The following is a 72,089-nucleotide window of genomic DNA, read 5'->3' as shown; positions in this document are numbered from 1 at the left end:
ACACTATTACACACTATTACACTATTACACACTATTACACTATTACACTATTACACTATTACAGTATTACACTATTACACACTATTACACTATTACACACTATTACACAAAATGTGCACATTTTAGTTTTTCATTTTAGGTATTTTGTGGTACTTAGTGGTATATTTCCAGGCACTTTGGGGTATTTTGGGATATGTTGGGGTACTTTGGGGTATTTTGGGGTATTTTAGGGTACTTTGGGGTATTTTGGGGTATTTTCTGGTGTTTTCTAGTACTTTGGGGTATACTTTGGGGTATTTTGGGGTACTTTGGGGGTATTTTGGGGTATTTTCTGGTACTTTGGGGTATACTTTGGGGTATTTTAGGGTATTTTGGGGTATTTTGGGGTATTTTATGGTATTTTCTGGTACTTTGGGGTATACTTTGGGGTATCTTAGGGTATTTTGGGGGTATTTTGGGGTATTTTCTGGTATTTTCTGGTACTTTGGGGTATACATTGGGGTATTTTGGGGTACTTTGGGGTATTTTGGGGTACTTTGGGGTATTTTGGGGTATTTTCTGGTATTTTGGGGTATACTTTGGGGGTATTTTGGGGTATTTTCTGGTACTTTGGGGTATTTTGGGGTATACTTTGGGGTATTTTGGGGTATTTTCTGGTATTTTGGGGTATACTTTGGGGTATTTTGGGGTATTTTGGGGTATTTTCTGGTACTTTGGGGTGATTAGTAGGGCCCATCTAATCTCATTTCGATGGGTCGCGCAAGACTCGCAAGGCACTTCCGCATCCATTTCCACGCAGCTGCGTCATTACTTTGCCTTATAAGGAGCTCTGGAGGCGTTGTTTTGTATGCAAATGACCTGAACGGGAACGCGCTTTTGAGTTTAAGACATAATGCCATTCTCCAAGCAGATATCAGATCATATCACATCACGGACTGTAACTGAGGGGTACAATTCCCTGACTGTATTACTAGATATGATACTTACTACCACTACCTTTGTACTTAATATTCGGCCACCCAGTACTCGGCATAAATATATTATGATAAACACTCTCACGTAGATGAAACGGATCCAACACAAATGTACGAAGTCGAAGTATGCGTTTATTACTACACAGCAATGGTGTGTAGAGCAAGCACTTAATCACTTAATTACATTTATGAATTGAAATAGTATGCACTTTTATGGCAAAGAGTATTCGTTGGTATATCAATAGAGAATGTCCAATCTCTGGTGGCGCAGGCGGTAAATATACGACCTGGAATAGTTAAGGAATAACAGCAATGATACTTTAATGATTATAAGACTGGATACACTAAGGGGGGTAATCCGGTCGCTTGTAAGACAACAGGAGTAGGAGGGGGGGGGGGGTAGAGTCTGGCTGCCTCGTCCGGCCAAGGGTATCCTGGGTGAACCCACAGTTGTGCAGCTCGGTGCGCCAGCGATCCTTGGACCACAGATGAAAGCAGGTGGACTCTCTGTGAGCCGGCTCTCTCCGGTCCACGGGGGAGAGACGTAAAGCGACCTCGTCTTGCAGAGCGTCTCCTCACCTTGCGTCCTCTCCGGGGGGGGGGTTCCAACACACGGCAGTGTCGGGGGTCTTTATCCATGGAATAATCACTGTATACAAAGCATAATCCGTGCCTGGGAAGGCGGGCTGTCGTCGGTAGAATAATCCGGTATACAGGTCCACTCGCTCGTCGGCTCTGGGGCTCCTCGGATGCAGTCTCACATGGGGTCGACCATCCTGGATAAGCAGCCAGTTCTCTGCCCGAAACGATGGGGTGCTGGCTATGGTAGTATTCTCACCGTACGAAGCACTATATATTAACAGACTATTATTAGCTTAATAGACTACGTCCAACTCGACGATATAGTGCCAAATATGACTATTCAAATATTAATATACACGATGTCTCAATACCGATGGTAGGCCGAACTTGGCCTTACTCCCACACGTGGCGTCGCGGGGAGGCTTTACGTCTGTCACTCTATTGGAGGGTAAGAAACTGGACTGAAAAGGAAGTCCTACTTTAGTAGCGCAGTATATATACGCACTATGAACAAATAGTACCGTTAGTGGTGCGGTAGCCAGATTCCTATGCGGAACTAGGACTTGTTCGTACATGTTGAGCGGTACGTTTGAACTGGGTCTGGGGGGTATGGCAGCCTGGCACCAAGGTCTCGACCAATAGTAGAATGGAGACTATTATGGGATGTTCAGTAGGCTAGAATGGATATTCAATGCATATTGTACAAGGAATATACAAGGGATATCAGGGAATATTAGAGAATATACAAATATAATTAAATATATATATATAAATAAATATATATTCGGTTTAATCTGGCCCTTCACAACAGCCACCCCCTGATTGGTCCCAGACCTAATCAGTTAAGCAGAGACAGATTAATCGCGTTGTCTATTTACACATAAGGGTTTGCTGTAGGGGTCAGTCAACTTCACAAAGTCATAGGGTTATAGGGTCATGGTCATCATCGATTGTGTCTGGGAGTCGGGGCAGTTCTATGAGCCTCGCCACGGGACGGGTGTAAGTGCGACCCTGGACAAGCACTTCAGCTGCTCGGACCTTGCCGTCGGCACCGGTGATCACTTTGCTTACGCGGCCGGCCGGCCACATAGCTCTGGGCAGTGATTGATCAATAATCATGACGACCGTTCCTTCTGTCAAATTGTCTCTCTCCTTTACCCACTTCTGGCGGGTCTGTAGAGACGGTAGGTAGTGTAGTAGGAAACTGCTCCAAAACTTGTCGGCTAATACTTGGCTGTACCTCCACATTCGTCGGCCGTTCGCTTCTTCAGGCCGGTACATTGTCTGGGGTAACGCGGGATCTAGCCGCCCCATCAGGAGTGTGTTGGGGGTAACTGGGTCGATATCCGCCACATCGCTGGAGACGTAGCCGAGGGGCTTAGAGTTCAATACTCCCTCAATCTCCGTGAGGACTGTCATTAGGACTTCTTCCGCCACAGTCTGGGCCCCAAGTACTGCGTACAGGGCTGTCTTTATGGAACGCACTTCCCGTTCCCAAGTACCACCGAAGTGGGGTGCGTTTGGGGGGTTGAATTGGAAGTCAATCTGTGCTGGAGCGAGGTGGGTCTTAAGTTCTGGGCCCATAGCTTGGAAGCTCTCTCTCAGCTCTCTTTCGCCGCCTTTGAAGTTTGTCCTTTGTTGTGCACTCGCTATGGTAGTGCAATCATCTATGTTGGGGTCTGCGGAGATAACAGTGCTCAATCCACAGAACACAGGCTTCTTATTCTCAGCCTCCTCCTGACTGGCTTCCCTCGGGATAGGCGTGGGCCACTCTCCTTCCGGGAGCTTTAGGAATGCTGGGCCGTCACTGTAGACATTGCGACGGGTGAGGTCATCTAGGGGGATTCCCCGGGTGATGACGTCAGCTGGGTTCTGTTTTGTATCAACGTAGCGCCACTCTGTTTCTCCGGTTAACTCTTCGGTTAAGTCTTGAATCTCTGTGACTCTGACTCCCACGAAGACTTTGTACTTGCATGAGTCCGATTTGATCCAGGCGAGTACTGTCGTGGAATCTGACCACAGGATTGTTCTAGACACCGGTATGGTGAGCTCACGTTGGATGAGCGTGGCTAGGTGCGCTCCGGCTAGGGCTGCGCAGAGCTCTAGACGTGGGATAGATTGTTGCTTGCGTGGGGCTATTCTCGAGCGGGCGAGGACAAATGCTGTGTAGATCTCTCCCCCCTCTCCTTGGGCCCGCAAGTAGGCTACTGATCCGTATGCGACCTCTGAGGTGTCACTGAAGACGTGTAAGTCCATTTTACATGTCTCTGGCCTCACCGTGGGTGGGAAGTAGCTTCGGCGCATATTAACGCCTGGGAGTGAGTGGAGCTCCATCTCCCACTCTCTCCAGGTGGATGCAAGGTGTGCGGGAATGGGGTCGTCCCAGCCCTGGTCCTTGTCCCACAATGCTCGTACAATCATTTTTGCCCTGGTGGTGTACGGTAGAATACATCCTAGCGGGTCATATTGTCGGGCGAGTGTTGTGTACACACTCCGTCTGGTGGTCGGCGCCGCCGCCGGCCTTCCCTGCTCCGTAGTCAGGGGCTTGTGTCTGTAGTGAAGCGAATCTGTTTTGAATCGCCACACCAATCCCAGGGTCATCTCCTGGGCTTCTCCCGGGATTGTAGCCATCCAGGTCTCGCTGCTGGCTGCCTTGTCCTCGGAGGAGAGGCTGCGCAGTACTTGCGGATCGCTGCTGGCCCACTGCCTGAGATCAAAGCCGCCTTTGATCAATGAGGCGCGGAGTTTAATCAGGAGAGCCTCGGCTTCTTCCTGGGTTGAAAGGCTTTGTAGACAGTTGTCTACGTAGAAGCTGTTCTTTACGCTGTGTCGGACCTCTTCGTCCGCTGCTGGGTCCTCTGCTACATGTTTCTGTAGTGCAAATGTAGCACAGCAGGGCCTGCACGTCGTTCCGAAGGGGAGGACTTCCCATTGGTAGATGGCTGGGTGCTCATCTCCTGGCTTCTCTCTCCATAGGAACCGTAACAGGGGCTTGTCCTCCTCTACTAATCTCACCTGCAGGAACATTCCTTTAATGTCCCCGCTGATGGCCACCTTTTCCTGGCGGAAGCGGAGTAGAACGCCGAGTAGGGAGGGGCCGAGTGTGGGACCGGGCAGTAACTCTTTATTCAGATTTTGGGATCCGATCTGGCAGCTGCAGCTAAACACCATGCGGTCTTTACCGTTGTGATGGACCTTGTGGTGAGGCACGTACCACGATTCAGTGGTCTGGTCAGCCTCTTTAATGTCCATCTTTGTGACGTGTCCCGCTGTGATGAGCTTCTCAATCTCGGCGCGGTATACACTCTCTTGGGCGGGGTTCTTGGCTAAGCGCCGCTCCGTGTTCAGCAGGTACCGTTCTGTGGCGTCTGTCTTGGCGTGGAAAGTAGGCATTCCTTCTCGCCGCAGGAGTGGCGTGGCGTATCTCAACACGCCGTTGACCGGGACTCTCTTGGTCCCTGTCTCGAGGAGGTGAATGGCGTAAATGTCATCTTTAGAGCGAATGTCTTTCTTTCCGTTCTTAAAGGGCATTTGTTCCAAGGTCCATAACCGCTCTACGTGTTGCAGGAGTGCGGTTTCTCCCTCTGTGACTCGGGAGTGGAGACATCTAGTGGCTGTACTTCGGTTGAGAGATTTGGCGAGCGGGCCTTGGAGAGTCCATCCCAAACGGGTCTCGACTGCTGCAGGACAGCCTCGGGGTCCGGTATGAACCCGGTCTATCGGGACAATGAGGTCTGCATGGTCGGAGCCTATCAACAGGGTCGGCATAGCATTGTCTATGAGCGGGATCGGTAACTTGCGCAGATGTGCATATTTCTCCATCAGCTTGGCGACGGGGTATGTGTACCGCGACAGTCCTATTTCTTGGCTGGTGAAAGCGTCTGTAATCTGGTACCGTCGCTCAGGCTGGCCGCTTGCTGCGATAGAGAATGAGACATTCTTGCCCTTTATCGTCTTCAAATCTCGTCTTATTGTCCGAATTGTCATTTGGGTTTCGCTTCCCCGCAGCCCTAGCTGGGCCGCAGCGGAGGCGAGCAGAAGGGTCTTCTCTGACCCGTCATCGAGGACGGCGTAAGTGTCCAGGACTTTATTCTGGTAGCTTAGTGTCACACGCACTACTTTTAGGAGTACTCGGGCTCCACTGCTGCTGGCGGGATCGATGTACATGACGCTCGCTTTGCTGCTGGATGGTGCGGGTGAAGGGCGCCGTCTGTTACTGTCGTGAAGTATGTCCAGATGGGCTCCATCGCACTTGGTGCACCTTTTCTTTAAGCGGCATTCGGCTGCCATGTGTGAGCGCGCACAGCGAAAACAGCGCTTGTTGGACTTTATCCATTGAATTGCTTCCTCCGCGTTCAGCTTGGGGAAGGAGTCACATTGCGCTAGCCAGTGTTCTTTCTCACAGTAGGGGCACACTATCTTCCACTTCTCCGTTCTGGAGGGGGTACTGTGGCTCCTGCTGCTCGGTACTGACTCCGATTGGTGCACCACAGTCACCGATCTTCTTCCATCATTTAGTCGTCTGGTTCCTTCTCTGGAGCCAGGGGTGCTCCGTCCGAATGTATCTAGCCGTAGGCTGCTGACTTCTCTCGCCAGGAAGTCTGCTAGATCGAGGAGGTTCGGTTCGGGGCCATTCGGGTCTCGGTGGTCTCTCTGCCGCCTAAAACGCTCCTGTCGAGCGGGCGGCAGCTTCTCCAAGATCCTTTCCACATTTGAGTTGGCGTAAAGTTCATGCCTCCCCTTCTCTCTCTGCGCTCCCAACATCCCTACCAGGGACTGCACTCTGATGGACAGGTCGTCCAGTGCTCGATTGTCTATTGCTGGGGGTAAGCGGTCGATGTGTCGGATCTCCTGGATCACGTAATCCCATATGCGCCCATACCTCTGGTCCAATGCTACCAGCGCTGCTGTGTATGGGGTGGTGGAAGTCGCGTAGGCGAGCGCTATATTATGTGCGCGGGGTACCTTTAAGTGCTTCAGTAGGATGGCGTATTTATGGCGTTCATCCAATACATCCACCAACATGGTCTCCAGACACATGCGGAGTTCTGTATACTGGGCCCGGTTCTCTTGGGTGAAGTCGGGTACCATAGGCGTGCCAATGTATGACGCTGACTGTGGATACATCGGCGAGCGTTGGGGGAGAGGCCTCCTAGGCGAGTCTCCTCCCGCTCCTTGGTATGGGCTGGTACCGGCAGTGTACCATGGCCCGCTTGTCCAGGTGCTGTTCCTCGGTGCGGGTCGTGCGTCGTGCTCACCCGTGTATAGAGTCGGGGGTCTGTAGCGCAGCTCCGCGGGAGTATAGCCTGGGCTGTACCGGACCTCCTGGTCCGGTAGAGTACTGTGCTGTCGTCGGGCGTGGTTCTCCTCCTCTTCCTCTTCGTCTTCAGTTAGGTCATCCAGTGCTTGTAGTCTCTGGTTTAGCCTCTCCACAGGATATGCTGCTCCTTCCCGGTTGCTAGGTCTCGCTTGGACCGGTGGGGGGAGGTGGTCTGTGGGGGGTATAGACCTCGTCTGTTGGTCAAGTTCAGGGTTGTTTACTCGGCTAGGGGATGCCGCCCTGGAGGTGTGTCTAGACGAGTTCCTGGAGCCTCTGGCGGAGGGAGAGGGTGTTGTCCGTCTGATCAGCTGTTCTATTAGTTGCGCTTGCTGTCTGTCGCGCTCTGCGTCCCGTAGAGCACCAGCAGCTGCTCGCTGGCTGTCTGCTCGGTCTCGGGCCACATTCTCTTCCCTCTGAATGCGTCTTATTTCTAGACGTATATGCTCTTCTTCGCTCCGCTGCTGGATCTGCAGTCGGTCGCGTTCAGCAGCGGCGTTCAGGCTGATGAGGAAGGCCTGCTGTAGGGTCCTCTCTGCCTCGCTGGGGGAAGGCGGTTGTATAGGGGAGCCTTCCCTCGGGGTACTCCTTGCGGAGCCTTGGAGCTCTATCTCCACGGTGCTCTCCCCGTCTTCTTCCGTGCCGAGTTCTCTCTCGGTAGCGTTGTATTCCTCCCGGGACTCATCGGGGACTACTTCTTCAGTACTGGCGGGGTGTGAAGTCATGTCTGGTTCCCACTGGTCCCCACCGTGAACTTGGTCAGTTACATTAGAACCCGTAGGGGCCTCTATGGTCGGGGTAGTCTGGGCGTTGGGGTTAGACATACTTTTACTTTCTAGTTTTACCGCGTTTACTGTTAGTAGAAGGCTAGGTTGTTGACTGACAGCGTAAGCCTCTAAGTACTGAGGGAGCCGTCGTTCGCGCTGCGGGCGTTGGTTAGGAGGATCGTTTCGTGGAGTGTTCATCATAGGCCATTTCAATATTAATAACACTATATTAATATTACACTAATTACCCTCCGGCTCGAAGGACCAATTGTAACTGAGGGGTACAATTCCCTGACTGTATTACTAGATATGATACTTACTACCACTACCTTTGTACTTAATATTCGGCCACCCAGTACTCGGCATAAATATATTATGATAAACACTCTCACGTAGATGAAACGGATCCAACACAAATGTACGAAGTCGAAGTATGAGTTTATTACTACACAGCAATGGTGTGTAGAGCAAGCACTTAATCACTTAATTACATTTATGAATTGAAATAGTATGCACTTTTATGGCAAAGAGTATTCGTTGGTATATCAATAGAGAATGTCCAATCTCTGGTGGCGCAGGCGGTAAATATACGACCTGGAATAGTTAAGGAATAACAGCAATGATACTTTAATGATTATAAGACTGGATACACTAAGGGGGTAATCCGGTCGCTTGTAAGACAACAGGAGTAGGAGGGGGGGGGGGGTAGAGTCTGGCTGCCTCGTCCGGCCAAGGGTATCCTGGGTGAACCCACAGTTGTGCAGCTCGGTGCGCCAGCGATCCTTGGACCACAGATGAAAGCAGGTGGACTCTCTGTGAGCCGGCTCTCTCCGGTCCACGGGGGAGAGACGTGAAGTGACCTCGTCTTGCAGAGCGTCTCCTCACCTTGCGTCCTCTCCAGGGGGGGGGGTTCCAACACACGGCAGTGTCGGGGGTCTTTATCCATGGAATAATCACTGTATACAAAGCATAATCCGTGCCTGGGAAGGCGGGCTGTCGTCGGTAGAATAATCCGGTATACAGGTCCACTCGCTCGTCGGCTCTGGGGCTCCTCCGATGCAGTCTCACATGGGGTCGACCATCCTGGATAAGCAGCCAGTTCTCTGCCCGAAACGATGGGGTGCTGGCTACGGTAGTATTCTCACCGTACGAAGCACTATATATTAACAGACTATTATTAGCTTAATAGACTACGTCCAACTCGACGATATAGTGCCAAATATGACTATTCAAATATTAATATACACGATGTCTCAATACCGATGGTAGGCCGAACTTGGCCTTACTCCCACACGTGGCGTCGCGGGGAGGCTTTACGTCTGTCACTCTATTGGAGGGTAAGAAACTGGACTGAAAAGGAAGTCCTACTTTAGTAGCGCAGTATATATACGCACTATGAACAAATAGTACCGTTAGTGGTGCGGTAGCCAGATTCCTATGCGGAACTAGGACTTGTTCGTACATGTTGAGCGGTACGTTTGAACTGGGTCTGGGGGGTATGGCAGCCTGGCACCAAGGTCTCGACCAATAGTAGAATGGAGACTATTATGGGATGTTCAGTAGGCTAGAATGGATATTCAATGCATATTGTACAAGGAATATACAAGGGATATCAGGGAATATTAGAGAATATACAAATATAATTAAATATATATATATAAATAAATATATATATTCGGTTTAATCTGGCCCTTCACAACACGGACCATTTCAGCCCCTTAAGACACAACGCAGAGTAGCTAGGATATCTGGTTTTAATAGGTAAAACCACTGAACCCTTTTACGATACATGTTTGTTTGATTTCTTTAAAGGCCTGTAGCTTAAGGTCTTCAGTGGAGCCTGGAGCTGCTTCTGCAATGGAATTCATTCATTCATTCATGATGCATTTCACTTGAAAGATGCAAGTCTGCCCCCTGAGGACTCTGAGCTGCAGCACCGGTTTCAACACACGGACTGGAGTACGTTTGCCACCCAGGCCACCCTGGACTCCCACACTGACAGTGACTCCAACACTGACATTGACTCCCACACTGACATTGACTCCCACACTGACATTGACTCCCACACTGACATTGACTCCCACACTGACAGTGACTCCCACACTGACATGGACTCCCACACTGACATGGACTCCCACACTGACATGGACTCCCACACTGACATGGACTCCCACACTGACATTGACTCCCACACTGACATGGACTCCCACACTGACATTGACTCCCACACTGACATTGACTCCCACACTGACATTGACTCCCACACTGACATTGGGCCTCATTCACCAATACTCTCTTATTATTTTTCTTGTATTTGTTCTTAACCGTCTGTTAAGAGAAAAATAGGAAAAGCCACCGCCATTCATCAACCCGTTCTTAACGTCCAAATCTGTTCTTACCCAGGTGTGTTGAATGATGAATCTCACTCCTTCTTAAACTCAAATGTGCTTTTGCGCTCAATTCATTTGCCCCGCGAGCACATTAGGTAGCGCTGGAGCGCTTTGCGACGGATCAAAATTAGATCAGATTAAAATGTATTGTCATCATATAGCACCATAATAGCTATATAGTGGAATAGATTATTAATATTCCATATTTATACCGTCTAGTTGCACGCTCCTGGCCACCTGCCACAGCGAGCACACACACACACACAGACACACACACACACACACACACACACACACACACACACACACACACACACACACACACACACACACACACACACACACACACACACACACACACACACACACACACCTACACACACACATACACACAGACACACACACACACACACACACACACACACACACACACACACACACACACACACACACACACACACACACACACCTACACACACACATACACACACACACACACACACACTCACACACACACACACACACACCTACACACACATACACACACACACACACACACACACTCACACACACACACACACACACACTCACACACACACACACACACCTACACACACATACAGACACACACACACACTCACACACACACACACACACACACACACACACACACACACACACACACACACACACACACACACACACACACACCTTCGTGGGACCTGTCAAAGTGCTGACCTGTGTGTAAAAGCCTCACAGAAAATACGACAACAGTTGTCACTTGCAAGAAGATGCAACGAAAATGAAAATACCGAAGCAGAAGATGAAATGCCTTCACAAAGTGCATCGCTGCGTAAGCTGTCACTTGGAAAGCAGGAGTGTTTGGACAGCAGGGCAGTGGCTGCTGGTGGCTGCTAGTGGCTGATAGTTCATGTAGCGCGTTTTGAATGAACAGATTTTTATCTCTAATGACGGATTTGTGTCAGTTTTGGGCTTTTAAGCAACAATCCGAGTTGAAAAACCGATCCAAAATGGCGGAGCAATGTCCATAATTAACTTTATTATTTACAGATTTCATTCACGGTTCTTGTGATACTAAATCCAGATTTAACTCTACCATTGGAAAGAGTAGATTTGGCCCGATCCATAGATATGCACATGGCTATAATAAGGTCATTTATAGGCCTGATATTCTATATTCTATAATATAGTGTGTCCGGATGGCAGAATTCAGTACTGTATCTACAAAACCTTCTGTTTAATCATCTTCCCTTTATTCATTTGCTTCGATTTTTTGTACAAGTGATATCACGAAGGTGCTGAACGAGCTCAGTGGCAGTTTTTCTTAGAGTAGACGACAGAGTACAACAACTTGCAATGGGCCTGGTCTACAAGATACACTACGCGACCAAGGTACCCATGTACATGTCAAAATACTTCCCAAAGGTCAGTGAATACCACGATCACAACACCAGAGGGAGCTCCACAAATCATGTTAAACCCAGATTCGGCTCAAACAAGGGACTAAACACGTTTCGCAATTATGCCACATCAATGTGAAACGCCCTACCCAAAGCTGTAAAGGAATGTGAATCACTACCCACTTTCAAAAACACTCTCAAAGAACACCTACGGGAGACTGCAATTCGAAACTGGCCCCTACAAATGTGGCAATTTACGTGGCAAAGAAACTGGCCCCTAACCCAGTTGTACAGTAAATTACCAAGTATGGCTTTGTCAGTATTCCAATGTACAGTGTACAGTGTCCCGCCCCCCCTACCCCAACCCCCCCCCCCCCCTCTAATGTACAGCCCCCACCCACCCAACCCCACCCCACCCACCCAACCTCCTCCAATGTACAGTTTCTACGTCAAATGTATATACACTATTTTTCTGGTTACTTTTTGTATCACAAACAGTACTGTATTTGCAAATCTGATATGTCATAAATGTATAGATGTAGCAGTACTGTCTATCTGTATGTCATGTATGTCATATATGTTATGATGAATTGAAAATGGGGGACCCTGATGTAAACAAGACGAAAGTCTTTCTCTGGTCTGCATCCCCTTAACAATTGTATGTATTGAGCTGTACTGTACTGTACCCATTCTGCAATCTGTTAATAAACTTTTCAATCAATCAATCAATCCCCCGACTTCACTCTGCTACTCTCGTCTACTTTCGAGGCAAGCCGAAATCAATCTCGAACACGCGTTCTTTTTTTCCGTAGCCGCATTTTGTGGAGACACTCTCTGATTGGCCACTGACTGACGCTCTGATTGGCCACTGACATGTGCGCCCAATCGCGTGACGAGCTGTGTCTTTGCCCATTTCCGGGTCTAACAGCCTGCAAACTACCTAACGCCTAGTTTATCGAGATGCTTCCACCTGCAGAACCACATCGCCCAGCAGGCTGGGGTCCCGCAGGCTGAGCTCCCGCAGGCTGAGGTCCCGGACGCTTCCATTGGCTGATTTGGGTCACGTGACCGTCCCACCCAATGGCTGAATTGGAGTGTTGCACTGCGGGCATTGGCTGATTTGGGTCACGTTGCACTGCGGGATTGATTGATTGATTGATTGATTGAAAACTTTATTAATAGATTGCAGAATGGGTACAGTGACGTTACAGGCCCGGATTGATTGATTGATTGATTGAAAACTTTATTAACAGATTGCAGAATGGGTACAGTGACGTCACAGGCCCGGATTGATTGATTGATTGAAAACTTTATTAATAGATTGCAGAATGGGTACAGTGACGTCACAGGCCCGGATTGATTGATTGAAAACTTTATTAACAGATTGCAGAATGGGTACAGTGACGTCACAGGCCCGGATTGATTGATTGATTGAAAACTTTATTAACAGATTGCAGAATGGGTACAGTGACATCACAGGCCCTGATTGATTGATTGATTGAAAACTTTATTAACAGATTGCAGAATGGGTACAGTGACGTCACAGGCCCGGATTGATTGATTGATTGATTGAAAACTTTATTAACAGATTGCAGAATGCAGTACAGAACTGTACAGCTCAATGCACATAATTGTTAAGGGGATGCAGACCATGCAAACCATGTAGGTTTTAGTGAGTTTTTCCTTACCTTCGCGTGGGGTATGTCTGGGAGTGCTTGCATTCTTTCATTTATTTGCATTTATTTTAAATTTGTTGGACCTTATGGTGTTCTTGTTCTGTTCTTGACTTATTATTATGTTTTCTTCTTGACTTGTTTAAAGAAGACATGTACGGCCCATGGGGACATTAACGTGTGTTGTCGGGCCTTATAAATAATTTGATTTGATTTGCTATTGCATGCACTCATCTGTGTTTCACTACACACATGAGTGCATGCTTACCAACTGTCCGTCTGCAACACTACTATCACCGACATCTAAGAAGGGAGATCCCCCCTTGAATGGCCCTTCTAAGGTTTCTCACCTCCACACTGCCTGTGGAGCATTTTTTTCCTATTGCTAGGTTTTAGTGAGTTTTTCCTTACCTTCGCGTGGGGTATGTCTGGGAGTGTTGCATTCATTTATTTTGCAAATAATTTACTATTTCATCTTCTCATTTTATATTTAAAATTACTGCTATACTTATTGTTATTCTTGTTTTCATTGTTGTGCACTGTTGAGTCTGAGCTCGAAATACAAAAATGTTATTACATGCGTTGTGTATTTTTACTGCTGTTTTTATGTTTTTTTAAATGTTTTTATTAAGGATCTCCATTAGCTGGTGCCATGGCTCCCAGCTAGTCTTCCTGGGGTCCACACAACGCATAAAACAGTTAATGCATAGATCAATACAAAAGTTAAAAACAAGGATTTAGTAGCAAATAAGATACTTTCACAGATGCTATATGTAGCAGTCTGGAAAATATGGTATATTATTCCGAACTGCTGACTGTGTTTATATCCCTTTTTGTACACAAAGACATTCTAACTAGTGTCATTGATTCACACGAGCAATGACACAAACGTCCCCTTCCGAAGAGCATTGGAATACGGATTATAAATGACTACTGATTCATATTCTACAATGCGTCCCCCTTGTGACTGGCAGGCGGGACCTGCAGGGGGCAGTGGCAGGCAGAGAGTGGTGGAGAGAGCTGGGAGTTGATAAATGGAAGGGACCAGCGGAAGTCGTCCTCTTCGGCAGTGAACTTGACAACGAGTAGTCGCAGCTAACGGGGCTCCGGATAGCCCTGTTGTTGACGTTATGCCAGGGGGCCCCGTAAGAGGATAACGGGTGATAACGAGTACTGGCTAGTGGACACGATATCCTAGCAGTACCAGCGGTATTATATGAACAATGAGTGCATAAGCCAGGCACTAGTAATCGGGTTATAGCAGTTACAGTGTGCGGTATAGGTAACGTGCGGTTAAACAATTATCCCAGTCTGTAAGTACCGAGTTATAGTAGCTACAGTGTGCGGTATAGAGCGTGCGCCCCAAGATGAACGTGGGCCAACAACCAGTCTGCGCCGGCTGACTTCGACCAGACCTGCGACCGGCTGCCTGCGTTCAGCCTGCCCCGGAGGACTTCACTCAGATCTGCACCAGGCTGCCTGCGGCCAACGGGAGTTCCGCCCATCCTACAGGGGTCGCCATCACTCAGTACATGCTCTCAGCCGGCACTGCCTCTCTGCCTAGCTCCGCCTGCTGACACCCTCGCGAGAGCGTTCGACGCCATCTTGCCTCCCGGACAACAGTGGAGTGGCGAGGCGGCCATTTCGGATGAGTACAAATGAGCATTGATGCTCCCGATTCCATATACAGTACACAGTGTGGTGCAGCCCGCCGGCGAAAGTAACGTTGCTACTACCAGTTCATAAGGGTACTGTAACTGAGGGGTACAATTCCCTGACTGTATTACTAGATATGATACTTACTACCACTACCTTTGTACTTAATATTCGGCCACCCAGTACACGGCATAAATATATTATGATGAACACTGTCACGTAGATGAAACGGATCCAACACAAATGTACGAATTAGAAATAGGTCTTTATTTCTACACAGCGATGGTGTGTAGAGCAAGCACTTAATCAAATCAATCACATTTATGAATGGAATTAGTATGCACTTTTATGGCAAGAGTATTCGTCGGTATATCAATAGAGAATGTCCAATCTCTGAAGGCGCAGGCGGTACATATACGACCTGGAATAGTTTAAGGAATAACAGCAATGATACTTCAATGATTATATACTGGATACACTAGAGGGGGTTAATCCGGTCGCTTGTAAGCCGACAGGAGTAGGAGGGGGGGGGGGGGGGTAGAATCCGACTGCCTCATCCGGCCAAGGGTATCCCAGGTGAACCCACTGTAGTGCCGTTCAATGCGCCGGCGATCCTTGGACCACAGATGAAAGCAGGTGGACTCTTTGTGGGCCGGCGTCATCCGGTCCACGGAGGAGAGACGTGAAGCGACCTCGTCTTGCAGAGCGTCTCCTCACCTTGCGTCCTCTCCAGGGGGGGGGGTTCCAACACACGGCAGTGTCGGGGGTCTTTATCCATGGAATAATCAATGTATACAAAGCATAATCCGTGCCTGGGAAGGCGGGCTGTCGTCGGTAGAATAATCCGGTATACAGGTCCACTCGCTCGTCGGCTCTGGGGCTCCTCGGGTGCAGCTTCACGTGGGGTCAACCACCCTGGGTAAGCAGCCAGTTCTCTGCCCGAAACGATGGGGTACTGACTACGGTAGTATTCTCACCGCACGAAGCACTATATATTAACAGACTATTATTAGCCTAATAGACTACGTCCAACTCGACGATATAGTGCCAAATATGACTATTCAAATATTAATATACACGATGTCTCAATACCGATGGTAGGCGAACTTGGCCTTACTCCCACACGTGGCGTCGCGGGGAGGCTTTACGTCTGTGACTCTATTGGAGGGTAAGAAACTGGACTGAAAAGAAAGTCCTACTTTAGTAGCGCAGTATATATACGCACTATGAACAAATAGTCCCATTAGTGGTGCGGTAGTCAGATTCCTACGCGGAACTAGGACTTGTTCGTACATGTGGAGCGGTACGTTTGAACTGGGTCTGAGGGGTATGGCAGCCTGGCACCAAGGTCTCGACCAATAGTAGAATGGAGACTATTATGGGATGTTCAGTAGGCTAGAATGGATATTCAATGCATATTGTACAAGGAATATACAAGGGATATCAGGGAATATTAGAGAATATACAAATACAATTAAATATATATATATAATAAATATATATATTCGGTTTAATCTGGCCCTTCACAACAGCCACCCCCTGATTGGTCCCAGACCTAATCAGTTAAACAGAGACAGATTAATCGCGTTGTCTATTTACACATAAGGGTTTGCTGTAGGGGTCAGTCAACTTCACAAAGTCATAGGGTTGTAGGGTCATGGTCATCATCGAGTTCTATGAGCCTCGCCACGGGACGGGTGTAAGTGCGACCCTGGACGAGCACTTCAGCTGCTCGGACCTTGCCGTCGGCACCGGTGATCACTTTGCTTACGCGGCCGGCCGGCCACATAGCTCTGGGCAGTGATTGATCAATAATCATGACGACTGTTCCTTCTGTCAAATTGTCTCTCTCCTTTACCCACTTCTGGCGGGTCTGTAGAGACGGTAGGTAGTGCAGTAGGAAACTGTTCCAAAACTTGTCGGCTAATACTTGGCTGTACCTCCACATTCGTCGGCCGTTCGCTTCTTCAGGCCGGTACATTGTCTGTGGTAATGCAGGATCTAGCCGCCCCATCAGGAGTGTGTTGGGGGTAACTGGGTCGATATCCGCCACATCACTGGAGACATATCCGAGGGGCTTCGAGTTAAGTACTCCCTCAATCTCCGTGAGGACTGTCATTAGAACTTCTTCCGCCACAGTCTGGGCCCCAAGTACTGCGTACAGGGCTGTCTTTATGGAGCGCACTTCTCGTTCCCAAGTGCCACCGAAGTGGGGTGCGTTTGGGGGGTTGAATTGGAAATCAACCTGTGCTGGAGCGAGGTGGGTCTTAAGTTCTGGGCCCATAGCTTGGAAGCTCTCTCTCAGCTCTCTTTCGCCGCCTTTGAAGTTTGTCCCATGATCGGACAATAGGGTAGACGGTCTTCCTTTCCGTGATGTGAATCTACGGAAGGCCATAAGGAATGAGTCTGTGCTCATGGTCGGGAGAAGCTCGATGTGTATCGCTCTGGTGGTCATGCATTTGAATACAATACCCCACCGCTTCTCGGTTCCTCTTCCTTTCTTTATGTGCAGCGGGCCAAAGCAGTCCATACCCGTTGAGTGGAATGGCTTGTCACCGATTCGGAGGCGACATGGAGGAAGGTCAGCCATCCTTGGTATGCTGGGCTGCGCGCGCCACTTGCGGCAGTCTAGACATGTTCGCTGGAAGCGTCGTACCGCCTCTCTTCCTTGTAGGATCCAGTAACGACGTCTGATTTCCGCGAAGACTCTTTCTGCTCCTGCGTGATGTACATCCTCATCGTATTTCTTTATAATCAGCTCTGTGACCTTGTGTCGGCTGTTCAATACGATCGGGTATTTAATGTCATCCGGTAGATTGGGGGCTCTGCGTAGGCGACCACCCACTCTGATGAGGGTATGAGCGTCGCTCTCGGGGGCCAGATGAATTAATCTGCTGTCGGATGGGACGGGCTTTCCTCCCTGTAGACAGGCCAATTCATCGGGGAACGAGTCTCTCTGGGCTCGCTGCAGTAGAAGCAATTCTGCTTCCTCGTAGTTAGCTGCTGACATATCAGCGGGGGACTTGCACTCCGGGTGGTACCGCAGGAATGTTCTTTGTTGTGCACTCTCTATGGACGTGCAATCGTCTATGTTAGGGTCGGTGGAGGCTACGGTGCTCAATCCACAGAACACAGACTTCTTATTTTCCACCTCCTCTGGACTTGCTTCCCTCGGGATAGGCATGGGCCACTGTCCTTCCGGGAGTCTTAGGAATGCGGGGCCGTCACTGTAGACATTGCGACGGGTGAGGTCATCCAGGGGCATCCCCCGGGTGATGACGTCAGCTGGGTTCTGTTTTGTATCAACGTAGCGCCACTCTGTTTCTCCGGTTAACTCTTCGGTTAAGTCTTGAATCTCGGTGACTCTGACTCCCACAAAGACTTTGTACTTGCATGAGTCCGATTTGATCCAGGCGAGTACCGTCGTGGAATCTGACCACAGGATTGTTCTAGACACCGGTATGGTGAGCTCACGTTGGATGAGCGTGGCTAGGTGCGCTCCGGCTAGGGCTGCGCAGAGCTCTAGACGTGGGATAGATTGTTGCTTGCGTGGGGCTATTCTCGAGCGGGCGAGGACAAATGCTGTGTAGATCTCTCCCCCCTGGTCTTGGGCCCGCAAGTAGGCTACTGATCCGTATGCGACCTCTGAGGCGTCACTGAAGACGTGTAAGTCCATTTTACATGTCTCTGGCCTCACCGTGGGTGGGAAGTAGCTTCGGCGCATATTAACGCCTGGGAGTGAGTGGAGCTCCATCTCCCACTCTCTCCAGGTGGATGCAAGGTGTGCGGGAATGGGGTCGTCCCAGCCCTGGTCCTTGTCCCACAATGCTCGTACAATCATTTTTGCCCTGGTGGTGTACGGTAGAATACATCCTAGCGGGTCATATTGTCGGGCGAGTGTTGTGTACACACTCCGTCTGGTGGTCGGCGCCGCCGCCGGCCTTCCCTGCTCCGTAGTCAGGGGCTTGTGTCTGTAGTGAAGCGAATCTGTTTTGAATCGCCACACCAATCCCAGGGTCATCTCCTGGGCTTCTCCCGGGATTGTAGCCATCCAGGTCTCGCTGCTGGCTGCCTTGTCCTCGGAGGAGAGGCTGCGCAGTACTTGCGGATCGCTGCTGGCCCACTGCCTGAGATCAAAGCCGCCTTTGATCAATGAGGCGCGGAGTTTAATCAGGAGAGCCTCGGCTTCTTCTTGGGTTGAAAGGCTTTGTAGACAGTTGTCTACGTAGAAGCTGTTCTTTACGCTGTGTCGGACCTCTTCGTCCGCTGCTGGGTCCTCTGCTACATGTTTCTGTAGTGCAAATGTAGCACAGCAGGGGCTGCACGTCGTTCCGAAGGGGAGGACTTCCCATTGGTAGATGGCTGGGTGCTCATCTCCTGGCTTCTCTCTCCATAGGAACCGTAACAGGGGCTTGTCCGCCTCTACTAATCTCACCTGCAGGAACATTCCTTTAATGTCCCCGCTGATGGCCACCTTTTCCTGGCGGAAGCGGAGTAGAACGCCGAGTAGGGAGGGGCCGAGTGTGGGACCGGGCAGTAACTCTTTATTCAGATTTTGGGATCCGATCTGGTAGCTGCAGTTAAATACTATGCGGTCTTTACCGTTGTGATGGACCTTGTGGTGGGGCACGTACCACGATTCAGTGGTCTGGTCAGCCTCTTTAATGTCCATCTTTGTGACGTGTCCCGCTGTGATGAGCTTCTCAATCTCAGCGCGGTATACACTCTCTTGGGCGGGGTTCTTGGCTAAGCGCCGCTCCGTGTTCAGCAGGTACCGTTCTGTGGCGTCTGTCTTGGCGTGGAAAGTAGGCATTCCTTCTCGCCGCAGGAGTGGCGTGGCGTATCTCAACACGCCGTTGACCGGGACTCTCTTGGTCCCTGTCTCGAGGAGGTGAATGGCGTAAATGTCATCTTTAGAGCGAATGTCTTTCTTTCCGTTCTTAAAGGGCATTTGTTCCAAGGTCCATAACCGCTCTACGTGTTGCAGGAGTGCGGTTTCTCCCTCTGTGACTCGGGAGTGGAGACATCTAGTGGCTGTGGTTCGGTTGAGAGATTTGGCGAGTGGGCCTTGGAGAGTCCTAGTCCTAGGCGGGTCTCGACTGCTGCAGGACAGCCTCTGGGTCCGGTATGAACCCGGTCTATCGGGACAATGAGGTCTGCATGGTCGGAGCCTATCAACAGGGTCGGCATAGCATTGTCTATGAGCGGGATCGGTAACTTGCGCAGATGTACATATTTCTCAGTCAGCTTGGCGACGGGGTATGTGTACCGCGACAGTCCTATTTCTTGGCTGGTGAAAGCGTCTGCAATCTGGTACCGTCGCTCAGGCTGGCCGCTTGTTGCGATAGAGAATGAGACATTCTCACCCTTTATCGTCTTCAAATCTCGTCTTATTGTCCGAATTGTCATTTGGGTTTCGCTTCCCCGCAGCCCTAGCTGGGCCGCAGCGGAGGCGAGCAGCAGGGTCTTCTCTGACCCGTCATCGAGGACGGCGTAAGTGTCCAGGACTTTATTCTGGTAGCTTAGTGTCACACGCACTACTTTTAGGAGTACTCGGGCTCCACTGCTGCTGGCGGGATCGATGTACATGACGCTCGCTTTGCGGCTGGATGGTGCGGGTGAAGGGCGCCGTCTGTTACTGTCGTGAAGTATGTCCAGATGGGCTCCATCGCACTTGGTGCACCTTTTCTTTAAGCGGCATTCGGCTGCCATGTGTGAGCGCGCACAGCGAAAACAGCGCTTGTTGGACTTTATCCATTGACTTGCTTCCTCCGCGTTCAGCTTGGGGAAGGAGTCACATTGCGCTAGCCAGTGTTCTTTCTCACAGTAGGGGCACACTATCTTCCACTTCTCCGTTCTGGAGGGGGTACTGTGGCTCCTGCTGCTCGGTACTGACTCCGATTGGTGCATCACAGTCACCGATCTTCTTCCATCATTTAGTCGTCTGGTTCCTTCTCTGGAGCCAGGGGTGCTCCGTCCGAATGTATCTAGCCGTAGGCTGCTGACTTCTCTCGCCAGGAAGTCTGCTAGATCGAGGAGGTTCGGTTCGGGGCCATTCGGGTCTCTGTGGTCCCTCTGCCGCCTAAAGCGCTCCTGACGAGCGGGCGGCAGCTTCTCCAGAATCCTTTCCACATTTGAGTTGGCGTAAAGTTCATGCCTCCCCTTCTCTCTTTGCGCTCCCAACATCCCTACCAGGGACTGCACTCTGATGGACAGGTCGTCCAGTGCTCAATTGTCTATTGCTGGGGGTAAGCGGTCGATGTGTCGGATCTCCTGGATCACGTAATCCCATATGCGCCCATACCTCTGGTCCAATGCTACCAGCGCTGCTGTGTATGGGGTGGTGGAAGTCGCGTAGGCGAGCGCTATATTATGTGCGCGGGGCACCTTTAAGTGCTTCAGTAGGATGGCGTATTTGTGGCGTTCATCCAATACATCCACCAACATGGTCTCCAGACACATGCGGAGTTCTGTATACTGGGCCCGGTTCTCTTGGGTGAAGTCGGGTACCATAGGCGTGCCAATGTATGACGCTGACTGTGGATACATCGGCGAGCGTTGGGGGAGAGGCCTCCTAGGCGAGTCTCCTCCCGCTCCTTGGTATGGGCTGGTACCGGCAGTGTACCATGGCCCGCTTGTCCAGGTGCTGTTCCTCGGTGCGGGTCGTGCGTCGTGCTCACCCGTGTATAGAGTCGGGGGTCCCCACCGTGAACTTGGTCAGTTACATTAGAGCCCGTAGGGGCCTCTATGGTCGGGGTAGTCTGGGCGTTGGGGTTAGACATACTTTTACTTTCTAGTTTTACCGCGTTTACTGTTAGTAGAAGACTAGGTTGTTGACTGACAGCGTAGGCCTCTAAGTACTGAGGGAGCCGTCGTTCGCGCTGCGGGCGTTGGTTAGGAGGATCGTTTCGTGGAGTGTTCATCATAGGCCATTTCAATATTAATAACACTATATTAATATTACACTAATTACCCTCCGGCTCGAAGGACCAATTGTAACTGAGGGGTACAATTCCCTGACTGTATTACTAGATATGATACTTACTACCACTACCTTTGTACTTAATATTCTGCCACCCAGTACACGGCATAAATATATTATGATGAACACTGTCACGTAGATGAAACGGATCCAACACAAATGTACGAATTAGAAATAGGTCTTTATTTCTACACAGCGATGGTGTGTAGAGCAAGCACTTAATCAAATCAATCACATTTATGAATGGAATTAGTATGCACTTTTATGGCAAGAGTATTCGTCGGTATATCAATAGAGAATGTCCAATCTCTGAAGGCGCAGGCGGTACATATACGACCTGGAATAGTTTAAGGAATAACAGCAATGATACTTCAATGATTATATACTGGATACACTAGAGGGGGTTAATCCGGTCGCTTGTAAGCCGACAGGAGTAGGAGGGGGGGGGGGGGGGTAGAATCCGACTGCCTCATCCGGCCAAGGGTATCCCAGGTGAACCCACTGTAGTGCCGTTCAATGCGCCGGCGATCCTTGGACCACAGATGAAAGCAGGTGGACTCTTTGTGGGCCGGCGTCATCCGGTCCACGGAGGAGAGACGTGAAGCGACCTCGTCTTGCAGAGCGTCTCCTCACCTTGCGTCCTCTCCAGGGGGGGGGGTTCCAACACACGGCAGTGTCGGGGGTCTTTATCCATGGAATAATCAATGTATACAAAGCATAATCCGTGCCTGGGAAGGCGGGCTGTCGTCGGTAGAATAATCCGGTATACAGGTCCACTCGCTCGTCGGCTCTGGGGCTCCTCGGGTGCAGCTTCACGTGGGGTCAACCACCCTGGGTAAGCAGCCAGTTCTCTGCCCGAAACGATGGGGTACTGACTACGGTAGTATTCTCACCGCACGAAGCACTATATATTAACAGACTATTATTAGCCTAATAGACTACGTCCAACTCGACGATATAGTGCCAAATATGACTATTCAAATATTAATATACACGATGTCTCAATACCGATGGTAGGCGAACTTGGCCTTACTCCCACACGTGGCGTCGCGGGGAGGCTTTACGTCTGTGACTCTATTGGAGGGTAAGAAACTGGACTGAAAAGAAAGTCCTACTTTAGTAGCGCAGTATATATACGCACTATGAACAAATAGTCCCATTAGTGGTGCGGTAGTCAGATTCCTACGCGGAACTAGGACTTGTTCGTACATGTGGAGCGGTACGTTTGAACTGGGTCTGAGGGGTATGGCAGCCTGGCACCAAGGTCTCGACCAATAGTAGAATGGAGACTATTATGGGATGTTCAGTAGGCTAGAATGGATATTCAATGCATATTGTACAAGGAATATACAAGGGATATCAGGGAATATTAGAGAATATACAAATACAATTAAATATATATATATAATAAATATATATATTCGGTTTAATCTGGCCCTTCACAACAGGTACCCTGAACAATATATGCCGGCATTAAGATAGGACTTATAGGTATTTTGTGGGCTCACTCTTTTATTTTATTCCTTTTCTTTGAGCGTGATAAGGCGTGTATTTCCTAAATAATTCCCGTTCTGTGAATCCCTTTATTCTCTTCCCTATGCTCCCCCCTTCCTTCCCCATATTCTCAACCGGGGACAGTAAGAGTGTAATTCCTTAGAGGAGGTAAATACTGTGTTCCGCCCAGACGTGGGCAGCGTTTAGTCTGGGTACCTGAGAGCACTTGGTGCCTGGGTGTAATATTATAATTGACTCATGTCATTGATTCATGCCATTGATTCATGCCAGTAATTATTGTATGGATACCCATGGTGCAGTAATCACCAGACGTAGCATTGTTGTAACTAGGCTGAGTTACAATACAGTCATCCAGAACGGGAGCACTGTGTGTGTGTCTTTCATTATTTCTAACCCTAACCCTAACCCTTTGATACGGGTAATATATGTAACCTTAACCCCTTCCTATTCTACCTTTTCCATTTCCATTGTAAGGGTTCTGGTGTCACTAAGGGAGGGTACTGCTTGCGGGGGGGAACCAAGTTATTTCTCTACCATCCGGTCATTAGGTGTGGGAGGGCAAAAGGGGCACCTGTGGAGGGTGAGGGTGTGTTGGGGAGTACTGCTGACTGCTCCAGAGAGAGGGAGGAAGACCAGAGTACCGGACCAGGTTTGTAAACCCTGGGCCTCATCCACTCCCACTGCCAGCCTCCAGTTGACGCTCCGGACCCCAAAGACGGAGGTGCAGCTGGCCAGAGTGCTACTGTGTCTCGCTACCTATTGACCGCACACCACAATTCCCACGAAGCAGGGATAATCCACCCTGCTACATATAGATAGAAATAAAAAACTAAACAATTAACAAAACATACAATAAATATCAATTTTTAAAGATACAAAATGAGAACTTGTAGGCTAATAGGCAAAAACCCATACACAAATGCAATACACATTAAGGCGAATGCAATACACATTAAGGCAACAGCTGTAATTGAGTTTTTAGTTCCTTTTTAAAAATCGATTTACTAAAAGTGTAGAGATAACTAGGTAGGTTGTTCCAGAGTGTTATGCACCTATAAATAAAAGACCGCTTTAAAGCATTGGTTCTAGGACGAGGGAGTACAAACTGACCATTTCTGGCCCCTCTTGTATTATGGTCTTGTATAGAGCTTCTGTAAACAAGTTGCTCAAACACAAAATATGGAGTCTTGCTGTTAATGACTGATTTACACAATACAAATGAGTTAGACTATAACCTTTTTTCAACTGTGAGCCAGGAGAGACCAGCATGCATACGGTTGACATTGGACCTTAGTGAGCAACCCAAAGCCAACCGTGCTGCCCTGTTCTGGACTACCTGTAGTCTCCTGATCTCACCTTTGGTGGCAGATGACCAGATCACAGAACAATAATCAACATGACACAGGACTAGACTCTGAATAATCTGACATAGAAGAGGACGATCAACAAAAGAAGCACATTTTCTAACAATGCCTACAGCTCTTCCCATCTTTGAGACAATGTTAGTGATGTGGTTTGACCAAAATAGAGTACTATCCAGTGTCACTCCAAGGAGCTTAATGCTTTCAACTTGCTTAACTATGGAGTTGCATGAATTTCAAATAAGCTTTGGGTTACAAGACAACCCATGCCTCGATCCAAACACCATACTTTTTGTCTTAGAGATGTTCAGTACAAGCCTGTTAGCCAATCATTCACATCATTAAGTTCTCTGCTCAGGACTTCATTAAGCATACCTGTAACTGAGGGGTACAATTCCCTGACTGTATTGATAAGTATGGTATTATTAAACCACTACCTCTTGTACTTTAACTTCTGGCCATCAAGTACATGATATAGATATGATGAACACTTTCCCACCTGATGAAACGAAGTCCACACAAATGTACAAATCGAATATTTTATATAGCAAAGGGTATATACAACGTTCACTTGATGACATTTATGATTTGAAATGCACTTGTATGGCAAATGAGTATTCGTAGGTAAATCAACATTGAATGTCCAATCTCTGGTTACGCAGGGAGTAAGTATACAACCTGGTTCTTTAGGGAACTATAGCGATGGTACTTAAATGATTATAGCTGGATACACTAAGGGGGGGGGGGTCCCGCTGGTTGTAAGACAGTAGGAGGGGGGGGTTAGAAGAGCCGCTGGCGGTATCCCACAACGGAGAGACGTGAGGCGACCTCACTGGTGTAGAGCGCCGTCTCACCTGGACTCCTCTCCGGGGGGTAGTTCCAACACTCAGCAGTGTTGGCCGTTATCCATGGAATAATCAAAGCACCCAAAGCATGTAGATAATCCAAGCCGTGGAAGGCTCGCCGTCGTCCGGGTAAAGTAATCCAATGTACAGGTCCACTCGTCCTGGCCCGGAGCTCCTCGGATGCAAGCACCACAAGTGGTCTGCCCAGCCTGGTTAAGACTCCAGATAACGTCAGGAACGATGGGGGTGCTGCTCACTTTATAACTCTAACCGAACGATGCACCATACATAATAGACTATTATTAGCTTAATAGAATACGTCCAACTCGACGGTATAGTGCCAAACTATGACAATTCAACTATTAATCCACACGATATCTCAATGCCTATTCTGAGGCCAAGTAGGCCTTACTGCACCACACGTGCGTCGTGGGTGAGGCTTCGCGTCTGTTACTCGGTTGGAGGGTAAAGAACTAATGGACTAAAAGAAAGTTCTACTTTACTTGCGCCATATATATATGCGCTGTGAACAAATAGTACCATTCGTATTTCGCCAGACGTATTCCTACGCGGAACCGGGCTTGCCACGACATGTTGGTCGGCACGATTGAACTTGAACCTAGGGGTATGGCTGCTGGCGCCAGGTTCTCGTCCAATGGTAGAATGAAACTATTATGGGCTGTTTAGTAGACTAAAGGGATATTCAGTGCATATTGTACAAGGAATATACAGGGGATATCAAACGATATACAAATACTATTAAATATATATCCATAAATAAATATATATATTCGGTTTAATCTGATCCTTCACAACAGCCGCCCCCTAATTAGTCCCACCTAATTAGCTAAGCAGAGACAGATTAACCGCACTGTCTACCACTCAAGGTCCGCTGTAAGGGTCAGTCAACTCACAAAGTCATGGGGTCATGGTCATCATCGATAGTGTCTGGGAGTCGGGGCAGTTCTATTAGCCTCGCCACGGGTCGTGTGTAAGTTCGCCCTTGGACGAGTACTTCAGCTGCTCGGACCTTGCCATCGGCACCGGTGATCACTTTGCTTACGCGGCCAGCCGGCCACATAGCTCTGGGTAGTGACTGGTCGATAATCATGACGACTGTTCCTTCTGTCAAATTGTCTCTCTCTTTTACCCACTTCTGGCGGGTCTGTAGAGACGGTAGGTAGTGGAGTAGGAAGCTGCTCCAAAACTTGTCAGCTAGCACTTGACTGTACCTCCACATTCTTCGGCCGTTCGCTTCTTCAGGCCTGTACATTGTCTGGGGTAGCGCGGGGTCCAGCCGCCCCATTAAGAGTGTGTTGGGGGTGACTGGGTCGACATCTGCTACATCACTGGAGACGTAGCCGAGGGGCTTGGAGTTCAATACTCCCTCGATCTCCGTGAGGACTGTCATTAGGACTTCCTCCGCCACAGTCTGGGCCCCAAGCACGGCGTACAGGGCTGTCTTTATAGAACGTACTTCTCGTTCCCAGGTTTCACCGAAGTGGGGTGCGTTCGGGGGATTAAACTGGAAGTCAATCTGGGATGGAGCTAGGTGGGTCTTAAGTTCTGGGCCCATAGCTTGGAAGCTCTCTCTCAGCTCTCTTTCTCCGCCTTTGAAGTTTGTCCCGTGATCAGACAACAATGTAGACGGTTTTCCTTTCCGTGATGTGAATCTTCGGAAGGCCATAAGGAATGAGTCTGTGCTCATGGTCGGAAGGAGTTCGATATGGATCGCTCTGGTGGTCATGCATTTGAATACAATACCCCACCGCTTCTCGGTTCCTCTTCCTCTCTTTATATACAACGGGCCAAAACAGTCCATGCCTGTGGAGTGGAATGGCTTGTCGCCGAGTCGGAGGCGACAGGGGGGTAGGTCAGCCATCCGTGGTATGCTGGGCTGCGCGCGGCACTTTCGGCAGTCTAGACAGGTTCGCTGGAAGCGTCGCACCGCTTCTCTTCCTTGAAGTATCCAATAGCGACGTCTGATCTCCGCGAAGACTCTCTCTGCTCCTGCGTGGTGTACATCCTCGTCGTATTTCTTTATGATCAGCTCTGTGACCTTGTGTCGGCTGTTCAAGACTATCGGGTACTTAATGTCATCCGGTAGATCGGGGGCTCTCCGCAGGCGACCACCCACTCTGATGAGATTATGGGCGTCACTCTCGGGTGCCAGGTGGAGCAGTCTGCTGTCTGATGGGACGGGCTTTCCTCCCTGTAGACAGTCTAGCTCATCGGGGAACGAGTCTCTCTGGGCTCGTTGTAGTAGAAGAAGTTCTGCTTCTTCGTAGTCAGCTGCTGAAATGTCAGTGGTGGACTGAATCTCTGGGTGGTGCCACAGGAATGTCTTTTGCTGCGCACTCTCTAGGGTAATGCAGTCATCTATGTTGGGGTCTGTGGAGGCGACTGTGCTCAGTCCACAGAACATAGGTTTCTTGTTCTCAGCCTCCTCGTTACTTGCTTCCCGTGGGGTGGGCGTAGGCCACTCTTCTTCCAGGAGCTTGAGGAATTCTGGTCCGTCACTGTAGATGTTGCGACGGGTGAGGTCATCCAGAGACATTCCCCGGGTGATGACGTCAGCTGGGTTGTGTTTGGTGTCCACATACCGCCAGCTCGCTGCCTCTGTTAACTCTTGAATCTCTGTGACTCTGACTCCCACGAAGACTTTGTATCTGCATGAATCAGACTTGATCCATGTGAGTACTGTCGTGGAATCTGACCACAAGATTGTTCTGTGCACCGGAATGGTGAGTTCACATTGGATTAACGTGGCTAGATGCGCTCCTGCTAGGGCTGCGCAGAGCTCTAGACGCGGGATAGATTGTTGCTTTCGTGGGGCTATTCTTGAGCGAGCCAGGATGAAAGCAGTGTGTATCTTTCCTCCCTTCTCTTGGGCACGCAAGTAGGCCACCGATCCATAGGCTACTTCGGAGGCGTCGCTGAAGACGTGTAGATCAATCTTGCATGTCTCTGGCCTCACTGTGGATGGGAAGTAGCTGCGGCGTATATTGACGCCTGGGAGTGAGCGGAGTTCCGTCTCCCACTCTCTCCATGTTGAGGCAAGGTGTGCGGGTATGGGGTCGTCCCAGCCCTGGTCCTTGTCCCATAGTGCTCGTACAATCATCTTTGCCCTGGTGGTGTAAGGTAGAATACATCCCAACGGGTCATATTGTCTGGCGAGTGTTCTGTACACACTCCGTCTGGTGGTCGGTGTCGCCGTCGACCTTCCCTGCTCTGGAGTCAGGGGTTTGTGTCTATAGTGGAGCGAGTCTGTTTTGAAGCGCCAGACTAGTCCTAGTGTCATTTCTTGGGCTTCTCCTGGGATGGTCGCCATCCAGGTCTCGCTGCTGGCAGCCTTGTCCGCGGGGGAGAGGCTGCGCAATACGTGCGGGTCACTGCTGGCCCACTGCCTGAGATCAAAGCCGCCTTTGATCAGGGAGGCGCGTAGCTTGATTAGGAGAGCCTCGGCTTCTTCTTGAGTCGAAACGCTTTGTAAACAGTTGTCCACGTAGAAACTGTTCTTCACACTGTGTCGGACCTCTTCATCTGCTGCTGGGTCCTCTGCGACGTGTTTCTGTAGTGCAAATGTAGCACAGCACGGGCTGCATGTGGTTCCGAAGGGGAGTACTTCCCACTGGTAGATGGCTGGGTTCTCATCTCCGATCCTCTCTCTCCATAGGAACCGCAGCAGGGGCTTGTCCTCCTCCACTAGTCTCACCTGCAGGAACATCCCTTTGATATCCCCGCTGATAGCCACCTTGTCCTGGCGGAAGCGCAGTAGCACGCCCAGTAGGGAGGGGCCGAGTGTGGGGCCGGGCAAGAGCTCTTTATTCAGATTTTGGGATCCGATCTGGTAGCTGCAGTTAAACACAATGCGATCCTTGCCGTTGTGATGGACCTTGTGGTGCGGCACGTACCATGATTCGGTCGTCTGATCGGCCTCTTAAATGTCAATCTTTGTCACGTGTCCCGCTGTGATTAGCTTCTCAATCTCAGCGCGGTACACACCCTCTTGAGCGGGGTCTTTGGCTAGGCGCCGCTCCGTGTTCAATAGATAGCGCTCCGTGGCGTCTTTCTTTGCGTGAAAGGTGGGCATTCCCTCTCGCCTCAGGAGTGGAGTTGCGTATCTCATCACTCCGCCGACTGTGACTCTCTTTGTCCCTTGCTCGAGTAGGTTGATGGCGTAAATGTCTTCTTTAGAACAAATATCTTTCTTTTCGTTCTTAAGGGGCATTGTCTCTAGTGTCCATAGCCTCTCGACATGCTGCAGGAGAGTGGTGTCTTCTTCTGTCGTTCTGGAGTGGAGGCAGCTAGTGGCTGCTGTTCGGTTGAGAGATTTAGCGAGGGGGCCTTGTAGTGTCCACCCTAGGCGGGTCTCGACTGCTGCAGGACAGCCTCGGGGTCCTGTATGGACCCGGTCAATCGGGACTATGAGTTCTGCATGGTCGGAGCCTATCAGCAGGGTCGGGGTAGCGCCGTCTATGAGCGGGATAGGTAGTTGACGCAGGTGCACATATTTATCCATCAACTTGGCGATAGGGTAGGTGTAATGCGATAGTCCTATTTCTTGGCTGGTGAAAGCATTTGTAATCCTATACCGTCGCTCTGGCTGCCCGTTTGCTGCGATAGTGAAGGAGACATTCTCGCCCTTTATCGTCTTTAAATCTCTTCTTATTGTCCGAATCGTCATTTGGTTCTCGCTCCCCCGCAGTCCCAGCTGGGCCGCAGCGGACGCGAGCAGAAGGGTCTTCTCTGACCCGTCATCAAGGACGGCGTAAGTGTCCATGACTTTATCTTGGTAGCTCAATGTCACACGGACTACCTTTAAGAGCACTTGGGCGCCGCTGCTGCTGGCGGGGTCAATGTACATGACACTTGCCTTGGTGCCGCTCGATGGTGCAGGTGAAGGCTGTCTTCTGTTACTGTCGTGTAGTATATCTAGATGGGCTCCGTCGCACCGACTGCACCTTTTCTTTAGGCGGCATTCGGCTGCCATGTGACTGCGCGCACATCGGTAACAGCGCCTGTTGGACTTTATCCATTGACTCACTTCTTCTGCATTCATCTTTGTGAACAGGTCACATTGTGACAGCCAGTGTTCTTTCTCACAGTAGGGGCACACCATCTTCCACTTCTCTTTTCTCGAGGGGGTACTGTGGCTCTTACTGCTCGGTACTGACTCTGATTGGTGCATGACAGTCACCGATCTTCTTCCATCATTTATTCTCCTGGGTCCCTCTCTGGAGCTTGGCATGCTCCGCCCGAACGTATCCAGTCGTAAGCTGCTGACTTCTCTCGCCAGGAAGTCGGCTAGATCAAGGAGGGATGGTTCGGGGCCGTTAGGATCCCGGTAGTCTCTCTGCCGCCTAAAACGCTCTTGTCTTGCGGGTGGCAGCTTCTCCAAAATCCTCTCGACGTTAGAGTTGGCGTATAGCTCATGCATGCCCTTTTCCCGTTGCGCTCCCAGCATCCCTACCAGGGACTGCACTTTGATTGACAGGTCGTCTAATGAGCGATTGTCTGTTGCTGGGGGTAGGCAATCAATATGCCTTATCTCTTGGATTACGTAATCCCATATACGTCCATATCTCTGGTCCAGCGCTGCTAGGGCCGCGGTGTATGGGGTCGTAGAGGTGGCATAGGCTAGCGCTATATTGTGCGCTCGCGGTACTTTCAGGTGCTTCAGTAATATTGCATACTTGTGGCGTTCATCAGCGACATCCACCATCATTGTCTCTAAGCACATCCGGAGCTCCGTGTACTGTGCTCGATTCTCATAGGTGAAGTCTGGAAACGACGGCGTGGCAATGTATGACGCCGTGGATGGCTGATACATCGGCGAGCGTTGGGGGAGAGACCTCCTAGGCGAGTCTCCTCTTGCGCCTCTCTGTGGGCTGGTACCGACAGGGTACCATGGCCCGCTGGTCCAGGTGCTATTCCTCGGGGCTGGTCGTGCGTCGTGCTCACCCGTGAATAGAGTCGGGGGTCTGTAGCGCAGCGCCGCGGGGGTATAGCCTGGGCTGTACTGGACCTCCTGGTCCGGTGGAGTACTGTGCTGTCGTCGGGCTTGGTTCTCCTCTTCTCCCTCTTCTTCCTCTATCAGGTCTTCCAGATCCTGTAGTCGTTTATTTAGCTTCTCCGCAGTGTATGCCGCTCCTTCCTTGTAGCTGGGTCTCGCTTGGACCGGTCTGGGAAGGGGGTCTGCGGGGGGTATAGGCTTGGTCTGTTGGTCAAGTTCAGGGTCGCTTGCTCGGTTAGGAGACGCTGCCCTTGACTGTTGTCTCGACGAGTTCCTTGAACCCCTGGCGGAGGGAGAGGGTGTTGCCTTGAGGATCAGCTGCTCCATTAGCTGCGCTTGTAACTTGTCGCGCTCGACTTCGCGCTTGGTGAGATCTGCTTCTCTTTGGGCACCGGCAGCGGCGCGCTGGGTGTCGGCCCGGTCTCTTGCCATATTCTATTCCGTCTGAAGGCGTCTCATCTCCAGGCGTATGCGCTCTTCTTCGCTCCGTTGCTGTGCTTGGAGTCGATCGCGTTCGCCCTGAAGTCGATCGCGTTCACCCTGAAGTCGATCGCGTTCGGTAGAGGCTGTCAGGCTGACGAGGAACGCCTGTTGTAGCATCCTCTCCGCTTCGCTGGGGGAAGGCGGTTGTGGAGGTGAGCCGCTCCTGGGTGAGCCGCTCCTGGGTGTACTCGTTGGGGAGTCCTGGAGCTCTATTTCCTCGGCGCTCTCCTCCTCTTCTTCCGTGCAGAGTTCTCTCTCTGTAGGGTTGTCTTCCTCCCGGGGCTGGTCGGGGACTACTTCTTCGGTATTGGCGGGGGGTAAAGGCATGTCAGCTCCCTCCTGGTCCCCACCGTGAGCTTGGTCAGTTACATTAGAACCTACTAGGGCCTCTGTGGTCGGGGAAACCTGGTCGTTAAGGTCAGACATAATTTTACTTTCTACTTTTACCGCGTTTACCGTTTGTCGAAGGCTAGGTAGTTGACTGACAGCGTAATCCTCTAAGTACTGAGGTGGCTGTCGTCTGCGCTGCGGGCGTTCTACGTTAGGAGGACCGTTTCGTGGAGTGTTCATCATAGGCCATTTTAATATTAATAACACTATATTAATATTACACTAGTTACCCTCCGGCTCGAAGGACCAATTGTAACTGAGGGGTACAATTCCCTGACTGTATTGATAAGTATGGTATTATTAAACCACTACCTCTTGTACTTTAACTTCTGGCCATCCAGTACATGATATAGATATGATGAACACTTTCCCACCTGATGAAACGAAGTCCACACAAATGTACAAATCGAATATTTTATATAGCAAAGGGTATATACAACGTTCACTTGATGACATTTATGATTTGAAATGCACTTGTATGGCAAATGAGTATTCGTAGGTAAATCAACATTGAATGTCCAATCTCTGGTTACGCAGGGAGTAAGTATACAACCTGGTTCTTTAGGGAACTATAGCGATGGTACTTAAATGATTATAGCTGGATACACTAAGGGGGGGGGGGGTCCCGCTGGTTGTAAGACAGTAGGAGGGGGGGGGTTAGAAGAGCCGCTGGCGGTATCCCATCTGGCCGACGATTTCTTGGGAGAATTCAGAGTCCTGAACACGATGCCCACAGAACCTCGGTCCGCTGATGAATACAGCTGGACCCTCTGGTGGACGGTAGCTGCCGGTCCACAACGGAGAGACGTGAGGCGACCTCACTGGTGTAGAGCGCCGTCTCACCTGGACTCCTCTCCGGGGGGTAGTTCCAACACTCAGCAGTGTTGGCCGTTATCCATGGAATAATCAAAGCACCCAAAGCATGTAGATAATCCAAGCCGTGGAAGGCGCGCCGTCGTCCGGGTAAAGTAATCCAATGTACAGGTCCACTCGTCCTGGCCCGGAGCTCCTCGGATGCAAGCACCACGATGGGGGTGCTGCTCACTTTATAACTCTAACCGAACGATGCACCATACATAATAGACTATTATTAGCTTAATAGAATACGTCCAACTCGACGGTATAGTGCCAAACTATGACAATTCAACTATTAATCCACACGATATCTCAATGCCTATTCTGAGGCCAAGTAGGCCTTACTGCACCACACGTGCGTCGTGGGTGAGGCTTCGCGTCTGTTACTCGGTTGGAGGGTAAAGAACTAATGGACTAAAAGAAAGTTCTACTTTACTTGCGCCATATATATATGCGCTGTGAACAAATAGTACCATTCGTATTTCGCCAGACGTATTCCTACGCGGAACCGGGCTTGCCACGACATGTTGGTCGGCACGATTGAACTTGAACCTAGGGGTATGGCTGCTGGCGCCAGGTTCTCATCCAATGGTAGAATGAAACTATTATGGGCTGTTTAGTAGACTAAAGGGATATTCAGTGCATATTGTACAAGGAATATACAGGGGATATCAAACGATATACAAATACTATTAAATATATATCCATAAATAAATATATATATTCGGTTTAATCTGATCCTTCACAACAATACCATTTGATGGACAAGCATAATACAAGGTGGAATCATCTGCATATTGGACCAATTTGGCATTCTTAGTAGCCCACGGTAGGTCATTTGTGAACACTGAGTAGAGCAGAGACCCTAGGGAGCTCCCCTGTGGAACACCACACTCCAAACTTCTACTACTAGATAGGCTGCCATTCAAATAAACCTGCTGAGATCTGGAGGACAGATAACTGCATCCACATCAAAGCCAGGGGATTAAAACCATAGTTTATCAATCAAGAGAGAATGGTCAAGCACATCAAATGCAGCACTGAAATCTAAAAACACAGCTCCCACTATCATGGAGTTATCAATAGCTCTGAGCCAGTCGTCAGTCATCTGAACTAGAGCAGTCAATGTGGAGTGACCAGTTCTGTATGCATGTTGAGACTCTGTAGCCAGACTGTTAAACTGAAAATATTCTTGGATTTGTGCAAAAACACACTTTTCCATGATTTTGCTTAAAACTGGTAAAATGCTTATAGGTCTGGAGTTGCCCTCATTAAAAAATGATTTGGAGTCTTTGGGTAAAGGAGTAACCTTAGCCTCCTTCCATCTCTTTGGACATAGTCCCACTTGTATACATCTATTAATAATATGACACACTGGACTTAAAAGCTGTTCTTAAATCTTGAACTCTTGGCATGTATGGCCGGTATCTCCTCCCTGGGGGAAGGAGCTGAAAGAGGTGATGTGCTGGGTGAGACTGGTCCTTGATGATACACTTAGAGCGGTGGAGGCAGCGGGAGGTGAAGACGGAGGTGATGTTTGGTAGAGGAGTCCCGACGATCCTGCCTGCCACCTTCACCACCCTCTGTAGAGCCTCTTGCTCTGCCTTTGTGCAGCTGGAGAACCACACAGACACACCGTAGGTCAGCACACTCTCTAGTTACTGTCTGTACAATACTGCTGTAGGCCTATAATACTTATGTAAATAAGTAAGGCAATTGAAATATATCTGCAGTACAGCTCAATACACACAATTGTTAAGGGGATGCAGACCAGAGAAAGACTTCCGTCTTGTTTACATCAGGGTCCCCCATTTTCAATTCATCATAAATGTACAGTTCCCTCCCCCTTGTATATATTTACTGTATGTCACAAATGTAACAGTACTGCATGGTCTGCATCCCCTTAACAATTGTGTGTATTGCGCTGTACTGCATTCTGCAATCTGTTAATAAAGTTTTCAATCAATCAATCAATCCGGGCCTGTGACGTCACTGTACCCATTCTGCAATCTGTTAATAAAGTTTTCAATCAATCAATCAATCAATCAATCCGGGCCTGTGACGTCACTGTACCCATTCTGCAATCTGTTAATAAAGTTTTCAATCAATCAATCCGGGCCTGTGATGTCACTGTACCCATTCTGCAATCTGTTAATACAGTTTTCAATCAATCAATCAATCAACCAATCAATCAATCAATCAATCAATCAATCAAGCAATCAATCAATCAATCGGTCACTGTACCCATTCTACAATCTGTTAATAAAGTTTTCAATCAATCAATCAGGGCCTGTGGCGGTCACGTGTACCCATTCTGCAATCTATTAATAACGTTTTCAATCAATCAATCAATCAATCCCGCAGTGCAACGTGACCCAAATCAGCCAATGCCCGCAGTGAAACACTCCAATTCAGCCATTGGGTGGGACGGTCACGTGACCCAAATCAGCCAATGGAAGCGTCCGGGACCTCAGCCTGCGGGAGCTCAGCCTGCGGGACCCCAGCCTGCTGGGCGATGTGGTTCTGCAGGTGGATAGTATTGAGTTTATCACTGGTTAAGCTTAGGCCGCTCTTTCGAAGTTGGTTACGGTTAGAGTTTGGAATCAGGGCTGGTGTTCTATCGCCCTGCTCCAGTGGTGCGTTATTGAAATCATCTGGGGTGACACGCACCACGTGCACGCGCGCTCCCGGCGCGTGCGTGCGCTCCCGCGAATGCGCATTTAATGTCCCCTCGCTTGGGCACAGACTAAAGACAGTGCCTAATTGCCTCTACGAATGGAATGTAACACGTCTTCACAACAAGGTTAGGTGTGAATGTGTCTGAGAACGTATTTAACACACCTGACGACCGGAGCTATTGATATGCAAATAGCGAGTGAGGTCCCACACCGTGGGACCCCGTCCCATGAACAACGCATGCCTGCGGCCTGCTCTAAGACAAACTCTAACCTTAACCAACTTCGAAAGAGTGCTTAAGCTTAACCGGTGTAGAAACAGGAGTCACACGTTTGGGCGCACATGTCACATGAAGTGGCCAATCAGAGAGCGTCTCCGCAAAATGCGGCTACGGAAAAATATAACGCCTGTGGGTGGGGCTGCTAGATTGGGTACCGAAGACGTCACTTCCGGAATGCCAGCCGCCATCTTGGTGACCTACTTTATTAGCGACATCAACACAGCACATCTTAATGACACAGAAAGACAGCTATATTTGGAGAAGACGTCGATTATTCGTTGCGATCCATATTTATAACTTTCAACTTTATTTTGTCCCTTAAAATTAGCTGAACGTCTGCCCCAACTTACTTTTCCCGACATCTACATCTATCTTGTACATAATCCATCCCCATTCACCGGAGCGTGGAGGCTTTCAAGAGCACCGATGCTTATCAATATTCCGTTGCAGGATGGGTGAACGACACCAAGATATGGCATCTGGAGACAAAAAATATATATGTAATCACAGGACGTGTAAGTAATTCAACAACCATTATCAACCGTGTAATTCTGGTGGTGGTTAACGTTAAGTCTAGAGTGCTAATGTTATGTGTGCTAGTGACATTATGCGACTTTCCATGTTGACTGCCAGAACGTTAAGCCTTAATACTAGTCTTTAAAACAATAACGTTAGACTAACGTTACCACACGAGTTCAAATATTATATCGTTATGTATTTGAACAATTTTGTTAACAGTTGCAGTTTAGGTGAATTGAATGATGGGGTGAAATGATGAATTGAAAATGGGGGACCCTGATGTAAACAAGACGAACGTTTTTCTCTGGTCTGCATCCCCTTAACAATTGTATGTATTGAGCTGTACTGTACCCATTCTGCAATCTGTTAATAAACTTATCAATCAATTAGGCAGTTTAATATTTTATTCTGTATTCTGTTTTCTAATAATACAAAGTTCTCTAGTGTAGTGCCGAGAGATGGGAGTCGGGGACAGTGGCTCAAGGCAGAGTGAATAGCCTTTATTAAGCACAGAAATACAACATGCTACTGCTACGTTGCTTGCAGTCGACTGACTGACTGAGAGAATTGCCGAATACATATATACATACACAAATGTTCTAGAACATTGGCCATGACATCATACGGTGACATCAGCCATGTTCTAGAACGTTTGGCTATGACATGACCACAAATGTTCCAGAATGTTTGGGCGGAACTAATGTTCCTAACCCTAGTTCCGTGGGTGAATTATGTACAATTAACAATCACTACACTAGGCTATATTTATTTTTTACTGACCGGTCTAATAAATAAATAAATTTCACCACAGGCAGGTGTTCTCAGGTTAGAACCTCACTGTTTTGTTTAGGTCCTAGTCTGGAGTTCTCAAATGTTCAAAATAACATGGCTCACTTTTGCATTATCTTCATCAGATGGGGTCTAGAAAACGAAGACACTGCCAGAGAGTCGTACCTGATGACGATGCAAGATCGCCATGCAGACCTCACCGTTGCAGCATCTGGGCTTATCATCAATCCAGAGCTGCCATGGATGGGTGCATCACCAGATGGCGTGGTGACCTGTGCTTGCCATGAGCCTGGCATGTTAGAGATTAAGTGTCCTTTCAGTGCAAAAGGCCGCACTCTAAATGAATGTGCCAAAGACTCACGGTTCTGCTTGACTGTCACTGAGGAAGGTTTGATGAGCCTAAAGCTAGATTATTCCATATACAGCCATAGAAAAATCGATGTAATGTGCTATTTAATTCTAATTCATCTAGTTTATTGACTGATTGATTGAACATGTACCTTGGTCGTGTAGTGTATCTTGTAGACCAGGCCCATTGCAAGTTGCTGTACTCTGTCGTCTACTCTAAGCCATCCTAGGTTGTCAAAATGGGCAGGGGTGAGGTGGGTTCTAGGAGTAAGGTCAAATAAATTCTGAAAGAAACTATCCTGTCTTTTGGTCATGTATTTGTGTAATGTGTACACATTCATCTGACATCACTGAATCATATATATTCAAATACCGTAGATTGTGCAGATATGGTTTATTTAAAGCCAGATTTACAGTAAAGGGCACGTTTATTACCTTAAGAGGGAAACTTGTAATAGATCCATTTCACATGGTAAGCAACTACTGCCTGTCTATTCTGTGGGCACCACAGATGGGCAAATATTACAAAGAGCACAGCAAACTGTTACCATCTTGTCAACAGAGGTAGGTTGTCCTTGAGCGGCTGTTTGGCAGAGCGACAGCGGGATGGTGGTCTGAATGATGGTGGTCTGAATGATGGTGTATTTGTTCCTGACCAGGCCAATGACTCTTTCCACATGGATCCTAACGGCAGCAAGTCCCCTTGTTGCTTCTAGTTCCAGGGGGTGCAGTTGCTGCTTGCCTCTGGTGAATGCTGGAATTTTCAACTGTGCACAATACAGGCCTACCGTATCTTTGACATTGAAGCCTCTATCTGCAAGAATGACATCTCCTGGTGATATTTTCTCAAGATAACCACAGTTTTCTGTGATGTGCTTGTCGCTTGTGCGTCCACCCCAGCCATTTGACACAAAGGATATAACACCTTGGGGTGTTATTGAAATCAAGAATTTTACAGTGTTGTGATGCTTGTACTGAGAGTATGTTTGTGCATGAGTTCTCAAGTTCTTTGGCTTCTCTATGAATATTTCCAAACAGTCGATAGAAGTGCAGTTTTTAAAATTATCCCTGAAACACATGGGCAGACTGACCTGAATTTGTTCTTTTGATGGCCAAAATATAAGTGGTGACATTCTAACATACATTACATCTAATGTACTATTAAATATTCTGACAACACTTGTCTTAGACATACGAAATAAATAGACAAAAAAATATAGAGGTAAATTAAGTCTCATTCTCATCAGTGTTAACAGAAAGCTATGAAAGGGAGTCAGTCTGGGACTAGGTTTCAGAAATCCTGACAGGAAAGTAAAGACAACCATTAATTTAGCATAGCTTGGAAGGCCTGTGAGTTCCAGTACCATGTCATCATTTCCTTTAAAGGCCTCTTCGTTCAAAGACAGCCCATCAACGTTGTCTTTTAGACGAACCTCTGCCCTAAGTCGTGCACACTAATTTGTCAATGCCTTGACTGTAGCTTGGCAGGCTGCATTCGAGCATGGCCCCACTATGCCTGTGAATGGCTTGGGAGTAATTGTGCTCATCCTTCATGCATTCTGCCCGTACTTGCATGGTGTTGTCATGCTCAGTGTCATCGCTGGTGCTGGAGGGGGCCACAGTCTCATGGTCATCACTGCTAGGGGCCATTGTCTCAGTCCTTTTCCGTTTAATCTGCTGGGTATGCTCAAACCTACTGTTGGCATAGATGGTTTTCTGCCTTTGTCCAGCTGAAGTGTGTGCAAACAGGCTAGGTACATAATCAGGGCTCATGGGGTTCTCACTTTTTCTGCCTAAGCAGACAGAGAGACAAGAATGGTAGACTATTAAATGTGTGCATACCATCAAAATATTGACCAAAAGGTAATGTCCCTTTCATCTTTTTCTCAGAATTTGTTCTCTCTTATTCACATATATATATACTGCAGGTAAGTATATTGTATTGTATATTTAATTAAGTGCAGAGGTAAGTAAGAGTAGCTTTACAACTGGGTTTAATAACAGTTTCCTTTTTGACAAGTAGCTAGGTATGTGATTAGTGTAATAAATCCAACCACTACACAGTCTGAATCTATCTCAAATTAGCATGTGTTTGGATGACACTGCTAACGTTAATTATATAGCAACTGAAGTTAACCATGTTTAAGTGTTTCAAGTGTTTCCCTGAGCTAAAAGATTAAAATAATAATTAACATTAGATAACGTTAGATAGATGTAGGTTCCATCCTAGAGGCTAATCTCTCCTGTGACAAAATGGCATCCAATGTAATAAAAAAAGTCAACCAACGAACTCGATTCTTGTACCGGATCTCCTCTCTGGTAAACAACAATACCCTGAAGACTCTGGCAGGAGCACTCATTCAGGGGTACTACGACTATGCTTGCACCTCATGGTACCAAAGCACCTCAAAGGCGCTAAAAACAAAATTACAAACATCTCAAAACAAACTGGTCAGACTACTGCTTGACCTTACTCCTAGAACCCACCTCACCCCTGCCCACTTTGACAACCTAGGATGGCTTAGAGTAGATGACAGAGTACAGCAACTTGCAATGGGCCTGGTCTACAAGATACACTACACGACCAAGGTACCCATGTACATGGCAAAATACTTCCCAAAGGTCAGTGAATACCACGATCACAACACCAGAGGGAGCTCCACAAATCATGTTAAACCCAGATTCGGCTCAAATAAGGGACTAAACACGTTTCGCAATTATGCCACATCAATGTGGAACGCCCTACCCAAAGCTGTAAAGGAATGTGGATCACTACCCACTTTCAAAACCTCTCTCAAGAGACACCTACGGGAGACTGCAATTCAACACTGGCCCCTGTAAATATCCTAACCCAACCCCCTCCAATGTACAGTCATTTACCTAGTATGGTTTTGTCAATAGTCCAATGTACAATTTTGTTTGTTTGTACAGAGTCTCCCCCCCCTCAATGTACAGTTTTGCTTGTCTATACAGTGTGCCCCCCCCCCCCCCCAACCACCTCCAATGTAAATTACCCAGTATGGTTGTCAATATCCCAGTGTACCCAACCCCCCCCACCCAACCTCCTCCAATGTACAGTTTCTACGTCAAATGTATATACTCCCTTTTCTTGACTCCTTCTGTATCACAAACAGTACTGTATTTGCAAATCTGGTATGTCATAAATGTATAGATGTAGCAGTACTGACTATCTGTATGTCATGTATGTCATATATGTCCTGATGAATTGAAAATGGGGGACCCTGGTGGAAACAAGACGAAAGTCTTTCTCTGGTCTGCATCCCCTTAACAATTGTGTGTATTGAGCTGTACTGTATTGTACCCATTCTGCAATCTGTTAATAAAGTTTTCAATCAATCAATCAATCAGTGGTCCCTTCTGATTGAAGCCAACCATTTATTGCGCCGATCTAACTCCTTTGGGATGGAATACAATTGTAGTTCGGGGTTTCTCTGACGACTGTTGTTACAGCCAACTGCACAACATATCCCGGGCATATTGTATGAAGTTGTATGAACTTTAGTTGTGTTTCGCGCAACTTCTCTTCTCTAGTTGTGGCGCGCAGGAGTACCTCTCTCATTCACCTGTCGGACACAATACAGGACACAAAGATGGCCGCGCTAAATCGCTGTGACGTCATATGGCCCAAATGATGATGTCTATGGTCGTGAGCAGCAGAAAAAAATAACGCATCTCCTCCCCGATTTCAGAATCCCGGAAGTGTTGCGGTGGTCTATTGTTCTTGAACCGTTGAATCAGTAGCGCGGTTCCTGCAGTGAGTCTGGGACTCTGGTCTGCTGCTGCTGCTGCTGCTGCTGCTGCTCCTCTGTGCTGCTGCTGCTCGGCGTGGGACCGACATCTGAGCCCCGTCCTCCTGGTGATGGAGGCTCGAGTCGTCAGGTAGTGACTGACATGTGTTTTCTAGCTGCATGTAGAGAGTGTTTGAGGGGAGTTCTCCTCTTACTGTGTTGTTAGCAGCGTCCGTCCACAGCTGCTGCTTATCGCTCGTTAGCATAGTTAGCATAGCCAGCCATTAGCTCTCTCGCTCTCTCGTGTTTGTTCTCGGTCTTGCTCCACGTTCATTACAATAGTTATTTTCGTTACTGGTATATTTCTGTAGTTTTTCTTCTGTATCTGGGCCTAGTGTTAACTTAACTGGGGCTAGTGTTAGCTTAACTGGGGCTAGTGTTAGCTTAACTGGGGCTAGTGTTAGCTTAGCTGGGCCTAGTGTTAGCGTAGCTGGGCCTAGTGTCAGTTTAGCTGGGGCTAGTGTTACCTTGCTGGGGCTAGTGTTAGCTTAGCTGGGGCTAGTGTTAGCTTAGCTGGGGCTAGTGTTACCTTAGCTGGGGCTAGTGTTAGCTTAGCTGCGTCTAGTGTTAGCTTAACTGGGGCTAGTTTTACCTTAGCTGGGGCTAGTGTTAGCTTAGCTGGGGCTAGTGTTAGCTTAACTGGGGCTAGTGTTAGCTTAGCTGGGGCTAGTGTTAGCTTAACTGTGGCTAGTGTTAGCTTAGCTGGGCCTAGTGTTAACTGGGGATAGTGTTAGCTTAGTTGGGCCTAGTGTTAGCATAGCTGGGCCTAGTGTTAGCTTAACTGGGGCTAGTGTGAGCTTAACTGGGCCTAGTGTTAGCTTAACTGGGCCTAGTGTTAGCTTAACTGGGCCTAGTGTTAGATTAGCTGGGGATAGTGTTAGCTTAGCTGGGGCTTGTGTTAGCTTAACTGGGCCTAGTGTCAGCTTAGCCGGGGCTAGTGTTAGCTTAGCAGGGCCTAGTGTTGGCTTAACACTTTCAGTGCCCAGCAGGGGGCGCACATTTAGTGCTTGAATGCCCACCATCCACTTCAATGTTAGCATTAATATCGCCTAATCTATGTTTTAAATTATGGCTATGTGTCTAATCTGCCCGTTGCATTATCAATGACTCATTTCCAGTCAACATTGTCGAAGCGGATTGTTTTTTTTTATCGGTTCATTTCCGTTTTATAGCATTTTGAAAAGCCCTCGTTTTCACGGAAAAAATAGTTTCCTTGATAATCGCCCTGTACTGTAATATTCTAGAACATTGTAATTTTTCGGCCTATTTATGAATAGTTTTCAAATAAACGCTAGATTATCGATAGTATATGTGTACGTGTGCACGCTGGTGCCGCGCGCTGAAAATCGATTCTCTCAGTTCCTGATCGCTCTTACAGTCAAACAGCCATATCACATTATAGGGGAAAAGCTTATATCTTCGTGAAAACGGGTCTGATTATCCTAAGACTGTTAAAATAGATTCCTTACCGGAGATCAGATGGTATCCAAGTTTCAAGTTTCTTTAACTCTTTCAGTGCCACTCACGAGATTTCTCGTGTTTTTTTATAGGTGGTTGCTAGCCACTCACGAGATTTCCCGGATTTTTTATTTTTATTTTTTTTTTGCGATCTGAAATTTTTTTGCATCACCCGAGCCTACCCGAGTATAGCCGAGGGGCGCCGACGATCACTGTGGAAAAAAGCGCCCCCTGTCGTCTCCCAGATGACATAAGTGATTTTGGAATGGACTCAATGAAAATGAATGGGGAAAAAAATCCGGTACTCCACATTTTCCAGTTCACTGATCCAGCCGGGGTTACCACAGTTCATTCTGGAGCCTCAGATCCCCGCGGATCATAGAGATCTACTGTGTCGCGTTGGATCCATACACTTATCGATTTTTTCGAATGGTGATCAGGAATTGGAATATACCAGTTGGATACCATCTGATGTCAGGTAAGGACTCTGTGTTATCAGTGGTAGGATAATCGGAGTAAGTTTGATGAAGTTATAAGTAGGGCTGGGCGATATGGCCTAAATATGATATCACGATATTTTTTTACCTTTCGACGATACGCATCACGATGTTTTCCCTTTTTTCCCCAAACAATTCTTTATGAGGCTTACCAAGACAGTATTTGAGTTTTCAAGCTAACATTAAAGACAAAAGACCCGGTGGTATTCAAATAAAGTCTTTATTGTTTCTTAACCTCCAAAATAAATCAAACAAATGCAACATATACAGTGCAACTTGCAATTCTGAGTCAGACTTTGACACACACACAGTCAATTCTTAACTTAACCTCTAAAATAAATAAATTTAACAAATTTAAGAAAATACACATGCCAAATGTGTAACTTTTCAAAATAACAACGTTATTGCTTTTCAATTAGTGCAGTGTGTGAACTTCACATGTCCTGAGAAAAATGAATAGAAGATAATTAACCTCTAAAATAAATAAATGTATTTATTCAAGGTTATTGAAAATATAACGATAACAAAGTTCTTACTTTTCAATCTGGCGGGCTCAGTGCTGAATGAAAATAAACAAGTACAAAAAAATACAAAAAAAACCTAATAAATAACTTCACAAGTTATGAGCGAGGAAAACGAGCCGAGCCTATCAACAGCGTCAGGCTTCAGAGCTGCCCTGTGGCATTCAAATACACATGCCAAATGTGTAACTTTTCAAAATAACAACGTTCTTGCTTTTCAATTAGTGCAGTGTGTGAACTTCACATGTCCTGAGAAAAATGAATAGAAGATAATTAACCTCTAAAATAAATAAATGTATTTATTCAAGGTTATTGAAAATATAACGATAACAAAGTTCTTACTTTTCAATCTGGCGGGCTCAGTGCTGAATGAAAATAAACAAGTACAAAAAAATACAAAAAAAACCTAATAATTAACTTCACAGGTTATGAGCGAGGAAAACGAGCCTATCAACAGCGTCAGGCTTCAGAGCTGCCCTGTGGCATGTGACAATGTTGCCACCAGTGCTGAATGCCCTCTCTGATGGAGAACTGGTGGCAGGAATGCAGAGGTACTTTTTGGCGAGTTGGCTAACCTTTGGAAAGTTACCCTCGTTGATTTTCCACCATGCCAGTGGATCTGTCTCGCTATCTGCTTCAGGCGTCTGGAGGTAACTTGTCAGTTCACCTTCAATTAGTTCTTTCTCAGAACAGGAAGAGACATCGGCTGTTTTTTTGAAGAAACTTCCAAGTGTCTTCTTGGCTTTCTTCGCTGGTGCTGCTGGGTCAGCTTCTGCTCCTTCTTGGGATGCAGACACGGTTGCGCCAGCCTGTGATGAGCTCTGCAGAGACTGCATTTCGGAAACCGCCCTGACTTTTACATTTTCAATCTTCTCCTTGCTGATGTAGTGGGTTTTAAATCGTGGGTCAAGAAGTGATGCCATGTCCAGCAGGTCATCTGTGGCGAGGTCTGCGTATTTGTCATTGAGATAACCCATAACGGTCATCTTCATGGTTGTGGTCAGATTTGTGTCCTCTTCCTCCGGATTTAGGAGATTGGAGTTGAAGAGGTGAAGGACAGGCTTCAGGTAGGATACGCTCACGTAGTCTTCACCTGATAGTGCGTCAGTGAATTCCTGCAGTGGGCTTAGAGCCTTGTTCACCGATTCTAGGACATCAATGTCCTGCCACGTGGGCACCAAGTGCCTGCTTTTTTTGTCAGCCGCCAGGACCTGGGTTATTGCTTTCTCCTGCTCCAGCACTCTTTGGATCATCTTCTGCCTCGATCCCCACCTGGTAGGTGACTCAGTGATGAGTTTGTGTAGAGGCAAGTTCAATTCAGCTTGGGCAGCAGCCAGATCCCTCTTTTTTTTCCAGCTGAAGGAAAAGGCAGCAACCACTTTCTTGCATACAGCAATGGCTCGATCAATCCGGGGGTCTTTCACACTCTTCTCTGGAAAAAAAGAAGAAAAAGAAGTGTTTTAGAATAGCACCATTTTCAGTAGATGGCATAATGCATTAGTAGTCTCATGTTATTATAACATTACAACAGTGCATAAAATAAGATGATATTCATCACATGCATTTAGCATTTTTATATTATATATTAGATTTAGATTATTAGATTATATATTGCATATATTTAGCATTTTAGCATTTCGTTTTTTTTAGATTATATATTAGATTAGATTATATATTGTAACTATTTATTGTAGGGCAAATATAACAGAGATGGCATACATAGTATAGTACTTATCTTATTAAAAAACAAAGCATTGATTAGCAAATCATGAAAATGTCAAACCACATTGTCAGAATTGTAATGTTTATTTAAAGTTGATTGTTTACTGAAACGTTTGACTGTTTAAAAATAAATGAACCACCACACTCACTGTACATGACTAGTTATTTATTTAATTGTTACATTAGATATACATACTGATATTTTTTATGTAAATCTATAGAGACTAGTAGCTTATAACTGCTAATCGAATGCTTGTGTATACATTTATATGAACTATTACACTTACCAATGGCCAGGTGAAGCCTGTGCCCAAAACACTGGAGTCTGGTCCACTTGTTTAAACCCAAGGCTTTGACGACGTTGGCTCCACTGTCTGTTGTCATGCAGACATGGCGTTCTTCTCTCAGCCCCCAGGCTTGCAGCGCCTCCTTCAGACCTTCGGCGATTACTGTGTCAGCTGTGTGGTCATCTGGGAAGTATGACGTCTGCAGGCATGTGCTGCACAACTTCCATTCACCATTAACGTAATGCACCGTTAGGCTTAAGTATGGCTCCGACGTTCGGCTTGACCACAAATCCGTCGTGGTTGAAAAATAAGCCACGTTTTGCAGCTGGCCAGCTATGTTAGCACGCAATTCGGTGTACATGCGTGGTAAAATATTCTGTGAAAAATATTTTCGGCCAGGCATCTCGTACCTAGCGTCCACTGTTTTTAACAGCCTCTTGAACCCCATTTTTTCCACGGTTGATAATGAAACCATGTCCTTTCCTATGTGGAACGCTATAGCCTCTTATCTCTCTCCATCGCTTGCTACTCTTTTCATAGGGGATGCCGCTGGCAAATGATGTATTTAACGTCGTCTGTTTAGGCTGTGGTGGTTTCAAAACACTGGAGGTACTGGGGCTACCGCGCAACTTACTGCTTTCGGCATATTCTTTGGGATGTTTTCTTTTCAGGTGTGTGAAGAGGTTGGTCGTGTTTCCTCCCGTTGCCCCGACTTTAATTTTACAGTTTGCACAGGATGGTGGTTTGACTCACGTCTGTTCGCGTGTAGCCAAACCAGGTCCATATCACAGACGTCGAACCCTTTTTTGGAATTAATTGCGAGTCCTCGCTTTCGCCTGGGTCACTCATCTTCACCGAGCAACATGCCTCTCTGTCTCAGTGTGCAGTGTGGGCGTGTACTAGGTGACGTAATTTGCGCAAATGTGTGTGTGTGTGACTGACTTTTTTTTCTCCCAGGCAGAGAGGCGAGAGGAGGAAAGCATTATACCTTTAGTGCTGCGCTTGTCTCATTTCAGCGCGGCGGCGCCTAACGTGAGGGCAAAACATCACGATATCCACGATACGTTTAAAAAGTGTATCGTTAATGAGCTGTACCCGATATTTATATAATATCGTCATATCGCCCAGCCCTACGAAGCAGCCTTTTGTTTCTATGGGCCGACTGCGTGGAATAATCTCCCACTACATATAAAACAGGCAGCCTCTGTGGATAGCTTTAAAGCACAGCTCAAGACATATTTTTATACTCTTGCTTTTAGCTGATTTTAAAATGCCTGTTGTCATTTATGCTTTTTAGCTATTTTCTTAATCATGTTTTGCTGGTCTTAAAATCCTGCTTTTCTTTTCCCCTTTTTTTTTTTGCTTTATTGTAAAATGTTGTGTTTTTATTTCTTTGCTCTGTTAAGCACTTTGAGCTGCACTCCGTGTATGAAAGGTGCTATATAAATAAAGATTATTATTATTATTATTATTATTGTCCCACCATGCAGAGACATTTCAAAGGTTTGATTGATTGAAAACTTTAATTAACAGATTGCAGAATGGGTACAGCTCAATACACACAATTGTTAACACTTTGAGTGCCACTCACGGCTTTTCTTGGGTTTATGCCCCGACCGTTGAATGCCACGGTCACGAGTATTCTCGGGTATTTTTTTATTAGCGATCTGAAATCAGATTGCATCACGCGAGCCTACCGTTGGAGATCCAGGGTAGAGCCATATGAAATCCGTTTTATTATTTTCCAAATTCCATTAAATTTTTTCCCAAATTCCGTTTTTTCCGTTTTAATATTTCAGAATTCTGTATTTTGCTTTTTATGCTCATTTTACCATCAGAAATAGTGTCTAATAAGTGGGAATGAATAAATGTCCACAATTGAATATGATATAACAGTCCATTTAATGTTTTTAAGTGCTGCAACTCAGAAATACAGTTACATTTTACACAATACTTTTCAAATAATATTGTGACAAAATAAAAATACACATTTCAAGTGTAAACAATAGATACAGCTAGCTACTACTGACTTTATCACAATGACAATGTCAGTAGCCTAGCTATATCTATTATATTGTGATGAAATATAGTAATGCATAATTTAGGCACGTTTAGTTTATTTCGTTTATAAAGGACCGTGTATAATGACAATCGTTTGCATTAAACAAATGGATGAGTGCACCAGATTTAGCAAGAAGCTATCATTTCCATCTATAGTCCTATGTACTGTAACGTAGGGGTGGATGGTATGGTCTAAAATTTATATCACTGTATAATTTGAAGCATAGACGGTAACGGTATATATCACGGTATCATCGTTTTTGATAAAAAAAAATTATTTTATATAATTTTTTTTCTTTTATAAAATATATATATTATATAATTAGACTTTTACTTGTATTATCTGCGAGACATCGCCACCACACAACAAGCTCCACTGTCTGTGTGTACTCTAGTAGCCTCCAGCTACGGCCAGGATTCTCCGGAGCTGCACCTGGACCTATACTAGAGTAGCCTCGAGCAGAGCTACGGCCAGGATTCTCCGGCGCTGCACCTGGACCCTATTGTATTGGTATAACGCTACTTAACTGTGCTCAGCAAGCCCTCAGCTCGAATACGCATCGAATCAGTGTTATAAGACATTGATATCAGGAGCTATCTGTAGCTACTGCTAGCCGGATATATAACGTTAATACAACGCCTCAGTGAATTATTTAGTTCAATGGGACATTTCGTTTTGAACGGTGAACTAACTTGCGTTAACGTGAGCTAACAGCTAACAGGTAGCACACACGTCTCTACTAGACTTTGTGGAGCGTTTGTTGATGTCAGGAGCTATCGGTAGCTGGCCGACTAGATACCGTTCGGTTAGACAATGCCTCATCATGTATTAAACTAAAAGTGAATAGTTGACTGGGTCATTTTGTAACGGTAGCTAAGCTAACGTTAGCTCAGGGAGACGCCGCCGTCCTCCCGTTTACCGTCCCACTAGACTACTAGACCTGTGTTTACATGCGTGCGGTAGGGGCTGGCACGCCCACTGCGCGAAGCCTCCTAAATAACTTTTCCAGTTCGCACATATCTATTATGACTAATTCTATCTATTTTTAGGGGCAAATGCGAGTGAAATAGTCGCGCTGTGGTTACATGACGTCATTGCTATTTTAGAGCTGCACTACCGGTTACACGGTATAGTCAAAATCCATACCGTAGAGCAAATTCATACCGTTTATACCGTCCACCCCTACTGTAACGTGTCATAGCTATTTAAGTTTATTTAGATTATAAAGGGCAGTGTATAATGACAATCGTTTGCATTAAACAAACACTACACAACAACAACCACCAAACGCACATAGCACACACATCCACACGCACACACTCACTTTAAACAAACACACTGTAGCACCCACTCCACACACTTTATAGCACACACCCACTTTAAACAAACACACTGTAGCACCCACTCCCCACACTTTATATTTATTGATGAAGGATTGCACTACAACTCGTACACCTTACTGTAAATTGTACCTAAATTGTACCCCATCCCATTTCTGCTTTGCACTATATAGTACTGTACATTAGTACACTGCATAGTATTGTATATTATATGGTAACTCAGAACATTGTACATATGTCTATACCGAACACTGTGACCTCATTTTTTTCTTCTAAAATTACATGCTATACTATGTTATTTGATACTATCTTGTCTAGCACAGTCTCTGGAGCGTAACAGTAAGAAGCATTTTGTATGAAAGTATTCTGTACTTCTGTATGACAACTATTAAAGAAACTTGAACTTGAAACTTGGATGAGTGCACCAGATTTAGCAAGAAGCTATCATTTCCACCCAGGGAACAAAATTAACTTTTTGACTTACCAGCCATTTGGCTGGTAGATTTTAAAAACTACCAGCCAGGCAGATTTTTTACCAGCCAAAAATTTAAAATAGCTTTTTAGTATATCGCCATGTGTTATTATTACTATATAATACTCTCATATGCTATTTTCAATTAATATCATAAACAACATAAGGAATATTAGCATAATTTTGAGTGGACTGAAGGAATGAGTCAGCGTTAATAGTTTTAAATGCAAATAATTTATTGAAACATAGAAGTGGGGTCGGGGACACACACTGTTTCAACTCACCACCCCCGCATCATATTGTAGTCTAGTCTGTCTTCAAACTTCCACTCCTCTCGAAACCTTTTTATATTTGAATATCAACATTATCTGTGCATCCTCAGTAATCCTCAGTTTACTACAATATACTCCTCTCCTGAGTCCTGACTAGTGACTTCATCGTCTTTCCAAACGCACGCACGCACACACACAGAGAAAGGGAGAGTGCCCCCCCCCCCCCCCATTTCCCTTTCCCCAGTCCACACTGTCTGCTGTTCTCTATGGCTCTGCCGCTGATCAGGATTAGCTTGTTAGCTTACGCTAACATAACGTTCATTTCGGGCGATGTGGGCATAAATGAATGGCGACGATGCAATGCATGTTAGATGCATTTGACCCGTTGTGAGAAGAAGAAAAAACCACAGACTTATTTCGGCTCGCAAAATAGGCGCACTGCTGTGTAGCTCTGCTCTCAGGGAACAAACTTAACTTTTTGACTTACCAGCCATTTGGCTGGTAGATTTTAAAAACTACCAGCCAGGCAGATTTTTTACCAGCCATTGGCGGTTGGCTGGTACTTATTTTGTTCCCTGTTTCCACCTATAGTCCTATGTACTGTAACGTTTCATAGCTATTTAAGTTTATTTAGATTATAAAGGGCAGTGTATAATGACAATCGTTTGCATTAAACAAATGGATGGGTGCACTAGATTTAGCAAGAAGCTATCGTGTCCTAACGTTATAGCTATTTAATCACAATAGTGTCGCAAGTGTTTTTGTGGCTCTAGTCCACGGAACGTTGACAGAATTTGCGAAACACCTTATCGCCGGAGGCATAAAAGTCATTAGGATACTGCTCTGCTCTGAATTGAGGGCTTGGGCATAAAAAAATATATTGTTTGTTTCCTGTTGGTTGTCAGTTAGGCCATGGGTAGGTATGGAATTTATTTTATTTTATTCTTTCCCACGGCGACTATGGATAGGGAATTTCTTTATTTAATTAATGTTCACAACAACATGGATGCATGTACTCTGCCAGCATGTTTAATATCCATAATGCTAAAGGTTTGACTAAGATTTCTATGAAACTTTATTCATTTTTTTTTTTTTTTTTTTTATATATATTTTTTTAAAACTCATAAAATATATTGGGTCGCACCTAAATCGGCAGGGTCCGTCGGCAACCGGAAACAAACCATTATTTTTGTTAGGCCTTATTGGGGAATTTCTTAGCTTCTTGACTATGTTAACACCGAAGCAGCGAGACGCTTGGAGACTGCTGTGTTGTGTGTAACCCGCTCTAGCATCCGCCTCCCCGGTCGCGTGTGCACCAAGCGTTCCACCCAAAAATGGAATTTCAGTCCAGATTAGGCCAAATTCTGCAATATTCCACGTTTTGCAGTTGATTCCATTTTTATTGGTTAATTCCGCGATTCCGTGAACACGGATTTCATATGGCTCTAATCCAGGGACCGCCGGTGCTCGGATTTGAAAAAAGTGCCCCCTATCGTCTCCCAGATGGTAAATCACCCTTTTGGAATGGACTCAATGAAAGTGAATGGGAGAACAGATTTCTGACTCCACATTTAACTTTTCACTGATGCAGCCGGGGTCTACCAGAGTTCATTCTGGAGCCTCTGAGCCACGGCGAATATGGGTTATACTGTACACACGATGTACATTTATCGATTTTTTCGAATGGCGATCGGAAATTGGAATAAACCATTTGGATACCATCTGACCTCAGGTAAGGAATCTATGTTATCAGTGTTAGGATAATCAGACTTGTTTTCACGGATAAGCGTTTATGTGATATGTGATATGGCTGTTTTGACTGTAAAAGCCATGAGGAAATAAGAGCAGCGATTATCAGCGCACGGCACGAGCGTGCGTGCGCACACATATACTATCGATCATCTAGCGTTTATTTGAAAACGATTAATAAATAGGCCGACAAATGACAACGTTCTGGAATATTCCAGTAAAAGGCGATTATCATAGGCATGGCTTGTTTTTCCCCGGAAAACGGGTGATTTTCAAAATGCTATCAAACGGAAATGAAGCGATAAAAATACAATCTGCCTTGCCAATGTTGACTGGAAAATGAGTCTTTGATAAGCGACGGGCAGATTAGACACATAGCCATAATTTTAAACATAGATTAGGCGATATTAACATTAACATTGGCCATGGATGGTGGCATTCAACGGGGTAAAAAGGAAAACACGGCCGGCACTGAAAGTGTTAAGGGGATGCAGACCAGAGAAAGACTTTTGTCTTGTTTACATCAGGGTCCCCCATTTTCAATTCATAATGACATTTATGACATGCATATATATACAGATATAAAAATCAAATCTAAACTAATCATGACATTTATGACATCCATGACATACAGATATGTATTACTGTTACATTTGTGACTTGGGGTGGACGGTATAAACGGTATGAATTTGCGCTACGGTATGGATTTTGACTATACCTTGTGACCGGTAGAGCAACTCTAAAGTAGCAATGACGTCATGTAACCACAGCCAGGGCGTGACTATTTCACTCGCATTTGCCCCTAAAAATAGATAGAATTAGTCATAGATAATAGATATGTGCGAACTGGAAAAAGTTATTTAGGAGCACAGAGGCTTCGCGCAGTGGGCGTGTCAACGCGCAATTGTCATTTCATAATAGACAGAGCAGAGCGGACCTTCAATTCTAGAAGCAAACTAGTAGCTCTTCCACCCTGCTTTTGAAGGCTGTGTGACAACTTCTCTCGCGAGTCGCGCAGTTTCTATGTGTAATGTAAACTCTGCAACTCTCCAATCGTCTAACATGCTTTGCATCCTCGCCATTCTGGAATGCCCACGGCGCGCTAAAACCTTATGTAATGTTAACTGTTGATCTAGCCTCCGAAAGCTAACGTTAGCTGGCTCCACTCCTACTGTAGCAGCCTGTTGATGTACTAGCCTCAGAAAGCTAACGTTAGCTGGCTCCACTCCTACTGTAGTAGCCTGTCGATGTACTAGCCTCAGAAAGCTAACGTTAGCTGGCTCCACTCTAGCAGCCTGTCTATGTACATTGTACTAGCCTCAGAAAGCTAACGTTAGCTCCACTAACGGCCTCCTCCCTCCCTCCCTCTCTCTCTCTGCTAACAATTCTGATTCGATTCTTGAACCTATTTCATTAAAAAGAAGATATTGATGGACATTAGCTATACTTGAGAAAAGGTTTAGCATTTTTCTATTGCAGTTTTGCACAATAAATGTTCTTAATAAAATACCTCTATGTGAAATATGTCCTAGTAATACAAGAGTACAGTAATAGCTGCCATACCAGTGTTTACCCCTTCAGAAAATTCAAGGCATTTTAAGATAAGTTACCGTTACCGTCTATGCTTCAAATTATACCGTGATATACATTTTAGACCATACCGTCCAGCCCTACTACAAGATATGCAAATATACAGTACTGTTAAACAGAGATCCTAACTGTAAATATATACATACGAGGGGGAGGGGACTGTACACTAGGAGGGGGTGGGTGGGATGGGGTTCAGACATTTACAGGGGTCAGTTTCGAATTGCAGCCCCCCATAGGTGCTCTTTGAGAGCGGTTTTGAAGATGAGTAGGGATTCACATTTTTTTACGGCTGTGGGTAGGGCGTTCCACATTGATGTGGCATAATTGCGAAACGTGTTCAGACCCTTGTTTGTGCAGAATCTGGGTTGAACATTATTTATGCAACTCTCTCTGGTGTTGTGGTCGTGGTATTCACTGACCTTTGGGAAGTATTTCGACATGTACATGGGTACCTTCGTGGTGTAGTGTATCTTGTAGACCAGGCCCATTGCAAGTTGCTGTACTCTGTCGTCTACTTTAAGCCATCCTAGGTTGTCAAATGGGCAGGGGTGAGGTGGGTTCTAGGAGTAAGGTCAAGCAGTAGTCTGACCAGTTTGTTTGTGATGTTTGTAATTTTGTTTTTAGTGCCTTTGAGGTGCTTTGGTACCATGAGGTGCAAGCATAGTCGTTGTACCCTTGAATGAGTGCTCCTGCTAAGAGTCTTCAGGGTATTCTTGTTTACCAGAGGAGATCCGGTACAAGAATCTTGTATGTTGGTTGACTTTTTTTTATTACATTGGTTGCTATTTTGTCACAGGAAAGATTTGCCTCTAGGTAGCAATCAAAAGCATGGAGTGGCGTCCCCAATTACATAATCCAACATATGTGTAAAAGACTAACATATTCCAGTTGACCGGTAATTTTTTTAATGATTTGTTACGAATAAATCAATACTCATTTGTATAAATTACGTTAACTATCGAGGATAGTATTCCTGCCTGCAGAACCAATTATATATAACAGACTCAGACCCGCCCGCATTTGCTAACCAACCAATCAATGCTACGCAACATCAACGCAACGGTTGTTCAGATTAGATTTTGGTGAAAGGTACGCAACACCCTCTGCAACATCTGCAACCATGTTGTGTTAGGGGTAGGGCTGCAACGATTAGTCGACATAATCGACGACGTCGATTATAAAAAATCGTCGACGAGAAATTGTTGCGTCGATTAGTCATTAAAAAAAAAAAAAAAAAAACACTATTTAATTTTTTTTTTTTTTTGTGCACTACCTATCTTTGTGAGAGTGGCTTCTCAGGGTTCCAGACAACATCATAACATGATGATACCATAGCAAATTTTGGACATTGAAAACATTGTTGCCCTGCAGGAGATGATGATCAGACTAGACACACAATACATTACACACGCACTCCTCTCACTCACACACAGCGATCAGAGTAAGACACACACATACACACTCCTCTCACTCACACACAGCGATCAGAGTAAGACACACACACATACACACTCCTCTCACTCACACACAGCGATCAGAGTAAGACACACACACATACACAAATTACACAGTACACACCTCTCACTCACACAGCGATCAGAGTAAGACACACACAAATTACACAGTACACACACTCCTCTCACTCACACAGCGATCAGAGTAAGACACATACACACACACGGACTCCTCTCACACACAGCAAACAAAAGTTATTTAAAGTACACTTCCACTTTAATTTGTATTATTTAATTTATTTATCTTGTTATGAGTGATTGCTGTATTCTTCAAATACATTTTCATTTAAAGTGGCTTAAAGATCCAAATTCAAATGTTTCATGAGTCATTATTTTAATTTGCTATGGGATCATCATGTTATGATGTTGTTGTTTGCTCCTGACAAGAGTCTCAAAGTCTGGGGTGATGGTAGACAAGCAACTCTGCGGTCATGCTCAATGTCCAATCTGTTCCTCTGCTCTGTCTTCAGCTGGACCAGAGCTGAGAAGCCACTTTCACAAAGATAGGTAATTAAAAAAAAAAAAAAATTGTTGTTGTTTACATTGGTTTTCGATTAGTCGACTAATCGAAAAAATAATCGGCAGATTAGTCGACTACCAAATTAGTCATTAGTTGCAGCCCTAGTTAGGGGGCTTTCTCACTAACCATTCGGGGTCGAATCACAGCCCGATCGCACCCAAAAAGGGTGTGGTCGTCCTGAGTACGCTCCCCCGCTAGGGGCACACAGAATATTTTTTTAGGGGCACATTTTTAAATAACTTTTACCATTATAGTGCAAAAAAATATGTTCCTCCTGCCTCATTACTGTGGTCCTTTTATTTAACATTTAAGTGAGTTTGTTTTCAGGTTCGTATCTTTTATAATGAACCAACTGAGAGTGTGTAAATCACTAATGGAACAAAAACAACAAACTGTGTGCGCACGCTTGTGGTGATTTCATTCAAGGAGCACTACAAAACACACACACCATTGCATTAATCAGGAGGACAAGAAACTCTGCATACCTTTGTTTCACAATGAAAAGTGCTTTATAAATTAAATTAATTATTATTATTGTAAATAACCCCATGAAAGGTTTATTATTTGTATGGGTAATTACCCGCTTCATATTTGTGATGTTACTGGTTTCAGGGTGTGCCTAAAGTGATCAATGTGTTGGGCCGTTTATAGAGATCTATGCCAATTAATGTTTATGTATATCCGGGACTTTTTTTATAAGAATTGAGAGGCCTACTACGGTATGTGTATATGTGACCTTTAATTTGAAAACCGCGTTGCGATGCAACCTTGTTTAAGTTTGCGCTTTTGACAGTGAAATGTTCAGTTCAACTTACTGTAGCTCGAAGGAAAGACTCTAATCAAAAAGGTTTAATGGACCTGTATGAGGCCATATCTCTTACGGTGAGACTTTATAGAAGAGGAATGTAATACTATGCAAAACGAGAAATAAACAGTGATTTTACCAGCAGTAAGTTGCAAGCCACTTTCATACGGGGAACCGTGACAATTATTAGCATTATCTTATTTGCATATTGTCTCATTATTAGATAGATAGGTTGATACTTTATTGATCCCCGGAGGGAAATTTAAGTAGACAGTATTATTGAAAAACGTCCTAATAGTGGGCGACTCACCTAATGCATGGCTGAACTGAACGTTAGAAGTGTGCCCCCGTCAATCATCACTGCCAGGTCCGACTTAATTTAATCTGCTATGGGCTCTTATCATCTCTCCACATCGGACGTGGTTGTCATAAGATGGACTGATATCCGCTCCGTTGTTCTTGCAGAGCAAAATTAGCGCCTTAAACTTATTGAAATTAAGTTCTTCTTTGGCGATGCAACATTCAGTTTCGGTTCGCTAGGAATTATGGGATTTGGTGTTGGATGTATGGACTCTACGCAGACGGGACATGGTATTTAATCGCACGATAGACTACAACTACCAAGTTGCGTGGCCCAGATTCACTTCACACGGAAATCTTTTCTTCACACAGGCTAGGCTATCGCAGTAAATTCATTCATTGCCGACAGATTTTTTCATAGCACCGGCGTGACATTATGTCTCACTGTACAGCCCTGGTTGTAGGCTAATGTTTTACAATTTTTTTTATCTAATTTGTATGGATTAATTTAGGAGTGAAATGTGAATGAAGGGTTGAAATCACTACTCGCAAGGTTGCCCCAAATATTATTTTCCACTCGCACGGGCCAAATTAAGGGGCAATTTGCGATAATCTCGTCACAGTGTACAGCCCTGAAGAGGCTTGCTGTATCAACTTGCTGACACACACAACATCGTTACTGTAATGCTTTCATGCTTGCTTGAATTTTGGGCAGATAAAAACATACAGCAACAACTGGACAATACCCACAAAATACCCACAAAAATGATATTTATGGGCAATTTGGCGAGTTCAGACCTCAACCAAACAAGCATGTTGAGCCTCACGGCTCAGTGGATGAAAACATGAAGCCACGTTACAAGCACAAATACTTCCCTGGCTCGCATTAGGCCTGGCAATTTCTTTTGCCATTGCTATGTCTACTATACATTGGTTTCTTGTTCCAATGCATTTATTTCTATAGCCCAGTGGTGCCCAACCAGTCATATAATTGACGCAAGCGATGTTAGCTGCTGCTAACTAGTAATAAATAGGCTAAGCTAACTAGCGGAGCGGAGCTGATTCGACCCCGAATGGCTAGTGAGAAAGCACCCTGAACATGTTAGGGTTACCTTACATTGGTTTCTTGTTCGAATGCATTTATTTCTATAGACGGTGCCCAACCTGTCGGCCGTGATCGACATGACATGCAATATAATTGCCACGAGCAATCGGCTAACGTTAGCTGCTAACTAGTAATAACCAGGCTAAGCTAACTAGCGCTAGCTTAGCGTTAGCGTTAGCCCTGGACAACGCTCAAAGCGGACTCCACAACACCAGTTCCATTCGTGAGAAAAGGGGGTGGGTTATATTGACGAGGCTTGACAACAGAGGTTCAAATATAACTTCATATTTATTGGTGATTTGTTTCTTTATATCAGCATCCAGTTTCCACCAGTGTTATTAAACTCTTCCTGTGTTGACGTTAGAGCGTGACATCATCGCCTACGGCAAGCTTACACGCTCAAAACGCAAACCGGAAACAAAACCCGGAGCGCACCAAGACTGCAGTGTGTACACAAACTAGAGGGGGCAGAGGGAGGGGGGGGGGAGTTCGCACCCAAGGACGGAACGAGAACGGAGCTGATTCGACCCCGAATGGCAGTGAGAAAGCCCCCTAAATTGTGTTGCAGTCGCGTCACAGTTGCTCTAGCATGTAGAGCCCTTTATGAAAATCTTCCTGTCAGGATTTTCCTTCCTTTTCAATTTGTTAGCCTAGGAAAAGAGAGCTACCTGTATAGCTGGTTAAGGACTGATGGTTCTTGCTTGGCTTTCGGTGTTCCTGATGAATTTCAACTGAAAAGTTAGACATTTGTTTGTTAGGATGAATGTACAATGTACTGATATTTCTTTCCTTACTTTCCCCCAAGAGTGGTCTGAATATGACCACCCCTAGCCTCTCACACCTTGGTTTGAGAGAACTGTCTGTCTGTCTGTTTGGTGGACTGCATGAAACCGCCACAGCTGGACCAGGACCAGAGCTGTTTGGACTGCATGGAAACAAGTATGGAAATGGTGACTTTAATCTGTAAACATTATGACTTTATAAGTGTTGACTTTAACCTCTTAAGCCAGACTCTAAATTAGCCTAAAAGTACATACCCAAGTAAAAGGAAGATTGCTCCACTTCTACAAGGTACATTTGCCAGGGCTGTACGCTAAGCTTTTTCACTAGGGGCACACTTGCCCCCTAAATGAGAGATTTATAAAAAATATTTTTTAGGGGCACATTTTTAAATAACAATTTTACCATTATTAAAAAAATATGTTCCTCCTGCCTCATTACTGTGGTCCTTTTATTTAACATTTAAGTGCGTTTGTTTTCAGGTTTGTATCTTTTATAATGAACCAACTGAGAGTGTGTAAATCACTAATAGAACAAAAACAACAAACTGTGTGTGTGCGCGCACTTGTGTAGTGCTCCTTTAATGAGATCACCACAACACACACACACCATTGCATTAATCAGGAGGACAAGAAACTCTGCATACATTTGTTTCACAATGAAAAGTGCTTTAGAAATCAAATTAATTATTATTGTAAATAATCCCATGAAAGGTTTATTATTTGTATGGGTAATTACCTGCTTCATATTTGTGATGTTACTGGTTTCAGTGTGTGCCTAAAGTGATCAATGTGTTGGGCCGTTTATAGAGATCTATGCCAATTAATGTTTATGTATATCCGGGACTTTTTTTAACACTTTGACTGCCGGGAGCCGTCTTTAGACGTCTTTGCTGGCCATGCTAAAGTTGCCGGGGGACGCTGTACGTCGTCCTTATATCAATATTTCAAAAATCTGCGATCGGATTCATAATGTCCCTCCGCTGGCCTGAGACCCACTGAGCTCTCTGGCGGTTCAGGAGCGCCATCTGGTGGCCGATCGGCGCAATCGCTTAACAGGAAGCGCAGTAGAGGTTTTGCTAGACGTCCGTATTGCTTCCGGCCACTCGGTACATGTCCCGTGACTCTAGCTCGTCACACTACATAGCGATCGATTGCCAATAACTCGATAAACAACATGATTTGGACGTATATACCATTATACAAGCTGGAGATGGACCGGGTAATAATATATCCCATAATGATAAAATTTCTACTCGGCGATGATCGCCCAACGGCGCGCGGAGACTGGGGCGAGTTTCAGCGTGTAACGTTACCGTCTTCGATAATAACTGATATTATCAACATTTGACCCACATTAGATGATTGGTATAACGCTGCCCACGGAATTATAAACGCCCCCTCGCCCATCCGGTCAACATCAGATGACGTGTAGTAACTTCTAGAAGTACGTCTAGTTGGAATTTTTTATATCGCGCTGATTGCCATCAAACTGTATTTCATCATCAATATAATGCATTTGGGGCTATATATCACGTTCTGGAGAAAGCTGCAGAAAGAGATGAAAACATACTTATACATTAGACCATACTTTACTATGAATATGTGAATGAAAAAGTTTAACGTTGCTACACAATGAACAATACATATAGGACTTTGAATGGGCCCTAATAATGGCAATGTAGCAATAGAATTTAAAAAGTTATAGCCCTGCAAAGAAGAGGACTTTCTCCATAGACAAATAGCGCTGGCAATCTATGGTATATCATTAATTTAACCTTAGGCAACCAAAGTGTTAATAAGAATTGAGAGGTATTTGTATATGTGACCTTTATTTTGAAAACCGTGTTGCGACGCAACCTTATTTACATTTGCGCTTTTGACAGTGAAATGTTCAGTCCAACTTAGCTCGAAGGAAAGACTAATCAAAAAGGTTTAATTGACCCGTATGAGGCTCTTACGGTAGGACTTTGATTGTTTATAGAAGTGGAATGTAATACTATGCTAAACGAGAAATAAACAGTGATTTTACCAGCAGTAAAGTTGCAAGCCACTTTCATTTCATACAGGGAACCGTGACAATTATTAGTATTATCTTATTTGCATATTGTCTCATTATTAGATAGATAGGTTGATATTTTATAAATGTAAGTAGACAGTATTTCACGTCCTAATAGTGGGCTACTACTACTCACCTAAAGCATGGCTAAACCTGAACGTTAGAAGTGTCCGTGTCCCCGTCAATCAATCATCACATCATCACGTCTATCATCTCTCCACATCGGACGTGGTTGTCATAAGATGGACTTATATCCACTCCGTTGTTCTTGCTGAGCAAAATGTGCATCTTAAATGTATTGAAAGGAGGTGCTTCTTTGCTCCCAAATATTTCCAACTCGCAACGGCCAAATTAAGGGGCAATTTGCGACGAGATCGTCGGTGTACAGCCCTGTTTGCATGTTCATGTATCTAGGGACATCTATGGACCTCAGGGAATGTATTCCCAGTGTCGGAAACATTGTGTCTGTTACTATGCTTGAGTCAGTTGTAATGAACCAAAGGAGAATATAAATTATTTTATAAAAATGTTTAATTCACTTTGAAGGGGAATAACACCATGCTAACATTGACCAGACGTGAAAAATTGCCACAGAGCTCATTCAGCACCTTTAGATCAAGGTGGTACTAAATCCAGATTGAACTTTGCCATTGGAAAGAGGAGATTTGGCCCGATCATAGATGTATGACTTGGCCATAATAAGGTCATTTATAGGCCTGATATTCTATATTCATTTTCCAAATTGCATGCACAATTCAGTACTGTATCTACAAAAAACCCTGTAAATCATCTTCCCTTTATTCATTTGCTTTTTTATTTATTTGTTGTACACTTGATCTCAAGAAGGTGCTGAATGAGCACCTGAATTGTTCACGTCTGGTCAATGTTAGCATGGTGTTATTCACCTTCAAAGTGAATTTTATCGTTTATATCGCAATGACCGACATTAAATGAATCATGTAGTATGGGTGATATATTGATCATAGCAGTTTGTATCGAAAATGGTAAACAAACAGGCTGAAACTCACCCCAGTCTCCTCGTAGCGTTGGGTGATGAGCGTGGAGCAAAAAGATTGCTATTATGGGATGTTGATATATGCGATCCATTTCCAGGTTGTATAATACGTCCCCCCCCCCCCCCCCCCCTTCATGAATACCGACAATGTGCATTTTGAGTTTTAGCTCTAGCTTCTGTAGTGCCGAAACGCTGTTCGATTTAATGTTATTAGCTTAGCACCCTGTATCTCGCCCTACAGGAAATATACTAGTCCAAATCCCATATAACGCTTATATTCATGAGGCTATAAAATGAGAACGTATTGATGAAAAAATTATTTCTTCAAGCCATTTTTTTGCCAGATTTAGTATCACCAGGCGTGCATGAAGAACAGAGAATGAAATCTACTCCGCCATTTTGAAACAGATTTCAAATTGGATGGTTGCTAAATGTTCAAAATAGGGGATACAAACTAACTGCACTCCAATATATTCCAATAACGTTCAGTAGGGATGTCCCGATCACGTTTTTTTGCTCCCGATCATGTGATTTTGAGTATCTACCGATACCGATCTTTCCCGATCCGTTCAATTTCTTTTTAAATATATATATATATATAATTTTTTTCCTTTTTTTTTTTTTATTCAACAAACATGACCATGTTCACATCTTAAACTCATACTGAGGCCTTAGTTTTGGTTTTAAATTGCATATCATCATTTTATTTATTGTCACAGAGCAGAAGAATTTTGCCAAAACAAACCAATAGTATCCAGCTGCAGAACGGCAGACCAGCCACACCCAAATGCATTTCCTTTGATTTAATTATACATCAAATGATTTATGTCAAGGATTGCAATGCCTCGCTTGAATGAAGTTAACTTTTCACCTGGATAACGTCAACATTAACGTAATGTGAGAAATTGGGATTACAATTTTTTTTTATTTGGGTCTGAAAGTGTGGCTGGTCTGCCGTTCTGCAGCTGGATACTATTGGTTTGTTTTGGCAAAATTCTTCTGCTCTGACAATAAATAAGTGAATGATGATATGCAATTTAAAACCAAAATTAAGGCCTCAGTATGAGTTTAAGACGTGAACATGGTCATGTTTGTTGAATAAAGAAAAAATCCTGATTTTATTTATTTTTTTGCTGATCCCGATCTTCGGAAAATCACGTGATCGGGGCCGATCGGATCGGGACATCCCTAACGTTCAGTTTTGTGGTATATAATCCAGAGTAATAAAAGAATAAAAATCTTTCATAAGAAAGTAATTTGCTTGAAGGGAGCTAGAAGCCTTTGGGAAGTGTAGTTTAAAAAAAAATCCAACGCTCATTGAAAGCTCTGGATGTCCTCTTCTCAAAATGACTACAATCGTCATCATTCAGCGACTGCCACTAATTCAATATGGCAGATCTCTGCGATCACAACACATTCCAAAGACTAAAATCTCACTAATAACACTTTAACCTATTGGTAAACAAACATATTGCTGAAAATATACATTATGACTGCTGTTGTGACATGGTTATGATTTTTACTCTTGAATACGTTTGAGAAAAAAAAACGCTAATTATGTCAGACAGTGTAGAGAGAATGATTTATGACGTGATGTCATTTGTGTCACGGGCAGTGATGCCACAGATTACTTGTAAAAGTAATCTGATTACTGATTACTCCTTTAAAAAGTAATCTAAGTTACTTTACTGATTACCAGAGTAACTTAGTTACTTTGAAAGTAACTAGGTTACGAAGTTGTCGTCGTTCCCCCAACAGTTTTTTCTAAACGCTTTATTGAAAGTGCATACATTGTTTTTAACTTGTTTCTCTGCACATAACGTAAATTGTTAAACTAGTGCTTCAGCTTCTGTACCATCAAGTATGGTAAAGCAACAGTCTATGATGCTCACAGCATTAGAGCAGCCAGCCAGTGGTTTTACAAAAAAAAATCACATCTAACAAATGCAGGCTGAACTATTCAATTATATCAACTGTAACTATTAAATTGTTTTTATAAATGTCTCTCTATAAACATACAATCAGTCTCTCTTTAACATGTAAATTAACTGTAAATCTGGCAAATAAGAGCTTTTGCTCTGCCGCCATCAACCCTCCTGTACCTAGTCGAAGCGTCGGCTAGTGTTGTGATTCCAGATGCTTTCAATGCAATTGGATGTGCTGTTTTTAGCGGTAGACAGTATTTTGTTTCCTCCGCATATGAATGTTTTTTTCACCCGGCTTAGCTGACACAAACGTGAAGTAGTGACTGAGGCTACGTTTAGACGAGCGTTTTGGGATGGAAGTCTGAACAGAAACCGCAAAAGTCGTCTTGCGGTTTCACTTTAAATTTTGCCAAGCGTTTTGGGGTGGAATTCTCCGTGCAGACGAGGCTGTAACGACGGAGCCCTGCTGTCACACGATTGGCGCATATGTCACATGACGTGCTGTGAAGATGTATTGACTGTCAAACGAAATAAAATACTGCATTCCGCCTGCATTATGAATTTATGATGAGATAGTAACGAAATAGTAACGCACAGCCACTTGGACAAGTAACTGCAATCAGATTACTGGCTTTTAAAGATTAACGCGTTAGATTACTATTTTCGGGGAAAAGTTATCAGATTACAATAATAATAATAATAATACTAAGTAACGCGTTACTGGCATCATCACGGGCTGAAGAAGTTAAACTATAAAACCCAGCTACATACCTTTTATAAACCTCTTACATGGAAATTAAAGGTCCCCTGTCTTATAAATGGCCTTTTCAAGTGTTTAGCATTGTTTTCTAGCAATGGGGGTTTGTATCAATGGGGTCTGTGTCTCTAATTCTCATTTTGGCGTATTGCTCCAATTCAGTTTAAACAACATCCTCCCCCAGTGAACTAAGCCATTCTGATTTGACGTAGCAAGGAGCTGATCTGCATAACTAACGCCCCCTCTATGGTTGTAGCCACATTAAACCCTTTCACTCAACAACGGAGCGAGTGGAAATACCGACGCTTCCTCAAACGGGTTGATGTGGCGCGGGCGCCGACAGAGAGCAGAGAACGAGCGAGAGGGAGAGAGGGACACAGAGCACCCCACACGCACTCCCGACTGTGCACGCGGGGACACGGACACAGAGCACTTTACACACACTCCTGACCGCGCGTCCGGGGAAACGCACACACGCATGCAGTCGGGAGCGCGCGCAAAACGCTCCGCATCCCTCCCTCTCCCCGTCGGCACTCGCGTCACATCAACCTGTTGCAAAATATCATAGCGCACATTCCCACGCGTATTCCGATCCGTGCAATAATATTCATAGGGGTATATATTGTCATTTGAAACAAGTTACCAATGCATTGTCCCGTGGGATTACCCCGCGTCGAAATTAATTAGTATCCCCCTATGTCTCTCTCTTGTCTGCCAGTGCAGACTGTGGGTGACTGTCACTCAAAGCGATTTGCGAGTATGGGCAGAGCCCAGCCCAAAACAGCTTGAAATCTTGAAGTGGAAAAATGCTGATTTAGAGTACTTTATTATAAATACAAAACAATGATTAAAAAACGTACCTTTGATGTGTTCCATAGACTCACAGGAATTGTGTAACATTGCCCAAATAGTGAAAGGAATATCAAAACATGGGACCTTTAAGCTGAATAAAATCACCAAATCTCTCCTTTCTCTGACACTCTTCTCCATCCAGATAGCTGTCCTGTCGGGCCTGGGAAGAAACCAAGAGGCTTGGATGGAAGAAAAGGTCTCTGCTGTGACCAGTGTGGAAAAAGCTTCAGTTCAAAGATGAATCTTAATAAACACCAGTGCATTCACACGGGAAAGAAACTCTATTCCTGTGACCAGTGTGGGAAGAGCTTTCGTCAGACATGTGATCTGAAAACGCACCAGAGAATTCACACAGGAGAGAAGCCCTACTCCTGTCACCAGTGTGGGAAGAGCTTTCGTCAGCCATGTGATCTGAAAAGGCACCAGAGAATTCACACAGGAGAGAAGCCCTACTCCTGTCACCAGTGTGGGAAGAGCTTTAGTCGTCAACAACATCTGAAATCACACCAGAGAATTCACACAGGAGAGAAGCCCTACTCATGTGACCAGTGTGGGAAGAGCTTTAGTTTTCAACAACATCTGCAATTTCACCAGAAAATTCACACAGGAGAGAAGCCCTACTCCTGTGACCAGTGTGGACATGGCTTTACTTGGCGGCAACATCTGAAAACACACCAGAGAATTCACACAGGAGAGAAGCCCTACTCATGTGACCAGTGTGGGAAGAGCTTTAGTCGTCTGACTAGTCTGAAAACACACCAGAGAGTTCACACAGGAGAGAAGCCCTACTCCTGCGACCAGTGTGAGAAGAGCTTTAGTCATCTGTCTGGCCTGAAAAAACACCAGAGAGTTCACACAGGAGAGAAGCCCTACTCCTGTGACCAGTGTGAGAAGAGCTTTAGTCAACTGACTAATCTGCAATCGCACCAGAGAGTTCACACAGGATGGAATCCCTTCTTTTGTGACCAGTGTGAGAAGAGCTTTAGTCGTATGACTAGTCTGAAAACACACCAGAGAGTTCACACAGGAGAGAAGCCCTACTCCTGTGACCAGTGTGAGAAGAGCTTTAGTCGTCTGACTAGTCTGAAAACACACCAGAGAGTTCACACAGGAGAGAAGCCCTACTCCTGTGACCAGTGTGAGAAGAGCTTTAGTCATCTGTCTGGCCTGAAAAAACACCAGAGAGTTCACACAGGAGAGAAGCCCTACTCCTGTGACCAGTGTGAGAAGAGCTTTAGTCAACTGACTAATCTGCAATCGCACCAGAGAGTTCACACAGGAGAGAAGCCCCAGAGAGTTCACACAGGAGAGAAGCCCTACTCCTGTGACCAGTGTGAGAAGAGCTTTAGTCATCTGTCTGTCCTGAAAAAACACCAGAGAGTTCACACAGGAGAGAAGCCCTACTCCTGTGACCAGTGTGAGAAGAGCTTTAGTCAACTGACTAATCTGCAATCGCACCAGAGAGTTCACACAGGAGAGAAGCCCTACTCCTGTGACCAGTGTGAGAAGAGCTTTAGTCGTCTGACTAGTCTGAAAACACACCAGAGTTCACACAGGATGGAAGCCCTTCTTTTGTGATCAGTGTGAGAAGAGCTTTAGTCATCTGTCTGACCTGAAAAAACACCAGAGAGTTCACACAGGAGAGAAGCCCTACTCCTGTGACCAGTGTGAGAAGAGCTTTAGTCAACTGAGTAGTCTGAAAACACACCAGAGAGTTCACACAGGAGAGAAGCCCTACTCCTGTGACCAGTGTGAGAAGAGCTTTAGTCGACTGTCATCTGAAATCACACCAGAAAATTCACACCAGAAAATTCACAGGAGAAAAGCCCTACTCCTGTGACCAGTAATAATAATAAATTCAATTTGCACCGCACTTTTCATTTGTGACAATCTCAAAGTGCTACAGGAGATAAAGATAATAAAAAGGGAAGAAATGGAAGAAACATGGAGATAAAAAAAAAAAAAAACAGGCAAATGCCTTGTAAAAAATAAATGTTTTTAGGCCTCTTTTAAAAACCTCAACGGACTGTGGTGCTCTCAGATGGTCGGAGAGGGCATTCCACAGCCGAGGAGCAGCTGAGCAGGAGGCCCGGTCACCCACATGGTGCAAAGGTGTGTCCTGTGTTTGGGTTGGAGTGTGTTTGAGTGTCCAGAGCCGAGGGAGCGAGTGGAGGTCGGGGGAGCGATGAGTTCCTTTTAGATAGGAGGGATGCACTGATGGGTGAGGAGGGAGACCTTGTATTCAAACCTGGAGGAGACAGGGAAATCACACCAGATAATTCACACAGGAGAGAAGCCACATCATTGTGGTTTGTGTGATAAGAGATTCATTACATTAGCATATTTCAGAAAACATGAGCAAATTCACTTGGGAGATAAGATTCAGGGAAATGTCAAACCTGTCGATGCACATTCTTAGAGGAGATAAACCCTACTGTAGCCAGTGTTAGAAGAGTTCCACTCATAATGAATGTGTGGCCCAGTGTTAAACGCTTCAGTACGTCATTACAGCTATCAGTCCATCAACAACCATAAGAATAATAGTGGTAGTGAGCTTTTGACTGTAGCAGTACTAGCATAGTCACAGTTTTCATTGACAACAACAGTTGTGTTTCTGTCGCTCTGAGTGAGACAGACGGTGTGGATGTTCCTGGGACACATTGTTCTAGTGTTTTAAATACTCGGATCACAGGAACTTTCTGACCTCAGTATTGGGTGACCAGCCAAAAGCCAAGCTAGTTAACAAACATGTGGTGTACACACTGGAGGGGAAAACTGCTTCTGGTATGGACTTTTATATTTTTATGTGGACACTAGTGATGTATTTAACTAATGTCACACATATTGTCAACATTCCTTTTTTTTTATACTTTCACAAGAAGTGTTTATTTTAGAGTAATGTTCTTTTTCTAGATGTTTTCTACCATCTAACTGCTTGTGGGTTTATGGGAATTGCAGAGCAACCTGTTACTAACTAACTATTTAGTATTTTGGCTGTAGTATTGATGAAACTGTCAAAACGGTATAGGGTTGGAATTGTTTACTTTCTGATCCATTCACATTTACTTGTCACTAGGTTGGATAGTAAAACCTGTTTATGACTGAACTTAAAAATATTTTAAATATAATCTACATCTTGAATTAAAAAGTGAATTGATCCCAACTTTGAAACATTCTCATTAGATTGTATGGTTAGCTAATAATATGGATGAATTGTAAGCGTCAATAAGTGTGAAGGTGTGAATTGATGTCTTAGAAGTAAATAACTCAGAAGTATGAAAATGAAATATTACATTTTAACCTACTTTGTATGAAAGGCTTCATCTTCTGAGTGCAACAATGATCATTTTTAGAAAATGTTCTGCTATTTACTAGAAACGCCTTCAAACAATATCTGAAATAATAAAGAAATAAAATATTGTACTACTACCATCTTGTTATTATGTTTATCAGGGTTCGAAATTAACGGGGGCTTGGGGCATAATGCCCTTGAAAATGGACAAAATGCCCTCGAAAATCAGTTAATGCCCCAGACAGTTTACTAATTATATATATATTTATCCGGTAATGGAGCGTCTGTGTATCGTACGGTTCAGATGACGCGCAAATAAAAAAAATCATTTGGCGGAGCCGGTGTTCTGCACTGGCTGCAGGCAGCAGCAGCACTGCAGCCCAATAGGGTCCAGCTGCAGCCAGGTGCTAGTCAGTTTGTGTAAAAATGGCACGCACAATATAAATCAATCTTCATTACGACTTTTAAAACATAGCCATTAACATTACATAGGCATACACACATCTTGCCACAGCGTTAGCAGTTTGTACAAAACAACGCACGTTTTAACTATGGTAGCCTGACGCAGCCCGCAAGCTAATACTGTACAGTCAATGAAATGTCACCGTAGCTACTAGCTACTGTAGCAGAGGAGGAAATGGGAGTCTGAGAGGCGGGGTGTTTAAAGACAATGATAGGCGTTTATTCAACATCCAAGAAGGCTAACATACAACTGTGTTTTACTAACTCCAACCGGGACTATTACCGCTGTCCCACTGCATGTTGATTTTATGAACTCCTCCTAACGTTACCGGAGCTGAAGGTGCCACACGCTAAAATGTCCGTGGGGACCCGCGCCAACCCATAGATGGTTCCAACTCACCGAATTACGTAATCCACCACAGTTGCACTCAATATTTAAATAATGTTAGTCTAAATAAATGTAGACAGAAACATAATAATTTCAAGCAGAAAACGAATCTTTCCATTAAGATTTGATTTGATTTGATATTTTTTATTTTCCTGTCTTACATACAGATGTATGCCCAGCCCATATGGGCTTACAAGACACATAACAATAAGTATATAATAATATACTTTACCAATTACTTAACAAATGACATAGACCAAGATGGCCATAAAAAAAAGAAAAATACAAGAAAATACAATAAAACGTAATATAACACAAGCTGTACTCAATGTAAATAAACAGAAAAACAAGGTGAATTCAAATACAATTATATAGGATACAGTGTGTTTTGTCTCAGGTGCCATGCCTTCTCCAAAAATCCTGCAAAACCGAAGATGTCCTCCACAAAAAAACAACTCAACATACAGCTCTCAGACTGCCAAAACAAATCTGGGTTAAGAACTGACAATCAGGGAATTTAAACATGGTTGACATTGTTTTTGTGTGTTTATATTAAAGAAAGGAAAGTCTAGTGCTGGCTGAGCATATTGTTTGTTTGCACTAAGTTAATACTTTGACAATATATTTTTCAGTCAGTTCGGTCTTTGTGTGCCAAACATTATTTAAGGCTGTAAACACTGTAAACCTTTTATTTTATTTTTAATAAATGAGAAGCATGTTTAGATTTGAGTGTTAAATTTTTTTTTTATAAAAATTAACATATATCGAACTGAAAACCGTGACCCCAAAATCGTGATACGAACCAAACCGTCCATTTTGTGAACCGTCCCACCCCTACCGTTTATCATAAAAATTCAGTGCCCCCGAAATACAAAAAAAAGCCCCCGAAAATCAATTAAGGGGGGCAAAAAAAGCCATTGAATTTTTTTTTTTTTTTATTTCTAACCCTGATGTTTATACTACTATGCACTCTTAGAGTGTAACAGTCGAGCTTGATATTATTTGATGAACAATGCCACTGACCCTTAGCTGCCACAGATGTACCTCCTGGACCTGGTGACATGCTGTTCACAATCTCTAAGTCACTTTGGATAAAAGCCTCAGCTAAATGACTAAACTAAAATGTGAGAATTCAAAACTTCATTGTCATTGTTTATTTATCCTGATGAGTCACTGAGAATTAACATGTACATTCTGTTGAAGAGATTGCTCCAGGTAAAAAGTCGAGACCAAAAATACATGAAGCAAAAGTAGAATCTTAAATCAGGCAAATTATTTAGGAAAATTGTGTTAAAACGGTTCAACCTTGAATTCTGGTCAGAAGGGTCGTCTTTGAGTGAGAAACTACATTGAATCAACATTTAATTTAACAGCCAGAGTTTAGTAAAAGGTTATTGAACAGTGTATAAGGATTACAGTATGTTTTCAGAACTGAAATATCAAGATATTTTATTAAACATCTGAAGTATCAAGAATGTTCCAAAAGGTACAGCCCCCCCCCCCCCCCCAGTTTTTTAAACGAACACAGTTAAACAATTAAATAAAAAAAGAGATCCGACAAATGGAAAGATAAACCCACCATCCCTCAGAGAAATGCTTTAGGTTGATTATTTACCAATGATTCCAGGATTCTTGCTAGACAGGACAGTTTGGTCCATAGTTTTTTAGGTCACATCTACCTCCACCTTCATGTAAGCGAGATACATGAGCCGTAGATATATTTATAAAATGACTTCATGAACCTTTACTCTGAAACTAGAGATATGGGGTGAGAGTTTATGGTGTATATATGTACATTGATGATAAAGAGGGGTTTCTGAGACATTTTCACAAGTAAAAGCTGCGACCAGGTTTTGCAGGATGTCCAGATTATTTTTTATTATATTGTTTTGTCAATCTGAAGAAGCAATTGAAAAACTAAAAACGTTTAGTCTATTAATAATGCTAGAGTGGTCTGGGACCCTCATGCCAAGCCTAAAGGCCTTCCAGGGGGACACCTAAACATACGCAGTATCACCCCTAAAAGTGAACAGATTAAACAACTACTAGAATCAAATTTGTATTATTTATTTTTCTCTGAAACCTGGCTTCATGATAACTCCCCAGCTGCTGCTCTGACTACCTGGCTATAATATATTTAGAGCCACCTGAAGGGAGATGGGGAGGTGTGGTGTTTTATGTTAAAGATAACATCCACTGTACCCAGATCCACTTTTCAGATAAGGAATTAGAGAGTCTCCCCAAATGTCCTTTACCCTCCTAGGGCTGTACCGACCACCAGACTCCAAAGCTATATTTTCTGACCAGCTGAACACCATACTTAGAGAGTGCAACTTTGATAAAGAAGTACTTTTGATTGGAGATTTCAACATGAACTGGGAAGATAAACGTGGTAGAAAAGCCCTCAAACAACTTACAATGAAATTAGATTTTGTTCAGATGATTAAAGGGCTAACTAGGATAAGACTCAAATCGACCTAGTGTTTAGTAACAAGCCAGAGAGGATTACTAAATCATTACATTTAGTCACTGGCCTATCTGACCTTAACGCTTGTATCTAGAAAACAATGTCTAAGAATGGATTTAATCTGACTACCACCAAAAAGCAGACCTACCTCAGAATCCCTAAGGCTGACCACGGTCACTTTGAAGCAGCAATACATGGAATTGACTGGAGTGATATATGATCAGGGACTGA

General features: G+C 45.2%; 1 protein-coding gene across 1 annotated transcript; it reads left to right on the top strand.

The window, feature by feature from the left end:
- The first annotated feature begins 41,618 nt into the window (after positions 1 to 41,618).
- Positions 41,619 to 68,636, top strand: LOC311233113 (uncharacterized protein). Its single transcript, XM_084320001.1, has 3 exons — positions 41,619 to 41,739; positions 58,668 to 58,812; positions 65,392 to 68,636. The coding sequence occupies exons 2-3, from the start codon at positions 58,680 to 58,682 to the stop codon at positions 66,825 to 66,827; spliced, it is 1,569 nt and encodes a 522-aa protein (XP_084176127.1). The 5' UTR covers positions 41,619 to 41,739; positions 58,668 to 58,679; the 3' UTR covers positions 66,828 to 68,636.
- Positions 68,637 to 72,089: the final 3,453 nt, after the last annotated feature.

The sequence above is a fragment of the Notolepis coatsorum genome, assembly GCF_963971535.1.
Source record: "Notolepis coatsorum genome assembly, chromosome: 8".
In the NCBI taxonomy this organism is placed as follows: Eukaryota; Metazoa; Chordata; class Actinopteri; order Aulopiformes; family Paralepididae; genus Notolepis; species Notolepis coatsorum.
The sequence above is the reverse complement of the archived record's forward strand: the minus strand, read 5'-3'. Positions and strand labels throughout refer to the sequence as shown.

Bases quoted from the DNA above. Each gene is read 5' to 3' on its own strand.
- LOC311233113 (XM_084320001.1), top strand. From the start codon at position 58,680: ATGACCACCCCTAGCCTCTCACACCTTGGTTTGAGAGAACTGTCTGTC. The intron at 58,813-65,391 runs GTGACTTTAATC...TTCTCCATCCAG, and splicing joins TGGAAACAAGTATGGAAATG to ATAGCTGTCCTGTCGGGCCT.